The sequence below is a fragment of the Rhinoraja longicauda genome, chromosome 32 (genome assembly GCF_053455715.1).
Source record: "Rhinoraja longicauda isolate Sanriku21f chromosome 32, sRhiLon1.1, whole genome shotgun sequence".
Classification (NCBI taxonomy): Eukaryota; Metazoa; Chordata; class Chondrichthyes; order Rajiformes; family Arhynchobatidae; genus Rhinoraja; species Rhinoraja longicauda.
In genome coordinates this window covers 29,036,876-29,108,964 of record NC_135984.1, presented here as the reverse complement: position 1 = coordinate 29,108,964, position 72,089 = coordinate 29,036,876, and the positions used below count along the sequence as shown (strand labels likewise).

General features: G+C 46.1%; 1 protein-coding gene across 1 annotated transcript; it reads left to right on the top strand.

Annotated features, from left to right (window-relative positions):
* The first annotated feature begins 41,464 nt into the window (after positions 1-41,464).
* tmem45b (transmembrane protein 45B) lies at positions 41,465-71,733 on the top strand. The gene is made up of 6 exons (XM_078426774.1): positions 41,465-41,677; positions 49,110-49,303; positions 52,674-52,886; positions 63,781-63,965; positions 65,961-66,106; positions 69,886-71,733. Exons 2-6 carry the CDS (start codon positions 49,129-49,131, stop codon positions 69,983-69,985), a joined length of 819 nt encoding a protein of 272 aa, XP_078282900.1. The 5' UTR covers positions 41,465-41,677; positions 49,110-49,128; the 3' UTR covers positions 69,986-71,733.
* Positions 71,734-72,089: the final 356 nt, after the last annotated feature.

Genomic DNA, 72,089 nt, shown 5'->3' with positions numbered 1-72,089 from the left:
ATTTTGCAGTAAATTTGCACATTAATTGATAATCAGCCCAAAAAGATGGTAATTGGCTTTTCTGCTGTGTTTTATATTTTAACCCTGTCTTAGTTAATTTTGTAATATAATCTTGCACTTAAATTTAATATTTACTCATTACAGTTCTACCACTGATTTTCTGGCACTCTTGGTTCCAGAGCTTTGTGGTTTATCCAGCCAGCCAAGGAAGTCAACTCTGGCTCTAGCTGGGCTCTAGTTGGCTCTAGCTGGGCTCTAGTTGGCTCTAGCTGGGCTCTAGTTGGCTCTAGCTGGGCTCTAGTTGGCTCTAGCTGGGCTCTAGTTGGGCTCTAGTTGGCTCTAGCTGGGCTCTAGTTGGCTCTAGCTGGGCTCTAGTTGGCTCTAGCTGGGCTCTAGTTGGCTCTAGCTGGGCTCTAGTTGGCTCTAGCTGGGCTCTAGTTGGCTCTAGCTGGGCTCTAGTTGGCTCTAGCTGGGCTCTAGTTGGCTCTAGCTGGGCTCTAGTTGGGCTCTAGTTGGCTCTAGCTGGGCTCTAGTTGGCTCTAGCTGGGCTCTAGTTGGCTCTAGCTGGGCTCTAGTTGGCTCTAGCTGGGCTCTAGTTGGCTCTAGCTGGGCTCTAGTTGGCTCTAGCTGGGCTCTAGTTGGCTCTAGCTGGGCTCTAGTTGGGCTCTAATTGGCTCTAGCTGGGCTCTAGTTGGCTCTAGCTGGGCTCTAGTTGGGCTCTAGTTGGCTCTAGCTGGGCTCTAGTTGGCTCTAGCTGGGCTCTAGTTGGCTCTAGCTGGGCTCTAGTTGGCTCTAGCTGGGCTCTAGTTGGCTCTAGCTGGGCTCTAGTTGGCTCTAGCTGGGCTCTAGTTGGCTCTAGCTGGGCTCTAGTTGGCTCTAGCTGGGCTCTAGTTGGGCTCTAGTTGGCTCTAGCTGGGCTCTAGTTGGCTCTAGCTGGGCTCTAGTTGGCTCTAGCTGGGCTCTAGTTGGCTCTAGCTGGGCTCTAGTTGGCTCTAGCTGGGCTCTAGTTGGGCTCTAGTTGGCTCTAGCTGGGCTCTAGTTGGCTCTAGTTGGGCTCTAGTTGGCTCTAGCTGGGCTCTAGTTGGCTCTAGCTGGGCTCTAGTTGGCTCTAGCTGGGCTCTAGTTGGCTCTAGCTGGGCTCTAGTTGGCTCTAGCTGGGCTCTAGTTGGCTCTAGCTGGGCTCTAGTTGGCTCTAGCTGGGCTCTAGTTGGGCTCTAGTTGGCTCTAGCTGGGCTCTAGTTGGCTCTAGCTGGGCTCTAGTTGGCTCTAGCTGGGCTCTAGTTGGCTCTAGCTGGGCTCTAGTTGGCTCTAGCTGGGCTCTAGTTGGCTCTAGCTGGGCTCTAGTTGGCTCTAGCTGGGCTCTAGTTGGGCTCTAGTTGGCTCTAGCTGGGCTCTAGTTGGCTCTAGCTGGGCTCTAGTTGGGCTCTAGTTGGCTCTAGCTGGGCTCTAGTTGGCTCTAGCTGGGCTCTAGTTGGCTCTAGCTGGGCTCTAGTTGGCTCTAGCTGGGCTCTAGTTGGCTCTAGCTGGGCTCTAGTTGGCTCTAGCTGGGCTCTAGTTGGCTCTAGCTGGGCTCTAGTTGGGCTCTAGTTGGCTCTAGCTGGGCTCTAGTTGGCTCTAGCTGGGCTCTAGTTGGCTCTAGCTGGGCTCTAGTTGGCTCTAGCTGGGCTCTAGTTGGCTCTAGCTGGGCTCTAGTTGGGCTCTAGTTGGCTCTAGCTGGGCTCTAGTTGGCTCTAGTTGGGCTCTAGTTGGCTCTAGCTGGGCTCTAGTTGGCTCTAGCTGGGCTCTAGTTGGCTCTAGCTGGGCTCTAGTTGGCTCTAGCTGGGCTCTAGTTGGCTCTAGCTGGGCTGGAGTTCCAGAGCCCCGGCCACAGATTGCAAATTCAACCCACCAATCGGCCGTGGAAGTCCCAATGAGATGGAGCGAGCGAGATTGGCTGCATTGCCCAGCCTTCCTGCCACACTTCAGGTGGTTTCTCACGGAACCCATAGCGACCTCTAGCGGAGCCCTAGTGTTCATTACAAGTCTGTTTATTTTCTGATCCGATTTCTCCGTGATTATTGCAAAGTGAAAAACGCGGAAATCATGAATAAGCGCAGAAAATGGATTTTAAAAATGCAGAAATCCGCAGAAACGCAGCAAATTCACATGCCTGTACAGCATACAAACAGGCCCTTTGGCCCACCGAGTCCATGCCGACCAGCGATCCCCGCGCATTAGCATTACATTACACACAGTAAGGACAATTTACAATTTTACCATCCAATTAATCTACAAACCTGTACATCTTTGGAGTATGGGAAGAAACTGGAGCTCCCGGAGAAAGCCCAAGCAGGTCATGGGGAGAACGTATAAAACAGTACAAACAGCACCCTGAGTCAGAATCGAACCCTGTTCGCTGTAAGGCAACAGCTCTATATCTCAGGGATATCTTTGATACTCAGAGGGTGGTTGGTATATGGAATGAGCTGCCAGAGTAGCTAGTTGAGCCAGGTACTATAACAACATTTAAAAGGCACTTGAGCATGTACATGGACAGGAATGGGTTAAGAGGGATATGAGCCAAATGCGGGCAAATAGGACAAGTTTAGATTGGGCATCTTGGTCAGCATGGACCCTGTTTCCGTGCTGCATGATTCTAACTCATTTGGTGCAATATTATCTTCATCACCCATTGCTCTGGGTTAAGAATCAGCTCATGTTCCACCAATTACAGGCAGACACATTTCACCAGTCTTCAGTTCCATAAGCACCAACTTCTTCTTTGGATCTTCATCCAATGCTGCTCCAAGTCTTCAATCACATCGAGCCCCATTTCCTCATCTCCCCTGTGCTTGCTGATCTTTATTTGATTCTGGCAACGCAACACCTCAGTTTTGCAATGCTCATCCTTCAAATTCTTACCAAGGCCACCAACTCAGTGGCAGATGAAATGCAATGTAGAAATGACTGAGGGCATCTACTTTGACAGAATGGTAGTGTACTTTTATAAATGGCGAGAAACTAAAAAGCCTTGGTATTCAAAGGGACCTGGAATCATTCTTCATGAGAAATGGGGAGAGGAAGATCTAGAAGGGTTATCTTGGGCAGAAGGGGGAGTGGGACTGGCAGCACCTTGGAAAGGGGTCTCAGGGCATGGTGTGGGCAGGGGCAAATTCTGAAATTCCTAGGTGCAGTCCATCTGGTCCAGGTGATTTATCCACCTTCAGCCCTTTCAGCATCCCAAGCACCTTCTCCCTAGTAATAGCCACTCCACTATCTTCCACCCTCTGACTCTCTTGAAGTTCAGGCACGTCTTCCACTGCCATTTCTTCATTCCCAATTATCACTTCTCTTGCATTATTTTCCAGCCAACAGCTCAAGGTCTCAGGCCTTACCTTAAGGCTCCAACTTAACAACATCTTTCCTATCGCAGGGTGACCAAAACTAAAACGCAATACTCCAAATATGACCTCAACAACGTCTTGCAGATCTGTAACTCAATGTCCCAAAATCTATATTCAGTACCCTGACCAATGAAAGCCAAACATCAGTACCCTGACCAATGAAGGCCAAACATTCAGTACCCTGACCAATGAAGGCCAAACATTCAGTACCCTGACTAATGAAGGCCAAACATGTAGGAAAGAAAACTGCAGATGCTGGTTTAAATCGAAGGTGGACACAAAATGCTGGAGTAACTCAGCGGGGCAGGCAACATCTCTGGAGAGAAGGAATAGGTGATGTTTCGGGTCAAGACCGTTCTTCAGACTTCACCGCTGAGTTACTCCAGCATTTTGTGTGTACCAATGAAGGCCAATATACCACAAGCCTTCTTAATCATTCTATTTGCCTGTAATGCCACTTTCAGAGACCTATGTACCTGCTACATCCATCCTAGATCCCTCTGGTCTCCAACATTCCCCAGAGCCCTGCCATTCACTGTGAAGGTCTTCCCCTGGTTTCTCTTCCCAAAATGCAAAACCAACCTCACACTTACCTGCATTAAAGCCCATTTGCCCAACTGATCAAGATCCTGCTATTATTTTTGATAATCACCTTCACTATCTATGGTGCCACCCACTTTAGTGTAATCTATAATCTTGCTAATCATGCTTGTACATTCTCATCTTGATATAAACCACAAATGGGAATGGGCCAGCACCAAGGCACACCATTAGTCACAAGCCTCCGGTCCGAAAAACAACCTTCCACCAACACCCTCTGCTTCCTTTCACAAAGGCATTCACTATTCAGTCGGCTATATCTCCCTGGATCCCATGTGATCTAGCCCTTTCAGCTTCCCAAGCACCTTCTCCCTAGTAATAGCCACCCCACTAACTTCCACCCCCTGACTCGCTTGAATTTCAAGCACGTTGCTGGTGTCTTCCACTGTGAAGACTGATGCAAAAAAGTTATTCAAGATGCCATTGTCGAAAATTATAAAATGCCTTGCTGAAGTCAAATTCGACAACATCTGTGGCTTTGCCCTTGTCAACCATTTTGGCTACTACAAAAAAATCAAATCAGAATCGTAAGAAACAATCTCCCGCCAACAAAACCATGATGACTATCTCTATCCCTGTCTATCCAAATGCATGTACATCTTATCCCTCCGAATCCTTTCCAGTAATTTGCTTACCACTGATGTTAGGATCATTGATCTATAGTTCCCAGGCTTTTCCTTGCAGCCCTTCTTCAATAGAGGCACAACATTAGCCACCCTCCAGTCGTCCAGCACCTCACCAGTGTCTGAAGATGATTCATATATCTCAGCCAGGGCTCCTGCAATTTCTTTGCTAGCTTCTCATGTGTCCTTGGACATAGCTGATCAGGAATGGGAAATGTATCTACCTTCATACACCTTGGGACCCAGCACCTCAACCATAATATGAACTGTCTATAAGACATCACCATTAGCTGTCCCAAGTTCTCCAGTCTTCATGTTCTTCACTGTAAAATTAGAGGATAAATTCTCATTGAGGCCCTTGCCCATCTGCGGTTCCACATAGAGATGACTACTTGGTGTCTGAAGGTCCCAATTCTTTCTCTAGTTCACTTCTTTCTCTTAATATGCTTATAAAATCTCTTTGGATTTCCCTTAATATTATCTGTCAGAGCTAATTCATGCCCCCTTTTTGAAGGTCTGAAGAAGAGTCTTGACCTGATACATCACCTATTCCTTTTCTCCAGAGATGCTGTCTAACCCGCTGAGTTATTCCAGCTTTTTGTACCCATCCCCTTTTTGCCCCCTTGATTTCCTTCCCAAGTATGCTCCTCAGATCCACAGGGATACACGTGATCCCAGCTGCTTCTACCTGCCCCATGCCTTCTTTTACCTGACCAGAACCTCAATCTCTCTCATCATCCAGGCTTCCTTACGTTCACCTACCTTGCCCTTCAATCTAACAGGAACATGCATGCCCTGAATACTTGTCAGAGCATTTTTAAAAGCATTCCACTTTCCGGACTCTCCTCTTCCTGAAAACAACCTTCTCCCGTCAACTTTAGCAAGTTCCTGTCTAGTACCATCAAAATTAACCTTGCCCCAATTCAGAATGTTAACTTGTAGGCCCGCCATAATTATTTAGAAACTGTTTTTACTATGTGCTCGCTGCTCCCAAAAGGCTTGCCCACGGACACTTCAGTGACTTGCCCTTCCCAATTTCCTGCAAGGAAATCAAGCTTTTCCCTCTCCCTTGTAGGGTCCTCCACATATTGCCTGAAGAAACATTCCTGAACTTTCCCAGTCTCAACAAGGTTCCAGACCTGAAACATTGCCCATCCATTTGCTCCAGAAATGCTGCTTGACTTGCTGAGTTCTTCCAGCACATGGTCTTTTGCTCAAGATTACAGCATCTGCAGTTCCTTGTCTTGTCTCCCGTATTATATCATCTATCACCTGTGCCCCTCCCCCCAGAGAGAATAGGAACAGAATTCCTTTAGTTCTCATCTTTCAACCACCAGCCTCCGTATCTAGCACATAGGTCTTCAACGTTTCTGTCAACAACAACATGATCCCACCACCGGCCACCATCTTACACACCCCAATCCTCTCATCCAGGACGTCGCTCACATCCCCTCTTCCCACCTTTTCCCCAGATCCTGTCACCTTGTTTCTTTTTCCTTCTCTCCCTTCACTCTACACCCCCTTACTGGATCCCTTTCCCCCATGAGAGCTCTTGGCTTCCTCTGTGGCCACAACTTCTCATTCAGTTCCATTTTGCACCTATTCATCAGATACCAGAATCTGTAGCCTTTCGTTCTCTTCTCATTAAACCTCCAGCCTCTTTCACTATCTCCACCCTTCCTCTACCTGACCATTATCTGCCAATGACCCCTCCCCAATGTGTCTATCTGTGCACTGCTTGGTAGCTCTTGCCCCACTCCACTGCCCATCTCTTCATACTGGCTGCTTCCTCTCTATTATTTCCATCTAGAAAAAAGATCTTACTTGCAAAGTCGACTATTCATTTCCCTCTACAGAAGCTCCTGGACCCACTGAGTTGCTCCAACTGCCCTCCTTGCCAAATATTCCAGCATCTTCAGTCTCTTGTGCCTTAAATATATGAAGGCTTGATTGTTCAAGCTATGCTGATAGTTTTTACTTGGGGTTTGGTTAGAAAGTTATGGAGCCAAATCAAACGGAAGCAGCCCTTTGGCCCCACCTTGTCTATACCAATCAAGTTGGCATTCTGAGCTCGTCCCATTGGTCTGTGTTTGGCCCATAGCCCTCTAAACCTTTCCTCTCCATACATTTGTCCAAATGCCTTTTAAAAGTGGTAATTGTATCTTCTTCTATTGTAACTTCACAGTTACAGAGGCCGACATCAGAAGATCCTTCAGGAGATATCAACTCCTACCGCAACATCAACCTCGACCCACCACAGTTCACCTACCGCCACAACAGGTCAAAGGAAGGATGCAATCTCACTGGCTCTCCACTCTGCACTGGACCACTTGGCCAATAGAAACACATACGTCTGGCTGTTGTTTATAGACTACAGCTCGGCATTCAATACCATCATCCCCTCCAAGCTGGTTACCAAGCTCACGGACTGGGTCTCTGAACATCTCTCTGCAACTGGATCCTCGACTTCCTCATCCATAGACCACAGTCTGTTCAAATTGGCAGAAACACTTCTTCCTCAACAACAACAGTACGGGAGCACCTCAAGGCTGCGTGCTCAGCCCCCTGCTCTACTCACTCTATACACATGACTGTGTAGCCGGACACAGTGTAAACTCCATCTTCAAGTTCGCCGACGACACCACTGTAGTTGGACGAATTACAGATGGTGATGAGTCAGAGTGAGATCGACCGATTGACTCACTCCAGGATAAGCGCTTAACCAAGAAAACCAAGCCCAAAGCCAAAGTATTATCTAACTATCTAAACAAATACACCAACTTACAATAAATGACTCCATATGCAAAAAACAGCCACCTACATATTAATTAGCTCTTCAAAAAACTAATACTGCAGATGGGTTGTCAAGTGGGCACTTCCCTTCATTGGTGTTTCATTGAGTTAGGCCCACTTAATGGCTCAACAGTTGGTATACCAGAACAACAACAACACCCCCTTCTCCCCCCCCCCCCCCCCCCCCCTCCCCCCACCCCCACATCTCTTGTCTCTGCCATGCTGTCGTAAAGTCTGCTGTACTAAAACACATTCAGGCATCATGGAAATGTGCTTTCACTAAATTTACTATTGAGTGCTGGAGTAACTCAGCGGGATAAGCAGCATCTCTGGAGAAAAATGATGGGTGACGTTTTGGGTAGGGACCCTTCTTCAGACCATTTCCCAGCCTCCACCTCTCATCCAGCTTTCAAACCCCCGCCCCTTCCCTGACTCAAACAGTCTGAAAAAAGGTCCTGATCCAAAATGTCACCTATCCATATCCCTCCAGAGTACTTTTCAGTGATGTGATGCTTAGTTACATTAACCTATACAGGTAGTTTTGCTTTAATATGTGTTTTCATAATGCAAATTGGATGTAATGTGACTGATTAATGAGGGATAACTATTTGATATGATATACTTTATATTGTTGGTCCACATCTGACATGTGGGAGACACAAGGAACTGCAGGTGTTGGAATTTGCTCAGGTCTTGAACAAAACACAACGTGCTGGTGGAACTCGGTGGGTCAAGCAGCATCTGTGGAGGACATGGACAGACAATGTCTTGTGCCGGGACCCTTCTTCAGACTGATTGTAATGAGGGATAGAAAGCTAGAAAGGAATGGTGGAGGTGAGGCAAAGCTTGGCAATTGAAAGGTGGATACAGGTGAGGGGGGGTGTTGATGGGTGGAGTAAGTGGCTAGAGATGAAAAGTAGACAAAGGATGTTGGATAAGGAGAGAAGCGGAGGAGTGAAAGCCGGAGTTGTATGGGTGGAAGGGAAAAGAAGGCGGATAAAAGAGAAATGGCGGACTCTGGCATGGGAGATTAGTGTAGGAAGGTAGGGAAAGGAGCATGGTGACAGGGAGGATGAAGATTGTGGGAGAAATGGGTGCACACGGAGGTGGGGGAGTGGTGGGGGGGGGGGGCACAGAGTAAAGAGAGGAGGTAGGGGGAACATTACCCGAAATTGGAGAATTCAATGTTCACACAATCGGGTTGTGAACTACCCAAGCAGAATATAAGCTATCGTGTCGAGTTGTATGAAGGCCAGCTGATCAGGGTTGTATGAAGGCCAGCTGATCAGGGTTGTATGAAGGCTAGCTTATCAGGGTTGTATGAAGGCTAGCTTATCAGGGTTGTATGAAGGCTAGCTTATCAGGGTTGTATGAAGGCTAGCTTATCAGGGTTGTATGAAGGCTAGCTTATCAGGGTTGTATGAAGGCCAGCTGATCAGGGTTGTATGAAGGCCAGCTGATCAGAGTTGTATGAAGGCTAGCTTATCAGAGTTGTATGAAGGCCAGCTGATCAGGGTTGTATGAAGGCCAGCTGATCAGAGTTGTATGAAGGCTAGCTTATCAGAGTTGTATGAAGGCCAGCTGATCAGGGTTGTATGAAGGCTGCCTGATCAGAGTTCAGGACTGGCAGTGTGGAGGAACAATAGGATGACAACCTTGGAACCAAAGGGGTTGTAAACTCAATAGGATTTACTCTCATTTGGATGAAAATGGGTAATTAGAGATTAATCAGCATGGCTTTGCACTCAGCAGGTCATGCCTTACAAACATGATTCACTGAAGGATGAGAGGGGATCTTATAGAAACATATTAAATTATAAAAGGACTGGACAAGCGAAATGCAGGAAAAATGTTCCCAATGTTGGGCGAGTCCAGAACCAGGGGACACAGTCTTAGAATAAAGGGGAGGCCATTTAAAACTGAGGTGAGAAAAAAACCTTTTTCACTCAGAGAGTAGTGAATTTGTGGAATTCTCTGCCACAGAGGGCAGTGGAAACCAAATCACTGGATGGATTTAAGAGAAAGTTAGATAGAGCTCTAGGGGCTAGTGGAATCAAGGGAAACGCTCGTAAAATTAAACTTTAGCGCAACCGAAGGACTATTAAACACTGTACTCACCGCTCTCTCTCATCTGGACAGCCAGGGGGGCTATGTGAGGATTCTGTTCATTGACTTTAGTTCAGCTTTCAACACAATAGTCCCCACCAGACTTGCTGAGAACCTGCTGGAACTGGGGCTTAGCACCCCTCTGTGTGCCTGGGTCCTGGACTTTCTCACCGCCAGGCCCCAAGTGGTCAGGATGGGGGAACACACATCTAGCTCCCTCACCCTGAACATAGGATCCCCCCAGGGTTGCGTCCTTAGCCCCCTACTGTACTCCCTGTACACACATGACTGTGTGGCCAGGTTCAGCTCAAACTCCATCATCAAGTTTGCTGATGACACTGTGGTGGTGGGCCGGATCTCCAACAACGATGAGAAGGCCTACCCTACCGGGAGGAGGTGGCTGATCTGGCACTCTGGTGTCAGGACAATAGCCTCCTCTTGAATGTCACAAAAACTAAGGAGCTGATTGTGGACTTTAGAAGGGCTCAACATCCAAGGACGTACACGCCACTGGAAATAAATGGGTCTACTGTGGATAGGGTGAGCAGTTTTAAATACTTGGGAGTCCACATCACAGAGGATCTGACATGGGCAACGCACATTGCCGCACTGGTGAGTAAGGCAAAGCAGCGCCTTTACCACCTTAGACAGCTGAGGAAATTCAGAGTGTCTCTGAGGATCCTTCATTGCTTCTACTCTGGGGCTGTAGAGAGCATCCTGTCCGGCAACATTGCAGTCTGGTTTGGGAACAGCTCTGCCCAGGACGGGATGGCCCTGCAGAGAGTAGTGCGTTTGGCAGAACGCACCATGGGAACTACACTCACCCCCCTGCAGGACCTAAACATCAGGAGGTGCAGATCCAGAGCAAGGAAGATTATGAGGGACCCCTGCCACCCCAGTAACGGACTGTTCCAGCTGCTACGATCAGGCAAACGCCTCCGCTGTCATGCATTGAAAACGGAGAGGATGAGACGGAGTTTCTTCCCACAGGCCATCAGGACTGTTAACTTTTATAACTCCAGGGACTAAATTTTGTCTTCTCTGTATTAACTTTATTAACTTTATTTATATGCTGTAACTGTAATTCTTTTTTGTGCACAATCCGCAGGCATTGCCACTTTCATTTCACTGCACATCGTGTATGTGCATGTGACAAATAAACTTGACTTGACTTGACTTGACTTGATATGGGGAGAAGGTAGGCACGGGTTATCAATTGGGGACGATCAGCCATGATCACAATGAATGGCGGTGCTGGCTCGAAGGGCCAAGTGGCCTCCTCCTGCACCTATTTTCTATGTTTCTGACGATTTTTTAAGAGTAGGTGATGGTGATCACTAAGGTTAGGGCCATCTGTGTTATTTGGATTTACATGGATTTTAGTAAGTCACTAGACCAAGTGGACCCTTGGGCCCACAACTCATTGAGTTGCCATTGTGATGTGGGGAAAAACCATACTTTTTTCTTTAAAATAAATGGCTTTAACAATTTTTTTAAATCTCAATGAAAATCGCGATATTTCTTTAAAATTGTGTTTTTTTCTGCATTGGTCTAGCACCCTCCCCTTCCTCACTCCATCCCCTCAACCCCTCTTATTCCCCTCCCACCCCCCAGTCACCCACTCCATCCCCCCTTATCCCCCCCTCCATTCTTAAGGGCTCTCCGGTGGCGCCGCCATTCCCGCCCGTCGGGTTTCCATGGTGACGTGGAACATGGAGGTATTACTGCGCATGGGCGGCTGACGGGCACAGCAAGTGGAAAAGGGATTTATTAAAGTTTAAAATGTGAATAACAAAACATAACAATTTGAACGTTAATAGGATTTCTTGATGCAGGAATTTTCAACATCAGCATCATTTCCCCTTTTCACAACAGGAAGGAGTTGTCGAAAATCGCCACAACAAAAGGTAAGAATGCCGCCAAAAGGCTCATCGTTCTTTTTGCATAGATCTCGAAGAGTTCTGTCCACCGCTTCAAAGCTCTCCCTCCTAATCATCAGGCACTCATCCCAAACAATCAGTCTCACACTCCTGATCAAATGAACCATGTTGGAGTTCTTCTCATCGTTGCACATTGTATTATCGGTCACTTCGATGGGTATCTTGAATCGAGAATGTGCAGTTCTTCCACCAGGCATCAATGTAGCTGCTGTATCAGAGGATGCTACAGCAAAAACAACATCAACTTGACCTCAAACTTTGGAGAGGATCAAATTGGTGAGAATTGTCTTGCCCATTCCTGCTGGTGTATCAATGAAAAACATTGAAGGAACATACCTTTCCAAGCAGCTGCACACATGGTCATACACTGCTCTTTGCTCAGCATTCAGCAGAGGCTCCTTCTCTTCAACAAATCACTGGTGTTCAGGTCTATTGTACTGCAGTTCACTCAGCAATTCTGGATTGTCACCATCAAGGTTCATCCTTCCATGACATGGTAGTGGCACATGAAAGTATCCCAGTGTCTTGTTGTAATTCACAAGCTTGTCTTGAATATACAACAGAGCCTGATCATGATGCCTCTCATCAATCATGATATTTGGATCATCGATTGTTCTCTGTTCTCTTTGAAGGTAATCTTCAGACATTGAATTCTTGAAGCGATCCCATAATTGTCGAGAAGAGTTGATCTCAGCAATCGTCAGCAAAATAAACAAATCTCTCATTGCTTCGGGGAGTCTTGTCCACTCAGCATCTTCCATCGTCTGTTGCCATTGGTCGTCAGTTTGCAACAAACCTCTTTCTATGCAGACGCCTTTGAAGGAAGGAAGAATATGTTCATCATGTGTCCTCGATGAATCGAAGGATACTGGCCATTTTACGTGATGGAGAAGCAGTCTCAAGTAGTAGAGGTCACATCTTGGAGAAACGGTATACACTCGTCCCAGAACGTAGGCTTCATAAATACCTGGAAGATCTTCCACTATCTTCCCAAACTTCCTTCTTTGCCATTTCTTATTGTTCCATGTGTAAAATCGGGGTACACCAACATAGTACAGTGTTCTTGCAAATTGATCTCAAGAATACAATTCCATGAATTCAGTTAAAGTTGTTCTCGTGATATCCTCATTTCTCACCAGCCGACCAACATTGACTCTGATAACGACTTGTTGTTCTTGTGGTAGATGTACCTGGAGTCGAATGGCAGCGGGGCGTCTCTCACCAGTTGGAAATCCAAGAATTTTAATCCCATTGCTTCCGACGGACCAATGTATCTGCCAGTAAAGTACTGTGCAATTTTGGCATCCCTGTTAACTGCAAAAACTGCTTGCTCACTCCCCTTCAAGGTGTACTTGAACACGTATTTGACCGACTTTACAGAGGAGCATATCTCAACGTTGATGTGACATTTGAACAACTTCAAGAGTTGAGCATTACAGGGCACCACCCATTCAGAACTAATAGGTCGATCCCGGCGTCCTTCTTGATGTCCCGGAAATCCTCCCATATCCGGAGATCGTCTCCTGTACAGAGGATGTGACTCATCTCCACACCTTGTGCTTTCGATAAACGGCTTTGGGAATCTCTTTCTGCATCTTCCATTCTTCCACCATGGAGAGGTGAGGTCACAGTCTGGTTCATGAACAAACCTCCCAACATTTGGTTTTACAAATTCATAATTTTGATGTCCAAAATTCAGAATTTTACATCAAATTCATAATATGGCACGTAATGCAACTTTTCAGCAAAAACAAATATGCACGCCCAATGCACATACGCGTTGTGCTACATTCATGTGTGAAAAACAACTATTATTTCCAACAGTCTGTAGTTCTTGGACTACATGTACAATGTCAGGCCGATCATGAGTATATTCTGGTATTTATAGAAAGGTTATTGAACAGAAATACCTTTTACAACAAAGAAAAAATTGTGTTCTTTTGTTTTTCCTATTTTGCTTTTTCCTTACACATCCCAATTCTCTTGGTATTGAATAAAAGTTCAATGGTCATAAAATGTATGACTAAGTTATGAATGAAGAGTTTCATTTAAAACTGCACATACCTAATTTCATTGAAGACATACTTGCTCCAGTGGTCTTCAACAGCGAATCACAATGGATCGGGGAGCGGCGAGGTGAGGCTAGGCCCGGGGAGCGGCAAGGCTAGGCCCGGCGAGAGGCGAGGCTCGGCGAGAGGCGAGGCCTGGCGAGGCAGGGGCCCTGCGGGCGGCGAGGCAAGGCAATGACCAGCAGGTGGCGAGACGAGGCCCGGTGAGCGGTGAGGACCGGCGGGCCGAGTTGAGGCCCGCTGAGCGGAGAGGCCTAGCGCTTTGTGAGGCGAGCAGCGAGGCCTGGCGGGCAGCAAGGCATGGCCTGGCGAACGGCAAGGCTTGGCCTGTGAGGCGAGCGGCGAGGTTGAGTCGAGGCCTGGCCAGCTTCGAGTCCCGGCCCAGCGAGCTTAGCGGTGAGGAGAGGCCCAGTGAGAGGGAGGGGGGGGAGAGGGAGGGGGGGAGAGAGAGGGGGGGGAGAGAGAGGGGGGGAGAGAGAGGGGGGGAGAGGGAGGGGGGGAGAGGGAGGGGGGAGAGGGAGGGGGAGAGGGAGGGGGAGAGGGAGGGGGGGAGAAGGAGGGGGAGAGGGAGGGGGAGAGGGAGGGGAGAGAGGGAGGGGGAGAGGGAGGGGGGAGAGGGAGGAGGGGAGAGGGAGGAGGGGGAGAGGGAGGGGGAGAGGGAGGGGGGAGAGGGAGGGGGGGAGAGGGAGGGGAGAGGGGGAGAGGGGGAGAGGGAGGGGGAGAGGGAGGGGGAGAGGGAGCGGGAGGGGGGAGAGGGAGGGGAGAGGGAGAGGGAGAGGGAGAGGGAGGGGGGAGAGGAAGGGGGGAGAGGGAGGTGGGAGAGGGAGGGGGAGAGGGAGGGGGAAGAGGGAGGTGGGAGAGGGAGGAGGGAGAGGGAGGGGGAAGAGAGAGGGGGGAGAGGGAGGGGGGGAGAGGGAGGGGGAGAGGGAGGGGGGAGAGGGAGGGGGGAGAGGGAGGGGAGAGGGGGAGAGGGAGGGGGAGAGGGAGCGGGAGGGGGAGAGGGAGGGGGAGAGGGAGGGGGGAGAGGGAGGGGGGAGAGGGAGGGGGAGAGGGAGGGGGAGAGGGAGAGGGAGAGGGAGGGGGGAGAGGGAGGGGGAGAGGGAGGGGAGAGGGAGAGGGAGAGGGAGAGGGAGGGGGAGAGGGAGGGGGGAGAGGGAGGGGGGAGAGGGAGATGGGAGAGGGAGGGGGGAGAGGGAGGGGGAAGAGGGAGGGGGAGAGGGAGGTGGGAGAGGGAGGGGGGAGAGGGAGGGGGAAGAGGGAGGGGGAGAGGGAGGGGGGGAGAGGGGAGAGGGAGAGGGGAGAGGGAGAGGGGAGAGGGAGGGGGGAGAGGGAGGGGGGAGAGGGAGGGGGGAGGGGGGAGTGGATGGGGGAGAGGATGGGGGAGAGGATGGGGGGGAGAGGAGTGGAGAGGTGAGGGGGTCGGGCACTGCACGAATGCAGGAGGGGTTTGGGCCTAGCGGGTCTGCTTGGTCTAATTAGTCTGACCTTTAACTGCTCGGCGGTGGCTGTTCCTGTTTTTGCTTTTTTATTATGGGGTATTGTGTGCAGATTGATGATTTTAAAAAAATCCAATCCATTTAAAAATAAGGCTGTAACGTAACAAAATGTGGAAAAAGTGAAGGGGTCTGAATACTTTCTGAATACACTGTAGTTAGTAAGTTTAACATTGGTTAGTAAGTTTGCAGAGGACACCAAAATTAGTGGAACTGCAGACAGCGAGGAAGGATGTCAAAGTACACAGCAGGATGTGGATTAGCTACAGAAATGGCAGAAGGAGTTTAAATTGAACAAGTGTGTGGTGTTGCACTTTGGGGGTGGAATGTAAGAAGAAAGTATACAGTTAATAGCAAGAACATCAATGTCGAGAGGGATCTAAATCTATGAAAGTCTATGAAAGTGGCAACTAAAGTTGACAAAGTGGTAAAGCATATTGTACACTTGCGTTCATTGGTTGGGAAATTGAGTAGATTTAGTTTTATTACTGTCACGAGTACAGAGGAATTATGTTTTGCACGCTGTCCAATCAATCAGAAAATGTGACAGACAATTACAATGAAGCTAAACCCAAGTATAATAGGTAGAGCGAAGGAAAAGATGCAGGGTGCAGAATACAGTTCCCAGCATTGCAGTGTCACAGTTCCAGGGCCAAATCCCAATATCTGCAATATGATGGAGGACAGTCGGTTATGGAAGGAATGTTCAGATGCCCGATAACAGAGGGGAAGAGTCTAGTGGTGCACACTTTCAAGCTTCTGTATCTTTTTCCCAAAGAGAGCAGGGAGAAGAAGGAATGACCAGGTTGGGAAAAGTCTTTGATTATGTTTGTTGTTTTCCTGAGGCAGCGTGAAGTGGAGATGGAGTCAATGGTGGGGAGTCTGATCTGTGTGATAGACTGGGCTATCTCCACAACTCTCCCCCTCCTCTACCCTCTTTAAAGTCTGTGTTAATGTTCTCTGGTTTGTTTTATGTGGGGGGTGGGGTCGGGTGTCGGGGGAAACTCTTTTTCAATCTCTTACCTTGCCGGAGATGCGATTGTTTTGCAGGTCGTATCTCCGGTCACTCTACGGCCTAACGTCGTGGACCTGGAGACCTTACTTGGGACTGACTTTGAGCTTCCTCGGGGCATGGACTTACCATCTGAGCGTGCGATTACTTGCCTGAGGTCGACGCTACAACCGCAGCCTGTGGACTTTAACATCGCGGAGCTCACAGTCTCTGGTTGAGACCAGTCGGGAGCTCCAAAAGCCGCATGTCGTTCGACTAGTTCCGACCCGGGGTAGATCGCTGGCGCGGGGGAGCTGGGAACCCCCCCATACAGAAGCTGGATCGCCCCGACGAGGAAGGCTCGCCGCCGGCTACGGGAGTCAAGATCATCCCATCAACAGAAGGCTAGAGGCCCTCGACCGCTGGAGGACAATGAAGGGAGAGATTGAACTTTGTTTTGCCTTCCATCACAGTGAGGAATGTGGAGGAGTCACTGTGGTGGATGTTCATGTTAAAATGTATTTTGTGTGTTCTGTTGCTTTTCATTGTTATGACTGTATGGCAAATGAAGTTCCTCGTATGTTGCAAAACATACTTGACTAATAAAGTATTATTGTGATTGTGATTGTGATTGATGCTGATTGGGGCATGTACTCCACCACACTTCCTTGTTGATAACGAGGTCCCTCATCTTGCTAACATTGTGGGAGAGGTTGTTCTCCTGACACCATGTTACTAAGTTTTCCATTTTCTTCCTGCATTTCGTCTCATTATGCATCATGATCCGGCCCACCATCTGTAGAGTCAGAGCTGAATTTGTCTGCACAGTGGTGAGATTATAGGGAGGAGAGTGGAGCACTGAAAAGGCATCCTTGTGGGCACCAAGGATATTATAGAAGGCATGTTGTCACCGCTCCTCGCTATGGATCAGAAAGTCAAATATCCAATGACAGAGAAGCCGAGGAGTTTGGAGATGAGTTGGGTTGGGATTGTGGTGTTGAAGGCAGCGCTATGGTCGATAAATAGAAGTTTGACGTAGGTGTCCTTGTCCAGGCAACCTAGAGATGAGTTTAGGGCCAGGGAGATAGTATCTGCCATGGACCTGCTGCTTTGATAAGCAAACTGCAGTGGATCAAGGCTGCCTGGGAGGTGAGAGTTAATGTGTGCTATCACCAGTCTCTTGAAGCACTTTACAATGGTGGATGTGAGAGCCACTGGACAGTCGTCATTAAGGTACGCTACATTACTTTCCTTTGGCAGCAGGATGCTAATGGTCTTTTCAAAGCAGGTGTGGATCTCAGAATAGAGTAGTGAGGGGTTAAAGACCTCTGCCAGCAGGTCCACACAGGTTCTGAGGACACGGCCAGAGGCTACATGTGGACCAGTTGCTTTTTTTGCAGATTCACTTTCAGGATCTTACATCTGTCACAGTATCTGTTGGTACAGGCACACCCAAGACTGATGGGGTGCATGACGTTTCTGCATCGACCTTCTGTTCAAAGTGAGCACAGAATGCATTGTGTTCATCAGGGGAGAAACCTGTTGCCATAGATACTGCCCAACAAGAGTCAGGAGATAGACGCAAAAAGCTGGAGTAACTCAGCGGGACAGGCAGCATCTCTGGAGAGAATGAATGGGTGATGTTTCAGGTGGAGATCCTTCTTCAGTCTGAGAGTCAGGGGTGAGGGAAGCGAGAGATAGGGAAGGGCAAGGTGCGAAAACCTCATATCAAAGCAGACAATAATCAAGGAAATGTACAGTGCATTCAGAAAGTATTCAAATCCCTTCACTTTTTCCACATTTTGTCACGTTACAGCCTTATTGTTAAATGGATTAAATTCATTTTTTTAATTATCAATCCACACACAATACCCCATAATAAAAAAGTGAAAATAGGTGTTTAGAAATGTTTGCAAAATAATTAAAAAGAAATAACCAAAATATCACATTTACATAAGTATTCAGACCCTTTACTCAGTACTTTGTTGAGGCACCTTTGGCAGCGATTACAGCCTCGTCTTCTTGGGTATGATGCTACAAGCTTGGCACACCTGTATTTGGGTCATTTCTCCCATTCTTCTCTGCAGATCCTCTCAAGCTCTGTCAGGTTGGATGGGGAGCGTCGATGCACAGCTATTTTCTGGTCCCTCCAGAGATGTTCATCATCATCATCATATATATACAGCCGGAAACAGGCCTTTTCGAACCACCAAGTCCGTGCCGCCCAGCGATCCCCGTACATTAACACTATCCTACACCCACTAGGGACAATTTTTACATTTACCCAGCCAATTAACCTACATACCTGTACGTCTTTGGAGTGTGGGAGGAAACCGAAGATCTCGAAGAAAACCCACGCAGGTCACGGGGAGAACGTACAAACTCCTTACAGTGCAGCACCCGTAGTCAGGATCGAACCTGAGTCTCCGGCGCTGCATTCGCTGTAAAGCAGCAACTCTACCGCTGCGCTACCGTGCCGCCGATCGGGTTCAACTCCGGGCTTTGGCTGGGCCACTCAAGGACATTCACAGACTTGTCACAAAGCCACCCCTGCGTGGTCTTGGCTGTGTGTTCAAGGTCATTGTCCTGTTGGAAGGTGAACCTCCGCCCCAGTCTGAGGACCAGAACGCTCTGGAGCAGGTTTTCATCAAGGATCTCTCTGTACTTTGCTCTATTCATCTTTTCCTCGATCCTGGCTAGTTTCCCAGTTCCTGCCACTGAAAAACATCCCCACAGCATGATGCTGCCACCACCGTGCTTCACCATAGGTATGGTATTCACCAGTTGATGAGATGTGACGTTTGACATTCAGGCCATAGAGTTCAATTTTGGTTTCATCAGACCAGAGAATCTTGTCTGAGAATCATGGTCTGAGTGTCCTTTTGGTGCCTTTTGGCAAACTCCAAGCGGGCTGTCATGTGCCTTTTACTGAGGAGTGGCTTCTGTCTGGCCACTCTACCATAAAGGCCTGATTGGGAGAATGCTGCAGATATAGTCGTCCTTCCGGAAGGTTCCCCCATCTTCACAGAGGAACTCTGGAGCTCTGTCAGAGTGACCATCGGGTTCTTGATCACCTCCCTGACCAAAGCCCTTCTCCTCCGATTGCTCAGTTTGGCTGGGTGGCCAGTTCTATGAAGAGTCCTGGTCGTTCCAAAGTGCTTCCATTTAAGAATGACAGAGGCCACAGTGCTCTTCGGGACCTGCAATGCTGCAGAAATTGTTTTATACCCTTCCCCAGATCTGTGTCTTGACACAATGCTGTCTCACAGGTCTACAGACAATTCCTTCGTCTTCATGGCTTGGTTTTTGCTCTGACGTGTACTGCCAACTGTGGGACCTTATATAGACAGCTGTGTGCCTTTCCAAATCATGTCCAATTAATTTAATTTACCACTGGTGGACTCCAATCAAGTTGTCGAAACATCTCAAGGATAATCAATGGAAACAGGATGAACAGGATAAGTTTTACACTACAAATTGAAAGGGAGAAGGGAAAATTGGAAGTGTCAGTATTGCAGTATAGCAAAGAGGATTACAGAGGCATGAGGCAAGAGCTGGCCAGATTTGACTGGAAGGAGGCCCTAGCAGGGAAGACAGTGGAACAGCAATGGCAGGTATTCCTGGGAACAATGCAGAAGTTGCAGGGTCAATTTATCCCAAAGAGGAGGAAAGATTCTAAGGGGAGTAAGAGGCACCCGTGGCTGACAAGGGAAGTCAAGGACAACATAAAAATAAAAGAGAAGTATATCATAGCAAAGAAGAGTGGGAAGCCAGAGGATTGGGACTCTTTTAAAGAGCAACAGAAGATAACTAAAAAGGCAATACGGGGAGAAAAGATGAGGTAAGCTAGCCAATAATATAAAGGAGGATAGTAAAAGCTTTTTTAGGTATGTGAAGAGGAAAAAAATAGTCAAGGCAAATGTGGGTCCCTTGAAGTCAGAAGCAGGGGAATTTATTTTGGATCTGTCTTTACTAAGGAAGATACAAACAATCTCCCAGATGTTCTAGTGGCCAGAGATCCTAGGGTGACGGAGGAACTGAAGGAGATTCACATTAGGCAGGAATTGGTGTTGGGTAGACTGATGGGACTGAAGGCTGATAAATCCCCAGGGCCTGATGGTCTGCATCCCAGGGTACTTAAGGAGGTGGCTCTAGAAATTGTGGATGCATTGGTGATCATTTTCCAATGTTCTATAGATTCAGGATCAGTTCCTGTGGATTGGAGGGTAGCTAATGTTATCCCACTTTTTAAGAAAGGAGGGAGAGAGAAAACGGGAAATTATAGACCAGTTAGTCTGACATCAGTGGTGGGGAAAATTGACAGGAGAAAGCCGGTGGATGTGGTGTACCTCGACTTCTAGAAAGCCTTCGACAAGGTCCCACATAGGAGATTAGTGGGCAAAATTAGAGCACAAGTAGGGTACTGACATGGATAGAACATTGGTTGACAGACAGAAAGCAAAGAGTGGGGATAAATGGGTCCCTTTCAGAATGGCAGGCAGTGACTAGTGGGGTACCGCAAGGCTCGGTGCTGGGACCGCAGCCATGTACAATATACATTAATAACTTGGATGAAGGGATTAAAAGTAACATTAGCAAATTTGCAGATGATACAAAGCTGGGTGGTAGTGTGAACTGTGAGGAAGATGCTATGAGTTTGCAGGGTGACTTGGACACGTTGTGGGAGTGGGCAGATGCATGGCAGATGCAATTTAATGTGGATAAATGTGAAAGACTGGAGCGGCTGGGCTTGTATACACTGGAATTTAGAAGAATGAGAGGGGATCTTATCGAAACATATAAGATTATTAAGGGATTGGACACGTTAGAGCCAGGAAACATGTTCCTAATGTTGGGGGAGTCCAGAACTAGGGGCCACAGTTTAAGAATAAGGGGTAGGCCATTTAGAACAGAGATGAGGAAAAACCTTTTCAGTCAGAGAGTTGTAAATCTGTGGAATTCACTGCCTCAGAAGGCAGTGGAGGCCAAGTCTCTGAATGCATTCAAGAGAGAGCTAGATAGAGCTCTAAGGATAGCGGAGTCAGGGGTATGGGGAGAAGGCAGGAACGGGGTATTGATTGAGAATGATCAGCCATGATCACATTGAATGGTGGTGCTGGCTTGAAGGGCCGAATGGCCTCCTCCTCCACCTATTGTCTATTGTCTAACATAAGCTCAATTTTGATAGTCATAGCAAAGGGTCTGAATACTTATATAAATGTGCTATTTCAGTTATTTCTTTTTAAATACTTTGCAAAAATTTCTAAACACTTCTTTTTTTATTATGGGGTATTGTGTGCAGATTGATGATTTAAAAAATGAATTTAATCCATTTTAAAAAAGGTTGTATCGTAGCAAAATGTGGAAAAGGTGATGGGCTCTGAATACTTTCTGAACCATTGTAGAATGGTTCATTGTTGGCTGAGGGGAATGTGACAATGAGACATACACACAGTAAAGTTAATCAGGAGGACAGTGAAACTAGTTGGAGAACTAGGGTTGGGGAGAGACAGAGAGTGGGAAAGCAAGGGTTATTGAAAGTTAGGGAAATCGATATTCATACCGCTGGTCATGTTTAGGTCAAGAGTCAGGAGGTCATGTTGCAGCAATATTGGACTTTGAATGGCCACATTTGGTATATTGTGTGACGTTCTGATCACCCCATTACAGGAAGGAAGTGGAGGCTTTGGAGAGGGTGCAGAATAGGTTTACCAGAATGCTGCCTGGTTTAGAGAGTATTAGAGAGTATCAGAGAGTATTAGAGAGTATCAGAGAGTATTAGAGAGTATTAGAGAGTATTAGCTATAAGAGAGGATGGACAACCTTGAATTCTTTAGTCAGAGGGTGGTAAATCTATGCAACTCATTGCAACAGAAAGCTGTGGAGGCCAAATCAATTGATGTTTTTAAGACAGAGATAGATAATTTCTTGATTAATCCGAGTGTCCGGGGTTACGTGGAGAAGGCAGGAGAATGGGGTTGAGAGAGAGAGATCAACCATAAATGAATGGCAGAGGAGACGGTCTAATTCTGCTCCTGTCACTTATGAACTTGTGAATTGTGTTGTTCTGCAAAATCAGAGGTTGAGGGGAGACCTGTTAGAATAATATATAATGATGAGAGGAGTTGATCGGGTAGACAGTCTGAACCTTTCTCTTAGGATGGAAATGTAAAGACTAGAGGGCACGGATTTAAAGTGAGAGGGGCAAAATTTAAAGAGGATGTGTAGGGCGACTTTTTGAGGTAGAGTGTTAGGTGCCTGGAACGCACTGCCAGGGATGGTGGTGGAGGCAGATACGATAGTGGCATTTAAAAGCTCTTAGATAGGCACAGGGATATACATGAATATACGGGAAAGGAGGCATATGGATCACATGTAGGCAGAGGACATTAGTTTAACTCTGCATCATGTTTGGCACGGACATTGTGGGCTGAAGGGCCTGTTCATGTGTGGTACTGTTCTCTGATGGGGGTTCTGTTATATTCATTGTTGTTATATTGGGGCTCAATGTTGTTAACAGTCACATACATTTGCATTTTTTATATGGGTGTTCAATAATATTCAGGTTCAGTTTTACTAATGATTATTATATTGGGGTTCAGTTATGTTAGACCTTGGTTATATTTGCATTTTTATTATATACTAGACCAAGTGGACCCATTGGGCCCAAACTCTCCTGCATTGGTGCAGCATCCTCTCTTCCCCCATCCCCCTCCTCCCCCCCCCCTCTCCCCCCCCTCTCCCCCACCCTCCCCGCCATCCCCCTCCCCCCTCCCCCTCCCTCCCCTTCCTTCCCGCCTCCCTCCCCCCCTCCTCTCCTTCCTCCCCCTCCTCCCCTACCCCTCCCCTCCCGCTCCCCCTACCCTCTAACCCCCTCCCCCTCCCCATCCCCTCCCTCCCTTCCCCTCCCCCCCCCCACTCCATCCCCCTCAACTCCCCTTATCCTCCCTCCTCCCCTCCCCCTCCCCCCCTCCCTCCCTAGGAGATAGATTTAAATGTGAATAACTTTAAAAATATAACATCGATTTAAATGAAACTTCTTCTATTAACATCAAAGGGATGCCGGTGTAATGTGGGCCTAAAATGATCGCACTATCATGTACCGTTTTGGCTGCAGTTCAGGAACAAACAAACAAATGAGAGTCTTAGTAGATAGATTGGAGTTCAAATGTCAGATCGTGACATTGAATTTATGTGCTGTTTTTCGATTTCAATTTATGTTGGGCTCAGTCATCTTAGCAGTCTTTGTTAGTTTTAATGATGTTGGATCTTAATTATACTGGTGGACTTTATGCCTGACCTGTTTTGATGGGCGGCTCAAATACATTCACATTTAAATTGTGTTTCACTTCAGTTGAGCTTGAACATTATAAGTTTTCAAATTGAGGTTGAGTAATGTTCTGGTTCATATATGAGAGGGGATCTTATTGAAACATATAAGATTATTAAGGGATTGGACACGCTAGAGGCAGGAAACATGTTCCCAATGTTGGGGGAGTCCAAAACCAGAGGCCACAGTTTAAGAATAAGAATAATGAGGATGCAGGGTGACTTGGACAGGTTGTGTGAGTGGGCGGATGCATGGCAGATGCAGTTTAATGTGGATAAATGTGAGGTTATCCACTTTGGTGCTAAGAACAGGAAGGCAGATTATTATCTGAAAGGGTTCAAGTTAGGAAATGGGGAAGTACAAAGAGATCTGGGTGTCCTTGTTCATCAATCACTTAAAGTTAGCATGCAGGTACAGCAGGCAGTGAAGAAAACTAATGGCATGTTGGCCTTTATGACAAGAGGAGTTGAGTATAGGAGCAAAGAGGTCCTTCTGCAGTTGTACTGAGCCCGAGTGAGACTGCACCTGGAGTACTGTGTGCAGTTTTGGTCTCCAAATTTGAGGAAGGACATTCTTGCTATTGAGGGAGTGCAGCGTAGGTTCACTAGGTTAATTCCCGGAATGGCGGGACTGTCGTATGTTGAAACACTGGAGCCAATAGGTTTGTATACACTGGAATTTAGAAGGATGAGAGGGGATCTTATTGAAACGTATAAGATTATTAAGGGATTGGACACGCTAGAGGCAGGAAACATGTTCCCAATGTTGGGGGAGTCCAAAACCATATAACATATAACATATAACAACTACAGCATGGAAACAGGCCTGTCCGGCCCTACCAGTCCACGCCGACCATTCTCCCTGACCTAGTCTCATCTACCTGCACTCAGACCATAACCCTCCAATCCCCTCCTATCCATATACCTATCCAATTTACTCTTAAATAATAAAATCGAGCCAGCCTCCACCACTTCCACCGGAAGCCCATTCCATACAGCCACAACCCTCTGAGTAAAGAAGTTCCCCCTCATGTTACCCCTAAACCTTTGTCCCTCAATTCTGAAGCTATGTCCCCTTGTTGGAATCTTCCCCACTCTCAAAGGGAAAAGCCTACCCACGTCAACTCTGTCCGTCCCTCTCAAAATTTTTAAAACCTCTATCAAGTCCCCCCTCAACCTTCTACGCTCCAAAGAATAAAGACCCAACCTGTTCAACCTCTCTCTGTAGCCTAAGTGCTGAAACCCAGGCAACATTCTAGTAAATCTCCTCTGTACCCTCTCCATTTTGTCGACATCCTTCCTATAATTTGGCGACCAGAACTGCACACCATACTCCAGATTCGGCCTCACCAATGCCCTGTACAATTTCAACATTACATCCCAACTTCTATACTCGATGCTCTGATTTATAAAGGCAAGCATACCAAACGCCTTCTTCACCACCCTATCCACATGAGATTCCACCTTCAGGGAACAATGCACAGTTATTCCCAGATCCCTCTGTTCCACTGCATTCCTCAATTCCCTACCATTTACCCTGTACGTCCTATTTTGATTTGTCCTACCAAAATGCAGCACCTCACACTTATCAGCATTAAACTCCATCTGCCATCTTTCAGCCCACCCTTCCAAAAGGCCCAAGTCTCTCTGTAGACTTTGAAAATCTACCTCACTATCAACTACTCCACCTATCTTAGTATCATCTGCATATTTACTAATCCAATTTGCCACACCATCATCCAGATCATTAATGTAAATGACAAACAACAGTGGACCCAACACAGATCCTTGGGGCACTCCACTAGACACTGGCCTCCAACCTGACATACAATTGTCAACCGTTACCCTCTGGTATCTCCCATTCAGCCATTGATGAATCCATCTTGCAACCTCACTATTAATACCCAACGATTTAACCTTCTTAATCAACCTTCCATGTGGAACCTTGTCAAATGCCTTACTGAAGTCCATATAGACAACATCCACAGCCTTGCCCTTATCAATTTCCCTGGTAACCTCTTCAAAAAATTCAAGAAGATTAGTCAAACATGACCTTCCAGGCACAAATCCATGTTGACTGTTTCTAATCAGGCCTTGATTATCCAAATAATTATATATATTGTCCCTAAGTATCTTTTCCATTAATTTTCCCACCACAGACGTCAAACTAATAGGTCTATAATTGCTAGGTTTACTTTTAGAACCTTTTTTAAACAAAGGCACAACATGCGCAATGCGCCAATCTTCCGGCACCATCCCTGTTTCTAATGACGTTTGAAATATTTCCGTCATAGCCCCTGCTATTTCTGCACTAACTTCCCTCAATGTCCTAGGGAATATCCTACCAGGGGCCACAGTTTAAGAATAAGGGGTAGGCCATTTAGAACGGAGATGAGGAAAAACGTTTTCACTCAGAGAGTTGTAAATCTGTGGAATTCTCTGCCTCAAAAGGCAGTGGAAGTCAATTCTCTGGATGTTTTCGAGAGAGCTAGATCGAGTTCTTAATGATTGGGGATATGGGGAGAGGGCAGGAACGGGGTACTGATTGGGAATGATCAGCCATGATCACATTGAATGGCGGTGTTGGCTCGAAGGGCCGAATGGCCTACTCCTGCACCTATTGTCTATTGTCTATTGTCTATTGTCTAAAGCTTAATTGTATTGGGCTTCAGATATGTCAGGCTCAGTTAAAGAAGCCGCTTTACGCTGTGTTCAGTTACAATGCAGGCCTCCATTACATTGGGCATTTTGGGGGGGTTCAATGATGTTAGGGCTCAGATCTATTTGCATTCATATAATTGGTTTGATTTACGAAGGGGCTGAATTATATTACTTGATTTATATTGGGGGTGGTGTCAGTTATATAAACTTCATATCAGGTTCATTTATTTTGCAGTTTTAGATTTAGTAATCTTTATACAGTTATAATGGGAATCAGTTATTGCAGTGATTTCACATGTTGGCCTTGGTTATATGATGCATGTGAGCCAGCAGCTCTACTAGTTGTGCTAATGTGCCACACTTAAAATTTGAACTACGAATTTATCAAATAGTAGAAAACATTGAGAGGACTTAATTATAGGTACTTGTAAGTTTGGATATGGCATAAATTAGAAAATTGGAGGTACATGTGACAGGTTAGTACAATAATCATGAAAGACACAGTAGGCTTGATGAGTGACATTGACCGGAACAAAATGGAAGATGGCTTGATGGAATGGTTACAAGATGCGCTTCTACATCCATATATTGAAGAATCATCAGGGGAAAGGTTATTTTGGATTTCATTCAGTGCAATGAGAAAATTTTGACTTTGATGCTGAGGGATCTGTTTGGGGAAGAGTGACCATAATGTGAAGGAATTTGACCGTGATTCTAAAAGTGATGTGGTTCAATGTGAAACCAGGAACTTAAAACTAAACACTGTAAACTACAAAGGTGTGAGAGGAGAGTTTATTTTGGTTAATCTGGAGAACAGATCATCAGGTGTGATGGTAGATAATGGTTAGTATGTAAAGAAATAATGCAGAAGTTGCTAAAACAACATACTTTCAAGCAAAAAACCAACAGGGAAGGTGGTTCATCCATGATTGCAAGCTGGTGGTAAATTCAAGGAAGTCTTCTAATAGTAGGTCTGAGTTTTGTGAGCATTTAAGAACTCAGCAAAAAAGGTTCAAGAAGGGGACACCTAGGGGACGCTCATGGAGTGAGTACGTTCTTGCGTTCGCTCCATAAACTTTACTGTTTTTAACCCATGACCACCCTCATTTAACCTATTTTTATTTAAACCAGAAGATTTTTGTTACCTTTCTGATTTTATCTCGGAAGTTGTGCTGTGAATTGTTATGAAATGAGTACAGAACGAGCTACAAGATCTAAAGCTCGTGGTGCTGGAAACGATAACAATGGCGATGGTCCAAAAAAGAAGTCTGACCTTAAGCTAATTGAAATGTCTCATGAATCGTTTTTGGAGCTTATAAATGAAAAATTTGCAGAACTCCAAACATCTCTTAAACAAGATATAGAGATATTCCAAGAAGCCTTGAATAAAACTGACCGAGAAGTTAAGCAACATCAAACATTAATTACAACTCTTCAAGAAGATGCTCAGAAGCGGGACTTGAAAATTGCAGATTTGGAAAAGAAGTTATCATTAGCAATTAAGCATTTGGAAATACTCCAACAGAAAAGCATTGACTCTGAGAATCGTTCTAGAAGACAGAACTTACGTTTGATTGGGATTCCAGAAGGCACTGAACAAGGAGATCCTGTGAAGTTTTTCGCCCAACTTTTAAAAGAAGCGTTACCAAATGATCCTCCATTATTGGATCGGGCGCACAGAATTAGAAATTCGTTATCTTTACCCTCGAAACCACGAGTTGTAATTGTACGCTTTCACTATGTTCACCTTAAAGAACACCTTATTCGAACCGCCCGTCGTCTGGGTTCGGTTAAAGTTCGAGATTTCCAAATGCGTCTTTATGAAGATTTCAGTCCTGAAGTTATGAAAGCTCGCCGAGCGTTTAAAGATTTGATGGCTGAATGCTATGAGAAAAAGCTTAAACCTGCGCTTCTTTATCCTGCAAAACTTAGAATTTCGCCACCAAATGATTCGCGTCGTCTTTTCAATTCTGTATCCGAAGTTCGCAGCTTCCTGGATCTTAACTATTCTTATGGTCTAGTTTCTCAACCTTAAAATATATGGTTTTCACAGCTTTGGTTATACTGGTTTTGGTTTTTTTTGTTATTGTTTTTTTTTTTAAGAGCTTTATTTAGTCTCACGACTATGTTTAGTCTCATAATAATGATTATAACCTTCATTATCTTTGTTTCTGAGTATTGAAAATGGCAGTTTTTGTTCGTTAAAACCCTTCGGTTTTTTTTTCGGTTTTTTTTTTTTTTGAACTCTCGGTGGATCATTTATTTTTTTTTAAATTATTATTAGGAGCCGTCCACTGGTGATATGGGGGTAGATTTAGTATTAATTCTTTTTTTTCTGGCCTTCTATAGGTCCAGAGGGGTTTTTCCGTGGGTGGGGGGTGGGTTTAGGGTCTGTTTTATATGTTTTCTAGTTTCATATATTGTTTTTTTTCTTCTTTTCTGGACTGTTGTAAAACTACTAATATGTCCGATGTGTCGCCATTTCCGGTTCCTCCCTGTATTTTTGTTCCTCTTCCGGGTACATGAGTTTATACTTTGGTTAACCTTTTACATACCAAAGGCTTGACCTCAGCAATATGGCTCAGTTTATTAATTTTGTCTCTTGGAATACTAATGGTTTAAACCATCCAATTAAACGGAAAAAGATTTTTAAAGTGTTCCAAAGACTGAATGCACAAATTATTTTTTTACAAGAAACTCATGTTAGGAAGGAGGACAATCAACGTTTTTTTTAGGTTCTGGAAAGGGCAACAGTACCACTCAAACGCAAACGCCAAAATAAAAGGAGTTTCAATTTTCATTAACTCTTCTATTACATTTGTTCACCACGATGTCATTTCGGACCCAAATGGTAGATTTTTATTAATTACTGGATTACTTTCTAACACCAAGGTTGTAATGGTTAATGTTTATGCTCCGAATGTGGATTACCCTGAATTTTTCAAGTCTTTATTTACTACCTTACCCAATCTAAATGAATATAAGCTAATAATGGGTGGTGACTTTAATTGTTGTTTAAATCCGCTGTTAGATAGATCAAAATCTTCTCAGCCATTACCAAACAAGTCGGCCTCTCATATTAATTCCTTTTTGACTGACTCTGGAATGGTTGATATTTGGAGATTTCTTCATCCCAAAGACAAAGAGTTTTCTTTTTTTTCACATGTTTATCATTCTTATTCGAGAATTGATTACTTTTTTATTGACTCTCGTCTTATTCCATCTGTAACTGGTTGTGACTATGACATTATAGCCATTTCGGACCACTCCCCACTGAAGCTCTCCATCAAGTTAACAGATACAGTCTTTATCACCAAGTATTGGCGATTTGATTCTACCCTACTGCAAGATCAGGACTTTATTAAATTCATGAAGGAACAGATTGACTTTTTCTTCTCAACGAATTCGACTGAGGAAATTTCTTATGGGATACTCTGGGACACGTTCAAAGCATACATACGTGGTCAGATTATTTCCTACTCTGTAGCTTTGAGGAAACGTATCAAGAATGAGACTCTTTTATTGGTTGATAGGATTAAAGAAATCGATAAGAAATACTCGACTGCTCCTACTAGGGAGCTTTATAAGCAGAGAATTGAACTTCAAATGGAACACAATCTGTTACTCACATCTTTGATTGAAAATCAATTAATGAAATCTAGATCTGAATTTTACATACACAGTGATAAATCTGGTAAATTGTTAGCTAATCAGTTGAAGAATGTTTCGGTCAAGCGTCAAATTGTTAAGATTCGTAAACAGAATGGGGAATTGACAGCTAATCATGACGAGATAAACAAATCTTTTCAGGATTTTTATACTTCTTTATATTACTCTGAATTCCCGCAAGATTTTTTAGGGGAATTGAAATTTCCAAAATTATCATTTGAAGAAAATTTATCACTAGATAAATCGCTTACGAATATAGAAATCCAGAATGTTATTTCTTCAATGAATTCTGGGAAAGCTCCAGGCCCAGATGGGTATACAGTGGAATTTTATAAGTTCTTTTCCTCTATTCTTTCCCCTTGGATTTATAAAGTTTTTGAAGAAGCAATTAGCCTGGGCAAATTACCACAATCTTTTTATAGAGCTTCTATTTCCTTAATTTTGAAAAAAGATAAAGATCCCACCGACTGTGCTTCTTATAGACCAATATCTCTGTTAAATGTAGACTCTAAGATTTTTTCCAAGTTATTGGCGATGAGGTTGGAAAAGATATTACCTCAAATTATTTCGGACGACCAAACAGGTTTCATCAAAAACCGGTATTCCTTTTTTAATATTAGAAGGTTGATGAATATTATCTATACTTCTCCATGTAATACTTCAGAATGTGTCATCTCATTAGATGCAGAGAAAGCTTTCGACAGGGTGGAATGGCCTTATTTATTTACGGTCCTTGAGAAGTTTAATTTTAGTCCAACATTCATATTTTGGATTAAATTGATTTATCAAACTCCAGTTGCCTCGGTTTTTTCTAATAACCAAAGATCACCATTTTTTCGATTGTTTCGTGGTACTAGGCAAGGTTGTCCCCTTAGTCCTTTATTATTTAATATTGCATTGGAGCCTTTGGCAATTGCCATTAGAGAATCCCCCAACATTTCTGGTATTATTCGTGGAATGGAAACACATAAATTGTCATTATATGCAGATGACTTGCTATTATATATTTCTGATCCTGAAAATTCTATTCCTGCAGTTATATCTTTATTAGCTCAGTTTAGCACTTTTTCTGGATACAAATTGAATCTTAATAAGAGCGAACTATTTCCTTTAAATAGACTGGTTCCAATTTATAATAACTTACCTTTTAAATTAGTTAATGATTATTTTATATATTTAGGGATTAAGATTACCAAAAAACATAAGGATTTATTTGGGGTTAATTGTTTACCCTTATTGGATCAGATTAAATGTTTATATACTAAATGGTCACCATTATCAATATCTCTGGTAGGCCGGATTAATGCTATCAAGATGATTATTTTACCTAAGTTTTTATATATATTTCAAGCAATACCAATTTTTATTCCCAAATCCTTTTTTGATAAAGTTGATTCTAAAATATCTTCATATATATGGCAAAATAAAAATCCTAGATTAGGGAAAAAACATTTACAAAAATCCAAAAAGGAAGGTGGATTGGCATTGTCTAATTTTAGATTCTATTATTGGGCAACTAATATTCGTTACCTGAAATGTTGGCTAAACGACTTGGACTTATCTCCGAGTCCTCATTGGGTAGATTTGGAAACTAAATCAGTACAAGGATTTTCAATGGGCTCTATCTTAGGAACTTCTCTTCCTTTAGCTCCTTCTAAGTTACATAAACAAATTGACAATCCGATAGTTAAACATACCTTACCAATATGGTTTCAATTTCGGAAATTTTTTGGATTGAATTATTTTATTTTAGAGATGCCCATTGTATCGAATTTTTTCTTTCACCCCTCTCTGATGGATCAAGCCTATCTAGTTTGGAGGATTAAAGGTATAGTATGATTTTCAGATTTATTTTTGGATAATTGTTTCATGTCTTTTGAACAACTATCTAACAAATATAATTTGTCCAGTCCTCACTTTTTTAGATATTTACAGATTAGGAATTTTTTAAACACGGTTCTTCCTTCTTTCCCTAACCGAGACTCTAAGGGTATTTTGGAGAATATGTTACAATTAAACCCCCTTCAAAAGGGTGTAATATCAAATCTTTATAATATAATTATGAAAATACACTCTGATCCCTTTTATAAAATTAAGAATGATTGGGAAAGAGAACTTAATCTTACTATCCCTATTGACAATTGGAATAAAATTCTTCGACTTGTTAACTTTTCTTCTATATGCGCTAAACACTCTTTGATACAGTTTAAAGTCGTTCATAGGGCTCATATGTCCAAAGATAAACTGGCTCGTTTTTATTCCCATATAAATCCTATATGTGATAGATGTCACTCTGAGATAGCTTCTCTTACCCATATGTTTTGGTCATGCTCTTCCTTGGAAAGGTACTGGAAAGACATTTTCAGTACTTTGTCTACGGTTTTGAATATTGATCTACAGCCCCGTCCCATTACTGCAATTTTTGGTTTACCAATGATAGACTCTACTTGTTTATCTCCCCCATTGCTTTTCTTACATTAATGGCCAGAAGATCTATTTTGTTGAATTGGAAAGAAATCAATCCTCCTACTTCATTTCATTGGTTTTCTCAAACTATTTCATGTTTAAATTTGGAAAAGATTAGAAGTACTGTTTACGAACCTTCGATCAAATTTGAGCAGACTTGGAGACCATTTATTCAATATTTTCATATCATGTAATGTGACCTTATTCCAACCTTTTTCGTTCTTCTTGATATTGCTTTATGCAGGTAGAGGGGATTGGAGCGGGCGACACTACTATGTTTTCGTTAACCACCTGGTACAGTCTGTTTTTTTTTGTTGTTTTTTTGTTGTTGTTTTTTTTTTGTTGTTTTTTTTTGTTTTGTTTTTTGTTTTTTTGTTTTTTCCTCTCTTTTTTTTTTTTCTTCTTTTTCTCTCTCTTTTCGTTTTTCTTTTATCCTTATCTTTTTCATATATATACCGACATATCTTCTAGGTATAGATAACAATTTGTTTTACACAACCTGGGGATATTTATGTTATACATTGCCATTGCTTATGCTTATGTATTCCCTTATATTTATCCATGTATGTATGTTTGTATGCCTATTGAAAATAATATAAATACAAAATTTAAAAAAATTAAAAAAAAGGTTCAAGAAGATCTGCAAAAGTCATAAAGACTTAAAATACAAGTTAGAATACAAGAGTTGAAGACAAGAAACATAAACAAGGACAATAAGTACCTTCATTAGTGAAAACATAGCACAAAAAGTAAGGAAATTTGTGTTTGGTAGATTATTTCTTTGTTGTAACAATGCTTCTTGGCAATAAATCTTATACCGTTGGAAAGCCTGTTTATTTCCCTTTTAAATGGTGCCACATTTGTAAGGAACATGCATTTGTGGGATGAGCAGCAGAGCTGAGTATATGGGTTGCGCCCATGAAAAATTTGCCAAATCTTCTCTGCCAATGCCAAACAGCTTATTCTGCTGTTGCTATTGACTCTTGTTTTGAGCTTCTGGTACCCCCAGGTGCTGACAATCAGGTGCCTGATTGGCAGCATCTGTGAGCATGGGCCCTGCTACAGTGGTCAGTAGGTGTCTGCTCCAAGAATCGGCATGCCACGTTTGACTGATCTGGATAGGGCCCGTGCGATAGGGCAACTTCAAGCTGGTGTTCCGCAAAACCAAGTTGCGGCATTATTTGGAGTGAGCCTAGTACCATCTCCAAAGTGAAGGCCAAGTTCCATATAATGGGGGATGTCAGAGACAGGCCGCGAAGTGGGCGTCCCAAGAAGACGTCACCCGAAGAAGACCGTTTCCTCACCCTGTCAGCACTTAGGAACCATAGGCTGTCTTCTACAGATTTGCAGTCAAGGTTTGCAGGACGATATGGCCGACGGCTCTCTGCCCAGACAATTCGGAACAGACTGCACGCAGCCGATCTCCGGTCTCATAGGGCTGCCAGGAGGCCTGCCATGACTGCCCTTCACCGTCAGGCCCATTTGCGCTGGTGTCGGCAACACGTGCACTGGAACCTGAACATGTGGAGGAACGTTATGTTCAGCGATGAGTCCAGATTCTGCCTACGGCAGTTGGATCATAGGGTCAAAGTGTGGAGAAGACGCGGAGAACGCTATGCTGATTGCTGCACCGATAGAGTAACATCTTTTGGTGGCGGCAGTGTGATGGTGTGGGGCGGCATCTCCCTCACTGGAAAAACGAGGCTTGTCATCATTGGAGGCAATCTCAATGCAGAGAGATATCGAGATGAGATTCTGCAACCAGTGGCAATCCCATATCTCCACAGTCTGGGACCGAACTCTATCCTCCAAGATGACAATGCTCGCCCCCACAGAGCAGGGTTTCTCAGAGACTACCTCCAGAATTTGGGAGTGGAGAGGATGGAATGGCCTGCCAGCAGTCCTGACCTCAACCCCATTGGACACTTGTGGGATCAGCTTGGGCGTGCTGTTCGAGCCAGAGTGACCAACACAACCACGTTGGCTGACTTGCGACAAATGCTGGTTGAAGAAAGGGATGCCATCCCACAACAGTGAGTGACCAGGCTGGTGACCAGCATGAGGAGGAGGTGCCAGGCTGTTGTGGCTGTGTATGGTTCTTCCACACGCTACTGAGGCTCCTGTTTATTAAATGAATAAATTGTTAAATTGCCAATATGTCTTGTTTCTTCAGACTTCAATCATCCAATCCACCAAACAACACCGAACAAGAGTCAATGGCAGAATAAGCTGTTTGGCATTGGCAGAGAAGATTTGGCAGATTTTTCATGGGCGCAACCCACATACTCAGCTCTGCTGTTCATCCCACAAATGCATGTTCCTTACAAATGTGGCACCATTTAAAAGGGAAATAAACAGGCTTTCCAACGGTATAAGATTTATTGCCAAGAAGCATTGTTACATATAACATATAACATATAACAACTACAGCATGGAAACAGGCCTGTCCGGCCCTACCAGTCCACGCCGACCATTCTCCCTGACCTAGTCTCATCTACCTGCACTCAGACCATAACCCTCTAATCCCCTCCTATCCATATACCTATCCACTTTACTCTTAAATAATAAAATCGAGCCAGCCTCCACCACTTCCACCGGAAGCACATTCCATACAGCCACAACCCTCTGAGTAAAGAAGTTCCCCCTCATGTTACCCCTAAACCTTTGTCCCTCAATTCTGAAGCTATGTCCCCTTGTTGGAATCTTCCCCACTCTCAAAGGGAAAAGCCTACCCACGTCAACTCTGTCCGTCCCTCTCAAAATTTTAAAAACCTCTATCAAGTCCCCCCTCAACCTTCTACGCTCCAAAGAATAAAGACCCAACCTGTTCAACCTCTCTCTGTAGCCTAAGTGCTGAAACCCAGGCAACATTCTAGTAAATCTCCTCTGTACCCTCTCCATTTTGTCAACATCCTTCCTATAATTTGGTGACCAGAACTGCACACCATACTCCAGATTCGGCCTCACCAATGCCCTGTACAATTTCAACATTACATCCCAACTTCTATACTCGATGCTCTGATTTATAAAGGCAAGCATACCAAATGCCTTCTTCACCACCCTATCCACATGAGATTCCACCTTTAGGGAACAATGCACAGTTATTCCCAGATCCCTCTGTTCCACTGCATTCCTCAATTCCCTACCATTTACCCTGTACGTCCTATTTTGATTTGTCCTACCAAAATGCAGCACCTCACACTTATCAGCATTAAACTCCATCTGCCATCTTTCAGCCCACCCTTCCAAAAGGCCCAAGTCTCTCTGTAGACTTTGAAAATCTACCTCACTATCAACTACTCCACCTATCTTAGTATCATCTGCATATTTACTAATCCAATTTGCCACACCATCATCCAGATCATTAATGTAAATGACAAACAACAGTGGACCCAACACAGATCCTTGGGGCACTCCACTAGACACTGGCCTCCAACCTGACATACAATTGTCAACCGTTACCCTCTGGTATCTCCCATTCAGCCATTGTTGAATCCATCTTGCAACCTCACTATTAATACCCAACGATTTAACCTTCTTAATCAACCTTCCATGTGGAACCTTGTCAAATGCCTTACTGAAGTCCATATAGACAACATCCACAGCCTTGCCCTTATCAATTTCCCTGGTAACCTCTTCAAAAAATTCAAGAAGATTAGTCAAACATGACCTTCCAGGCACAAATCCATGTTGACTGTTTCTAATCAGGCCTTGATTATCCAAATAATTATATATATTGTCCCTAAGTATCTTTTCCATTAATTTTCCCACCACAGACGTCAAACTAATAGGTCTATAATTGCTAGGTTTACTTTTAGAACCTTTTTTAAACAAAGGCACAACATGCGCAATGCGCCAATCTTCCGGCACCATCCCTGTTTCTAATGACGTTTGAAATATTTCCGTCATAGCCCCTGCTATTTCTGCACTAACTTCCCTCAATGTCCTAGGGAATATCCTATCAGGACCTGGAGACTTATCCACTTTTATATTCTTCAAAAGTGTCCGTACCTCCTCTTCTTTAATCCTCCTAATTTCCATCACTACTCTACTTGTTTCGCTTACCTCACATAATTCAATATCCTTCTCCTCGGTAAATACCGAAGAAAAGAAATTGTTTAATATCTCCCCCATTTCTTCCGGCTCAGCACATAGCTGTCCACTCTGACTCTCTAATGGACCAATTTTATCCCTCACTATCCTTTTGCTATTGACATATCTGTAGAACCCCTTGGGGTTTACTTTTACATTACTTGCCAAAGCAGCCTCATATCTTTTTTTCGCTTTTCTAATTTCCTTTTTAAGATTCCTTTTACATTCTTTATATTCCTCAAGAACCTCATTTACTCCCTGCCGCTTATATTTATTGTATATCTCCCTCTTTTTCCGAACCAAGTGTCCAATTTCCCTGGAAAACCACGGCTCTTTCAAATTATTATTCTTTCCTTTCCACCGAACAGGGACATAAAGACTCTGTACTCTCAAAATTTCACCTTTAAATATCCTCCATTTCTCTATTATATCCTTTTCATAAAACAACAATTTCCATTTCACTCCTTTTAAATCCTTTCTCATCTCCTCAAAATTAGCCTTTCTCCAATCCAAAATCTCAACCCTTGGTCCAGATTTGACCTTCTCCATAATGATATTGAAACTAATGGCATTATGATCACTAGACCCAAAGTGCTCCTCAACACATACCTCCGTCACCTGACCCATCTCATTTCCTAACAGGAGGTCCAACACTGCCCCTTCTCTGGTAGGCACCTCTACGTATTGCTGCAAAAAACTATCCTGCACACATTTTACAAACTCCAAACCATCCAGCCCTTTAACAGAATGTGATTCCCAGTCTATATACGGAAAATTGAAATCACCCACAATCACCACTCTGTGCTTACTACTGATATCTGCTATCTCCTTACATATTTGCTCTTCCAATTCTCGTTCCCTATTTGGCGGTCTATAATACACCCCTATAAGTGTTGCTAAACCTTTCTCATTTCTGAGTTCCACCCAAACAGCCTCCTTAATCGAGCCTTCTAGTCTGTCCTGCCAAAGCACTGCTGTGATATCCTCCCTGACAAGCAATGCAACACCCCCACCTCTTGCCCCTCCGATTCTATCACATCTGAAACAATGAAATCCTGGAATATTTAATTGCCAATCGCAACCCTCCTGCAACCATGTTTCACTGATCGCCACAACATCATACTTCCAGATGTCAATCCAGGCTCTAAGCTCATCCACCTTTCTTACAATGCTCCTAGCATTAAAATATACACATTTAAGGGACCCATCATTTCTTATTCTCAGTTTATTTATTTTCCCTTCTTTCTCTCCTACATATTGGGTCTGAGTGTTTCCCTTTTCTGCCTCCTGCCTCACACACTGCCTATTAGCTATCTGTGTTTGAGTCCCTCCCCCCAACCATACTAGTTTAAAGTCTCCGCAGTTATTTTAGCAAATCTCCCCGCCAGGATATTGGTTCCCCTCGGGTTCAGATGCAACCCGTCCTTTTTGTACAGGTCATACTTCCCCCAGAAGAGGTCCCAATGATCCAGAAACTTGAAACCCTGCTCCCTGCACCAGTTCCTCAGCCACGTATTTATCCTCCACCTCACTCCATTCCTATTCTCACTATCGCGTGGCACAGGCAGTAAGCCTGAGATTATTACTTTGGAAGTCCTTTTTTTTAACTCTCTTCCTAGCCCCCTGAATTCTCCTTTCAGGACCTCTTCCCTTATCCTACCTATATTGTTGGTACCTATATGTACCACGACCTCTGGCTCCTCTCCCTCCCCTTTCAGGATATCCTGGACATGCTCAGACACATCCCGGACACCGGCACCAGGGAGGCAAACCACCATCCGGGTCTCCCGACTGCGTCCACAGAAACGCCTATCTGACCCCCTCACTATAGAGTCCCCTATTACTACTGCTCTCCTCTTCCTTTCCCTACCCTTCTGAGCAACAGGGCCGGACTCCTTGCCAGAGGCCCGGGCACCGTCGTTGCCCCCAGGTAGGCTGTCCCCCCCAACAGTACTTAAACAGGAGTACTTATTTCCAAGGGGTACAGCCACCGGGGTACTCCCTAGTCCCTGCCTCTGTTCCTTGCCCCCCCTAACAGTGACCCACTTGTCTACCTCCCGTGGTCTAGGAGTGACCACCTCCCTGTAACTCCTATCTATAACCTCCTCACTCTCCCTGATCAGACGGAGGTCATCAATCTGCCGCTCCAGGTTCCTAATACGGTCCCTTAGGAGCCCCATCTCGTCACACCTGGCGCAGATGTGGATGTCTGGAAGACTATCAGACTCCCAGATTCCCCACATCCGACACCCAGAACAAAAAACTGCCCTGGCAGTCATACTCTCCAAACAAAGCCCCGCGCTCGGTTACTAAACCTACCGCCCGGCCGCTACTCCAACCGCTCCAACCGCCCACCCAAAAGAACTGAGTGGTCTCCTGGGAGAGGCGAAAAACCGGATAAAAAACCCAGGCCAATTTGGGAAAAAATCCGGGAAATTCCTCTCCGACCCCAAGCTAGGCGATCGAAACTAGTCCGGGAGATCACACAGGTCTTACTCCTTACTATCCCCACACAATCCCCACACACTACTTCCCAAGCAACACAGCTTGGTGCTGCTTGCTGCTGCTTGCTACTGCTGCTACTTGCTACTGCTGCTTGCTGCTGCTGCTACTGCTGATTGCTGCTGCTGTTACAACAAAGAAATAATCTACCAAACACAAATTTCCTTACTTTTTGTGCTATGTTTTAGATACTAAGGAATGGGAAGTGAGGGTAAGCTGGACTCCTGACAGTGAGAAGAGAATTAATACTGGGGAAGAAGAAAATGGCAGATGAATTAAATAATTAACTTATGTCTATCTTTATGGAAGAGGACAGCACAAAAATCTGCCTCAAACCCATACCATGCTGATCTTGTCAATGCCTTGGTCTATGTAAAACAATATCTACCACTCTCCACATATCATTTTTGTTAGCTGCCTTCTCAGAACTCTCCATCAGATATGTGAGATGTGGTGTCCCTTCTACAAAAATCTGACTCCTCCTCCCAATTTGTTTCTGCCTTTCCAAGAGAACATATATCCTGTCCCTCAGAATCTCCTTCAACAACTTCCCTACCAAGGCTCACCAGCCTCTAGTTTCCAGTTTTATCTCTACCACCAATATTGAACAATGGGATACCATTAGCTATCCTACAGTCCACTGGTACCTCATTGTGGCAAACAAATTTGCAAAATTTTCCCCAGCAATCTTCTCCCATTTTCATATTCCTTACATAATCTCCTTTATTTTCCTGATCAAACCTTCGATATCCTTTCAGTTTCTTTTTTATGCCTTACATAATTTTCCATACCTGTATCAGGTCCCCCTCAGCTTCCTCTGCTCCAGGAATTCCAACCAACGCCTTATGCCCAGCGACAGGCAGTATGTCATTCAGTTGGAAAGAGTGCAGAAAACATTCACCAGGATACTCACCAATCACAATCACAATCACAATCACAATAAAACTTTATTAGCCAAGTATAGAGTCATAGAGTCATAGTCCTACAGCACAGAAAGAGGCCCTTCGGCCCATCGTGTCCGTGTTTTGCAACATACGAGGAACCTAATTTGCCATGCAGTCATAACAATAAAAATCAACAGGACACACAAAATACATTTTAACATGAACATCCACCACAGTGACTCCTCCACATTCCTCACTGTGATAGAAGGTGAAAAAACAGTTCAATCTCTCCCTTCATTGTCCTCCAGCGGTCGGGGGCTCTAACCTTCCGTTGACAGGATGATCTTAATCCCGTAGCCGGCGGCAAGCCTTCCTTGTCAGGGCGATCAAGCTCCTTCATCGGGGGGATCTCAACTCCCCGCGCCGGTAATCTACCCCGGGTCGGGACCATTCGAACCTCGTGCAGCTTTTGGAGCTCCCGACCGGTCTCAACCCAATACTGCGAGCTCCTGATGTTAAAGACCGCAGGCTGCATTGGAGCGTCGATCCCAGGTAAGGGATCGCAGGCTCAGATGATAAGTCCACGCCCCCGCGGGGACTCAAAGTCAGTCCCAGGCAAGGCCGCCAGCTCCGTGATGTTAGGCCGCAGAGCGACCAGAGATACGATCCAGAAAACAGTCGCATCTCCCGCAAGGTAAGAGATTGAAACAAAAGTTGCCAGGACTAGAGGATCTGAGCTATAGCGAAAGGTTGAGAAGCCTGGGACTCTATTCCTTGGAGCGCAGGAGAATGAGACGTGATCTTATAGAGGTGTATTGAATCATGAGAGGAATAGATCAGGTAGATGCACAGAGTCTTTTGCCCAGAGTAGGTGAATTGAGGACCAGAGGACATAGGTTTGAGGTTAATAGGAATCCAAGCTGTAACCTTTTGGTGGGTGTATGAAGCAAGCTGCCAGAGGAGATAGTTGAGGCTGGGACTATCCCAAAGTTTAAGAAACACTTCAAAAGATACAGGTTTGGAGGGATATGGACCAAGTGCAGGCAGGTGGGACTAGTGTAGCTGGGACACGTTGGCCGATGTGGACAAGTTGGGCTGAAGGATCTATTTCCTCACTGTCTGACTCTCTGACTGCAGCAAAAACAGGGGAGAGTGGGATTGATGGACAGTTGAGAGCTGACAGTGTTCAATGAGCCTAATGGTCCCCTTCTGCTTGTAACGAAAGAAGACCATTATACATGTACTAAGGAATAACGTTTTAGAATTAGGGATGAACCATCAACTATTTAAATTAGAGAGCAGCTGGGTTTTGTTCACAAGAATGTAAACCTTTGGAACCCTAGAGAGTTGCAGTGGCTCAAATGCCGACCACATTGAAGGCCAAAATGCACAGGTTATTTTAAATCTCTTGAGATCGGATCGGATCATTCACAATCTTATTGAGCAGCGAGGTGAACTCAGAGGGTTGGCTGTAAGCCAACATCTGTCCCTACTTATGTACCGCAAAATATTGACGTTTCCTTTCTCCCCACAAATGCTGCTCGACCCGCTGAGTTCCTCCAGCAGACTCCTTGTTGCTGTTTTATTTGCTAACTGGCCGCCTATTTTTCGAGATTTGCATTGTAACTGTAGCTCGCGGTGTCTGTGCTTATGGCAATAACCTCACTGTGGACCATATAATGAATGTAACATTTTAATAAGACACCAGGAAGAATTTCATCAGCGTGGCAAACAAATGTGATGAGAAGTGAAGGAAATAGGTTTAATGGTTGAAGTGTGTGGTTGTGAACTGGTGCGGGTGGTTTTGGGTGCGATGTCAGCCCATGCCGGCGAGTGGCAGTGCTTCATGTAGCCAAGATCAGGGAGTGGCAGGGTGACAGGTATACGCTGGAGTCCACGCACCTGTTGTGAAACTCACGGAGATCTCAAGGCTTTTGAGGAAATTAGCAAATCAGAAGGAGCAGACATTGCACGGAAGTTCGGTAAACTCCTGACTTTGCAGTGTGGAAGTTGACCCGGTGTGAGTGAGTCTGAATAAACTACGAGCGGCTTGTGACCCAGGAATGTGAGCCTCAGGTTAGTGAACCAAGGATTCCAAACTCCGCAGTAAGTTTCATAACTACGCCTTATTTTTGTTTGTATCTGAAAACAAAAACAAGAACTCATGAAAATTATATTAAAGCGGACAATTCATCATAAGCTGCAGTACATTAATTTTAGCAGAGACAAGAATGGGGAATGTGCCTGTGTAAACAGAACCATGGACTTGTGTGGTTAGAATGATTTTTGTTTGAGGGTAAATACAATGTACCAGGGCAAATAACTATTTTATAAAAAACAATCTCTTTTCAACTTGAGGAGCTTTCCGAAAGATCCAGGTTGTTGATATTGAGCAATGTTTGTGAGGAGGGGCAGGGTTCAAAGCCCCAAAGGTGCTGCTGTGATCTCAGCCAGGGGACTGGATTACGTGTGGTGAGAGAGGAGTGAGATGGACACACACACACAGTGTTGTAATATGGACTGGATACTAAACATCACGGAACAGGCTCTTTCACCCACATTGTGCTGAACATAAAACGCCAAGATAAACTAATCTTCTCTGCCTACACATGATTCAAATCCCTCCATTCCCGACATATCCAGGTGCTCTAAAAACCTCTAAAACACCACTCTGGCCTCGAACACCACCCCTAGCAACGCTTTCCTGTGTGAAGAAACAATTGGCCACACAACTTTACAGCTATCTCCTCTAATCTTTGACATTTCCACCCAGTCTACCTCTCATAATTTTATATACCTCTATCGGGTTGCACCTCAATCTTCGGGGTTCGAGAAGAAACAATCCAAGTTTGTCAAAGCTCTCATTGGATCTAATGCCCTCTAATCCAGGCATCATATCATGGTGGGAGCAGGGTTACTCCTGTTGATTTAACAGATTGGATTATGTGTGATCGTTTCGTAGGGAATGTTAATTGTAGCAGGGAATCTCTCTCACACATTCCCATTTTATATTTATTTCAGAGAGAGAGAGAAAGAGAGAGGGAGGGAGAGAGGGAGGGAGAGAGGAGGAGGAGGGAGGAAGGGGGAGAGGGAGAGAGCGCACAATGTCGAATGGGACGATATGGAACAAGCTGCCTGGGGTTCTGGTAAAGGCAGATACAATTACAGCATTTAAAAGGAGCTGGGGCAGCTACTTAAATGGAAAATAAACGGAAGGAAACATCTCTAACATGGACTTAGTGTGCATAGGCATCATGGCCGGAATAGACTCGATGGGCCAAACAGCCTGTTTGCATGCTGAACAAACAAGGCTGTAAGACAGCAGCACTAATGGCTGCACCACCATCGTCAGCAATGGGAAATGATATTGGAGCGCTGTATCCCCACCTGTTCATTTAAAACACAACAATGATAAACAACCCGTGGCACCAGGATGGGCAGCAACAGGCTGGGGACAAAGTTCATCCCATTCTGAGAAATATGTCAATAAATCAATAATGTCAGGGAGAGGCTGAGAGGGAACTTTGCACTACAAACCAACTAAAGACACGCAACCTTAAGGCACAAAACATATCAACTCTCCAGGTTGAGAACAAAATTTACGTACATGGAAAAGTGCACAACTCGAAACTTGAAGGATTATTTGTATTCAGAAAGTGGCAAACAAAGTGTTTATTTATTGAAATTATGAAATTTTAAGTGGCAACACATCATTTTATGCTAATTAATAATATCACAGCTTCTAAAAGTAAAACACAAATGTTAAAATGTCAGGAAATTATGTTTACATTGTTAGAAGGGGATTATTATCCCGCACTGATCTTTTCATTAGCACACAAAATATATGCTAGGAAATGAATTCATTAACAATGGTGCAGCAGGTCGAGTTGTTACCTCAATGCCAGAGACCCAGGTTCGATCCTGACCTCGGTGTGGTCTTACATTGTGTCTGTGTGGAGCTTGTAACTTCTCCCTGTGACTGTGTACCAGGTTCCCCGGTTTCCTCCCACATCCCAAAGACATGTGGGTTTGTTGGTTAATTGGCCTCTGTAAATTGCCCCCAGTGTGTTGGAAGTGGATAAGGAAGTGGGATAACATAGAACTAATGTGAACGTGATTCATGGTCGGTGTAGACTTAGTGGGCAGAAGAGTTTGTGTCCAAACTACAGTAACTTAGAAACACAGGTTCTGCACCAGTGTATAGTGGTCATTGTGGAGACCAGGGTAGAAACTGGCTTCATTTAGAATTAAATATTCCCAGTTAAGAGACCTTAAGTAAGACTGGGAATTTGAAGAAATATTCAGAGTGATATTACAGGTGCAGGAGAAGATATTACAGGAGAAGGTATCATGGCGTGGATGCTGGAAGCAAAAGCAAGTCGGAGTGTGGCAGAACAGAGAATGCAATGTAGATTGTTTACAGATCTGCTGATAGTGGTGTTTTATAAAATCATTGCAACCCCAACTAGCTGCAGGAAAGTAAAGGGAGGCTTTTGTTTGCTAATAGATTGGAAAAAGCAAATATTAGGGATAGTTAGTATCTAGATTGCTCAAGAATGACTACATCTACCTTTGCAGGCAGCCGTTGGGTTACTCCCATTAGGGTCAAGTAAACACTCACAGGGTATGTGTGAAAAGAAGATCAATAAATCAACACTCGTTTTCTCTTTTTTCTTGTCTACGTAGATGGCGCAGTTTTGTTACAATATAGGCCATTTTCCAGATAGACAAACTCTGTAACGGGGGGGGGGGGGGGGGGGGGTGTTACTTGTATAATTCTTCTTCTTGCGTTTGAGGCAGCAGAAATTATGTGCCGCCCTCCATGCGCTGTAGCCAGTGCAATGTGCTGTTGTCAAGGGCCGTGAGGTCTACCCCTCCACCAGGGGGATGGAGGACAGTGCAGTCCAAAATGACATGCTACGCTGTTTGCTGGTCTGCTCCACACACACAGGCTGCTGATGAACGCAACCCCCAACGATGCATGTTGGTATAATTGATCGATATAAAATGATATAATTTATTTATATCTTGTATGTTGATGTATTTTCTGGTACAGTTACAACAAAAAATCGTTGGCAACAGATTGGATTAGAGAGCACACTGAATCAAAAAGCAATGTTGACTCTTTAGGGAAGCCACCATACATGGCAGGCCAAGCAGCATGTGGGGAAGGAAACAGTCAATACTTCATGTTCATCGGGTTACAACTGGGAAAATCTGGAGACAAAACAAGTTATAAGTACCAACAAAAGAAATGAGGGCAAGACTGTGGCTGATAGAATATAATGCAGGCAAAACATACAAGGGCAGAGCTTTTCTTAAACAGTGAGAGTTTGGAAGGGGTTGAGGAGTTGATGCAGCTGAATCAAGCAAATCCTTTGAAGAGTAAACAGAATGTAGGAGTTTACTGAAGAGGGGAATTACAAGGGCAAAAAGAGACCACGAGTTAGCTTTTGGCAGATCATGGAGATTCTATAATTGAGCAAAAGGGCAACAAGCCCCATTAAGGATCACAAGTAGTATAAGAAGATAACTGCACATGCTGGTACAAATCGAAGGTTTTTATTCACAAAATGCTGGAGTAACTCAGCAGGTCAGGCAGCATCTCGGGAGAGAAGGAATGGGTGACGTTTCGGGTCGAGACCCTTCTTCAGGATCAATGTGGTTATCTATGAGTGGAGCCAGGTGACAGTCTGAAATGAATAGTTCTCTTCTGTATCTTATGTGGAAAAGATCATGGAAGCTAAGGATTTCAGGAAATAGAACAGTGATATCTTGAAAGACATCCACATTGCAAAAGAGGAGGAGCCGGTTGTCTGAAAAGTGCATTAAGGTGGATAAGTCCTCGAGGCATGACCAAGTGTATTCTCGGACATAATGGGAAGCCAGGGAGGGGATTGCAGGGGCCCTAGCAGAGATATTTGTATCATCTTTAATACCACTGGCGAGGTACCGGAAAACCTACAGGTGACTATTGTTTTTTTATTTAAGATGGGGTGCAAGGATGAGCCTGGGAACTACAGGCCAGTGAGCCTGGCAACGGTGGTGGGCAAGATACTGGGTGGATTCTGAGAAACAGGATCATTTGGAAAGGGAAGGACTGATTAGGAATAGTCCGTGTGGCTTTGTCTGTCTCACAAGTGTGATTGAGCTTTTTGAAAGCAAGAAGATTGATGTAGGTAAGATGGTGGACACTGTCCATGTGGACTTGAGCAAGGTCTTTGACAAGGTCCTACATGATTGGGCTTGTCAGGAAGGCTGCATCACACGGGATGCAGTATGAGCTAGCGAACGGGATACAAAATTGGCTTGGTGGTAGGAATTGGTGAGTTGTTTTTCAGATTAGAGGCCTGGACCAATTGTCTACCACACAGATGGGTCCACTGTTGTTCGTCAACTATATTAACGATTTGGATGAAAATGTAGTTGGCATGATTAATATGTTTGCGGATGCCACCTAGACTGGTGGTATAGTGGACAGTGAACACGGTTTTATAAGATTACAACCGGATCTAGATCATCTGGGAAAGTAACCCAAGGACCACAGTAAATGGCATGGCAATGGAGAACTGTGAGACCCAGGGGTACAAATATATAGATCCCTGAAAGTGGTGGCATATTTAGACAATACCCTGCCTGGTGAAATCAGGTGTGTCAAATGCCTTCTTCACCATCCTTTCCACCGGTGTAACTATCTTAATCGAATTATGTTCCTGTACCCCTCAATCTGCCTTTACTACAACACATCCCAGGTCCCTAATATTTACTCTGTATCAATTGATCCTACTGCATGAGTGCTTGAATATGGGGGGGGGGGGGGGGAGGGGGAGGGAATGATGTGGGTAGAATAGGGGGATTAGTGTAAATCTGTGCTGAGAGCTGAGGGACCCATGCTGTGCGTTACGATCCATTCCAATGTGCAGTGTACAGTACAAGTGAATTGCCTTTTGGTTACGTTAATCGCTCCTTGTTCCAAACATACACCAGGCATGATCCTCCAACTCTTGCAGACTGTTGATATCAACAACTTTATTACTAACTTCCACCCTTCCTCAAATTCACTTAGACTGTCTGTCACCTTTCTCCCCTTCCTCGATTTCTGTCTCTCCATCACAGGGAACATAACATGTACTGAAGTCTACTACAAACCCAAAGACTCCCACAGTTATCTTGACTACACACCTCCTGCCCCTTCCAAGGATGCCATCACTTTCAGTTTCTCTGTATCATTGCATTCAAGAATGATGGGAAAAGAGGCCAACATAGTGAAGGTAACGTAAAGGTCATGTTTGGAGAGGCAATGAATGGATTTGCAAAATGATTAGATTGCTAGCTTAGTTATGTGCAGCACGGTGGCGCAGTGGTAGAGTTGCTGTATCACAGCATCAGAGACCCGGGTTTCATCCTAACTACAGGTGCTGTCTGTACAGAGTTTGTACGTTCTCCCCGTGTCTGCGTGGGTTTTCTCCGGGAGCTCCGGTTTCCTCCCACACTCCAAAGATGTGCAGGTTTGTAGGTCAATTGGCTTTGGTAAAATTGTAAATTGTCCCTAGAGTGAAGGATAGAGCTATTGTGCAGGGTGATCGCTGGTCGTCACGGACTCAGTGGGCCTGTTTCCATGGTATATCACTAAAGTAAAATCTAAATCTGCTCCCAAGATGTAGCTTTCCACTCCGGGCCATCCAAGATGTCCTCTTTCTTCAGTAAACTTGGTTTCCCCCCTCACCACTGTGGATGGGTCTCTCACCTGTGCCTCCTCTGTGGATGGGTCTCTCACCTGTGGATGGGTCTCTCACCTGTGCCTCCACTGTGGATGGGTCTCTCACCTGTGCCTCCTCTGTGGATGGGTCTCTCACCTGTGGATGGGTCTCTCACCTGTGCCTTCACTGTGGATGGGTCTCTCATCTGTGGATGGGTCTCTCACCTGTGCCTCCTCTGTGGATGGGTCTCTCACCTGTGGATGGGTCTCTCACCTGTGCCTCCACTGTGGATGGGTCTCTCACCTGTGGATGGGTCTCTCACCTGTGGATGGGTCTCTCACCTGTGCCTCCTCTGTCATGCAACTCTGGTCTCGCTCCCCTCCCAGACGGAACAAGGATAGATTTCTTCTGGTTCTTACAAGGAAGTGTCGCGTTCAGGGTTTGAGAAGGCAGCGGCATACCTGGAAAAGTGAGTGACCAGCGAGGGACCGGATCAAAAGATATTCAGATCTTCCAGTCAGTGGCAGACATAGTCAGGACCAGAAATTTCACGACCAGGGTAAGAAACTGCAATGAAAGCAGAAAATGTTGGCGATTCTCCAGCACTTTGCGCGTTTTTTTTGGAGATACTCAACAGGTTGAGCAGCAGAAGGATCATTGACTTAAAACATTAACCATGTTTTTCTCTCTCCACAAAATGGCATTTGATCTGCCAGGTATGTCAAGTATTTTCTGTTCTTGTTGTAGTTAGGACCAAATTAGTTCCATTATAACAAATGTTATTGGGAGTATGTGGGTAAAGTCACATGGCATAGAACATTACAGCCCAGGGAGTATGTAATGTTACGTGAGTATGTAAGGGAGTATGTGGGTAAAGTCACATGGCATAGAACATTACAGCACAGGAATAGATCCTTCTCCCCACAATGTCAGTGTCCAAATAATGCCAAGTTAAACTAATCTCCTCTGCATATCCGTGTGCCTATCTAAAAGCCTATAAAAGGCCACAGATGTTTCCACCACCACTCCTGGAGCGCATTCCAGGTACCAACCAATCTCTGTGTAAAACAAACCTTGTCCTGCACAACTCCATTGAATGTTCCTGCATTGGCCTTAAAACTATGCCATTGGTGTTTGACATTTTCACCCTGGGGAAAATAAGTTCTGACCATCTACTCTGTTTATGGCTTTTATCATTTCTTACAGTTCTATTATGTCCATACTTTGATTACGTCTCTAGAGCTGAAACCACTCACGTTGATCCGCCATGAGAGACACGATAGATTCTACATTCTTTCTGGCTCTTTGGACAAAATCAGCTGTCATGCAGGGGACTTTGCTCCAGACAACTCCTTATGGCTAAAATCCTCTAATGTAGGCTCAACTTCTTCTGCCCCCACAAGCTGCAAATAATACTCTGAAACCACCTAACCAAAGTCCTATAAAGCTGTAATATGACTTTCTGATTCTTCTGCTCATTGCTCTGACTGAGGAGGGCAAGCACACCATACACCTTCTGAACCACTCTATACTCTTGCAACTCTCCCTGGACTTGGACCCCAAGATCCCTTTGTGCATCAGTGGTGCCTTTAGCCGGATAGTTTCCCTTTACATCTCACTTCCCTAAGTGCAACACCTCAAACACCTTGCACTTGGTCGGGTTAAACTCCATCTGCCATTGGCAGAAGAGGCTCACTGCTGTAGATGGATGGGAGAAAAAAGATTGATCAGCGATGGGAATGTCAGTGCCTGAGTGCAAGAAAACGTTGCTACCAAGGGTCTAACCAGGTAATCCTGCTTCTGTACAGCTCTACAGTGTGGACATCAATGGCGAACTTCAAAGGACACGCTCTTCCTGGCAGCTTCTTCCTGCTCTTTGGCCTGTGGTGGTCTGTGAAATATCCACTCAAGTTCTTAGTAAGAAAAACCAAGAGCTCCAGGTTGTGCTTCAACCGAGCGGAGCTGGTGGAAGGGGTGGTGAAGGCCGTTTTCTCAGTGGTGGGTGAGTATTGTTGAGCTCTTGGAATGATTACATGCTGCCAGAAGGAATAATTGATGAGAATGGGCATTAAGAAACAGTTATTTTATTCACAAAATGCTGGAGTAACTCAGCAGGTCAGGCAGCATCTCGGGAGAGAAGGAATGGGTGACGTTTCGGGTCGAGACCCTTCTTCAGACTGATGTCAGGGGGGCGGGACAAAGGAAGGATATAGGTGGAGACAGGAAGATAATGGGAGATCTGGGAAGGAGGAGGGGAAGGGAGGGACAGAGGAACTATCTAAATTTGGAGAAGTCGATGTTCATACCACTGGGCTGCAAACTGCCCAGGCGAAATATGAGTTGCTGTTCCTCCAATTTCCGGTGGGCCTCACTATGGCACTGGAGGAGGCCCATGACAGAAAGGTCAGACTGGGAATGGGAGGGGGAGTTGAAGTGCTCGGCCACCGGGAGATCAGTTTGGAGAGCGCAGGTGTTCAGCGAAGCGATCGCCGAGCCTGCGCTTGGTTTTGCCGATGTAAATAAGTTGACATCTAGAGCAGCGGATGCAATAGATGAGGTTGGAGGAGGTGCAGATGAACCTTTGTCTCACCTGGAAAGACTGTTTGGGTCCTTGGATGGAGTTGAGGGGGGAGGTCAAGGGACAGGTGTTGCATCTCGTGCGGTTGCAGGGGAAAGTGCCCGGGGTTGGGGTGGTTTGGGTAGGAAGGGACGAGTGGACCAGAGAGTTACGGAGGGAATGGTCTCTGCGGAACGCAGAGAGGGGAGGGGATGGGAAGATATGGCCAGTGGTGGGGTCCCGTTGTAGGTGACGGAAATGTTAGTGGATGATATGTTGGATCCGCTGGCTGGTGGGGTGGAAGGTGAGAACGAGGGGGATTCTGTCCTTGTTGCGAGTGGGGGGAGGGGGAGCAAGAGCGGAGCTGCGGGATGTAGAAGAGACCCTAGTGAGAGCCTCATCTATAAACAGTTAAGAAACAGTTAGTCGGGTACATGGGTACGACAGTTTTGGAGGGATATGGACCAAATGCTGGCAGTTGGGACCAGTGTAGCTGGGAAATGTTGGCCGTTATGGGCAAGTTAGGCCGAAGTGCCTGTTTCCACACTGTATCACTCTATGACTCTATAACTGAATGATAGGACAACCTTCAAGCCCTTGTCACGGTGACCAAACTAAGATTGTGACATGCACCGTGACTCAGCTAATGAGGCCGTTGAACCAGTGTCTTCCACAAATTCACCAGCGTGATCTTTCATTGATTGTGATGACAACAGTCATGGCACAAAACTCGTAGTCTGTCAGGCAGCAGAGATTCCTGCCTTCCTGAATGCTTATTGGATCTGGACAACCTATGACAGACATCTTCAGGCACTGAAGGAATACCACAGTTGGCTGTGTTGGGCAGAGCATGGTGTTTGCATGTTTAATAGTAGACTCCCAGAATGGTTCTGAGAAGAGATTACCATGTGCCCACACAAAAAGGATATGCTCAAAGCCTCCTCGAAGAAATGTAACATCCCTTCTGAAGATCAAAGTGCAGAAGGTACAGTGGGGATGTCATTGAGAACCAGGAGTGCATGCAGTGGGAGCACACACAAGCCTCTGTGTCAATGGTGGATGGAGCGTCCCACCTCACGATTCACCCACCCACCAGCCCCACGAACCATGGGCGGCCACCGTGGCGCAGCGGTAGATGCTGCCTTACAGTGCTTGCAGCGCCGGAGACCCGGGTTCGATCCCGACTACGGATACTGTGTGTACAGAGTTTGTACATTCACCCCGTGACTTGCGTGGGTTTTCTCCGAGATCTTCGAGTTCCTCCCACACTCCAAACATATCTTTGGAGTGTGGGAGGAACCCGAAGGTCTCGAAGAAAACCCACGCAAGTCACGGGGTGAATGTACAAACTCTGTACAGACAGCACCCGTAGTCGGGATCGAACCGGGGTCTCCGGTGCTGCAAGCGCTGGTTGGTGTGGACTCGGTGGGCTGAAGGACCTGTATCTCTCAACTAAAAAAACTAAACCACTGCCGGTGCTTGCCACATTGGCCTCATTAGCTACGTCAAACACGCAAAACTGGAGTGGAAGCAAATACCAAGAATCTGCCTAACAAAAGGTCAATATTCCAGTTTGTGAGTCCACTGTTAGTACAGTCATCATGTGAGGGTATCTTTTCACCAGTGTAGTGTGCTCATTCTGACAAGAGTTGCCCACTAATTACATCAATTGGAGCCATTTTATTTTCTCTGCTACTCTGGCCTTTCACTAGCATTTGTGTCATGTGAGCCCCAGAGATGTCAATCATCTGTAACACTGGTCTTCGAAGTTCCTGTTGAAACACCCACCTACAGGTAATGCCCGTCATCTGACTGCGGGAAAGCTGGTCCAAAGTTCTGCATGTAGTTAGAATGCCATTGAATTGAATCAAATTGAAAGACACAGCCCTTTGGCTCATGGAATCCATGCTGACCATCAACACCAATTATCTCACTTCCTACACAATCATGGCAATTTCAAAAGACCAATTAACCCACAAACTCAATCAGCAACTGAGACCGGGAGAACGTGCACATTTCACACAGACAGCACCCAAGGTCAGGATTGAACCTGGGTTTCTAGTGTTGTGAAGCAGCAACCCTATTAACTGCACAACTGTGCCGCCCCTAAAGAGCTATTAACATGACTCCAGGCTGCTGAAGATATCCTTGAAGGCTGCTTTCAGGAGCAGAGACACACTCAGTCACCACAGTCACTCTGATAACCAGCACCAGTCAATTACCTTCTTTGGGTGCTTCTGTGCCCTCACAGGCAGCGGATTTTGAAGACAGACAACACCCAAGGTCAGGATTGAACCTGTGTCTCTGGTGTTGTTAGGCCATTGCTCTACCAGCTGTGCCACTGTGCTGGCCTAGCCTGGCCATTGAGCATGCTAAACACAAGCATCACCTGCACACTGCAGCGCCACTGCTGGGGTTGGCTGGGCTTCTGTAGTGACTGTCCGTGGAACAATTTCCTGCTGGTTCTGAAGATTAGCTCCACTCCTGCAATAGGTGAGGAGGTGAGGTGTGACGTTGTGGTCAGTGCGATTGACTTTCTGCCACCAGTCTGAATTTGGCTCTGTAGGAGACCTCCTGGTTAATATCCTGGCTAACCACAGTGAGCACATCTGCACGGCCAAACAGATGGCCCAGAGTTTGTTGGCCCTGAGGGGCTGCCATCTCCCAGCTCTCAGTAGCTGGGGACAAAGCAAGAGAGGTTTCCCATACAGTTAAAGTGAGGTGCTCATTATTGCTTCAGGTTTGCTGGAAATGTGCACCAAAAAGTGGACGTGGGTAAGCTTATCTTTGCCCTTTCTACTTATGTTATCTCTAGGAATTCTAGCTGAGCAGTTTGTCCCAGATGGACCCCACCTTCACTTACTGAGCCAGGACAGACAATCCTGGGTCAAACTGATGAACTGGCAGCACAGCACCATGTACCTGTTCTTTGGCATCTCTGGCATCGTAGACATCCTCACGTACTCCTCACTCAAGATCCCTGTGGGCATGGACCGCCTGGTGCTGTCATTGGCCGTGTTCATGGAAGGTTAGTGTTAATCATCTAGCCTTCCTCTTTGAACTTTGTCAACTCTCACCAGATGCTAATTTAGTTTCTTAAATGTATCTTTGCTTGTTTTTCCAAATTTACATCAGTTTCTGGGTAGAGTGGATTCTCCTGAAACCCCCGGAGACGCAGAGAACTGTAGATGCTGGAATCACGAGGAAAATACAAAGTGCGGGAGTAACTCAGCGGCTCAGGCAGCATCTGTGAATGAGTTGACAGACAATATTTTGGATTGGGACCCGTCTTCAGACTGATGGAGCAGGGAAAGCAGGCTGGAAAAGGGAGTTTAGGGTGGATCAAAGCCTGGCAAGTGACAGATGTAGGAAGGAACTGCAGATGCTGATTTAAACCGAAGATAGACACAAAATGCTGGAGTAAGGGGGACTAAGGAGGCATGAGAGAGGAGATGGCCAGAGTTGACTGGAAAGATACCCTAGCAGAGAAGCCGGTGGAACAACAATGGTAGGTATGTCTGGGCATAATCCGGAAGATGCAGGATCAGTTCATTCCAAAGAGGAAGAAAGATTCTAAGGGGGGTAAGAGGCAACCGTGGCTGACAAGGGAAGTTAGGGATGGAATAAAACTAAAATAAAAGATGTATAACACAGCAAAGAGTAGCTGGAAGCCAGAGGATTGGGAAACTTTCATAGGACAACAGAAGGTAATAAAACGGGCAATGCGGGCTGAAAAGATGAAGTACGAGGGGAAGCTGACCAAGAATATAAAGAAGGACAGTAAAAGCCTCTTTAGATATGTTAAGAGAAAAAGAGTAGCAAAGTCAAATGTGGGTCCCTTGAAGGCAGACACGGGTAAAATTATTATGGGTAACAAGGAAATGGCAGAAGAGTTGAACAGGTACTTCGGATCTGTCTTCACTAAGGAAGACACAAACAATCTCCCAGATGTACTGGAGGACAGAGGATCTAGGGGGGTAGAGGAACTGAAAGAAATTTTCATTAGGCGAGAAATAGTATTGGGTAGACTAATGGGACTGAAGGATGATAAATCCCCTGGGCCTGATAGTCTGCATCCCAGAGTCCTCATGGAGGTGGCTCTAGAAATAGAGGACGCATTGGTGATCATTTTCCAATGTTCAATAGATTCAGGAGCAGTTCCTGTGGATTGAAGGATAGGTAATGTTATCCCACTTTTCAAGAAAGGAGCGAGAGAGAGAAAACAGGGAATTACAGACCAGTTAGCCTGACTTCGGTGGTGGGAAAGATGCTGGAGTCAATTATTAAAGAGGTAATAATGGTGCATCTGGATAGCAGTAAAAGGATGTCCAAGTCAGCATGGATTTATGAAAGGGAAATCATGCTTGATTAGTCTGCTGGAATTTTTTGAAGATGTGACAAGTAAAATGGATGAAGGGGAGCCAGTGGATGTAGTGTATCTAGACTTTCAGAAAGCCTTTGATAAGGTCCCGCACGGGAGATTGGTGACTAAAATTAGAGCACATGGTATTGTGGGTAGGGTATTGACGGATAGAAAATTGGTTGGCAGACAGGAAGCAAAGAGTAGGAGTAAACGGGTCCTTTTCAGAATGGCAGGCAGTGGCTAGTGGAGTGCCGCAAGGCTCGGTGTTGGGGGTGCAACTGTTTACCATAGATATGAATGATTTGGAAGAGGGAATTAGAAGCAACATTAGCTAGTTTGCGGATGACACAAAGCTGGGTGGCAGTGTGAACTGTGAAGAGGATGTTAGAAGTTAATGGAATGTTGGCCTTCATAACAAGAGGATTTCAGTATAGGAGTAAAGAGGTTTTTCTGCAGTTGTATCGGGCCTGGTAAGACCACATCTGGAGTATTGTGTACAGTTTTGGTCTCCTAATTTGAGGAAGGACATCCTTGTAATTGAGGCAGTGCAGCGTAGGTTCATGAGATTGATCCCTGGGATGGCGGGACTATCATATGAGGAAAGATAGAAAAGACTAGGCTTGTATTCACTGGAGTTTAGAAGGATGAGAGGGGATCTGATAGAAACATATAAAATTATAAAGGGACTGGACAAGCTAGATGCAGGAAAAATGTTGCCAATGTTGGGCATGTCCAGAACCAGGGGCCACAGTCTTAGAAAAAAAGGGGAGGCCATTTAAAACTGAGGTGAGAAAAAACTTTTTCACCCAGAGAGTTGTGAATTTGTGGAATTCTCTGCCACAGAGGGCGGTGGAAGCCAAATCACTGGATGGATTTAAGAGAGTTAGATAGAGCTCTGTGGGCTAGTGGAATCAAGGGATATGGGGAGAAGGCAGGCACGGATTATTGATTGGGGACGATCAGCCATGATCACAATGAATGGTGGTGCTGGCTCGAAGGGCCGAATGGCCTCCTCCTGCACCTATTTTCTATGTTTCTATGAGCGGGAAGCCAGAGGATTGGGACTCTTTAAAAGAGCAACAAAAGATAACTTAAAAGGCAATACGGGGTGCAAAGATGAGGTACGAAGGTCAGTTAGCCAAGAATATAAAGGAGGATAGTAAAAGCTTCTTTAGTCAAGTCAAGCCAAGTCAATTTTATTTGTATAGCACATTTAAAAACAACCCACATTGACCAAAGTGCTGTACATCAGTGCAGGTACCAAAAAAGAACATACAATGCACACAAACATAACAGCACAATACATAAACAGTTCACAGCGCCCCCTCAAAGGGCCTCAAACGCTAGGGAATAGAAATAGGTTTTGAGCCTGGACTTAAAGGAGTGGATGGAGGGGGCAGTTCTGATGGGGAGAGGGATGCTGTTCCACAGTCTAGGTGCTGCAACTGCAAAAGTGCGGTCACCCCTGAGCTTAAGCCTAGACTGCGGGATAGTCAGTAGCCCCAAGTCTGCCGACCTGAGGGACCTGGAGACAGAGTGGTGGGTTAGAAGATTTTTGATATGGGGGGGGGGGGGGAGGGGGCAAGCCCATTTAGGGCTTTGTATGCGAATAGGAGGATCTTGAAGTTGATTCTGTACTGTACTGGGAGCCAGTGGAGAGAGGTCAGAATCGGGGCGATGTGGTCCCTTTTACGGTACCCATCAGGAGTCCAGAACAAGGGGCCACAGTTTGAGAATAAGGGGTAGGCCATTTAGAACGGAGATGAGGAAGAACTTTTTCAGTCAGAGGGTGGTGAAGGTGTGGAATTCTCTGCCTCAGAAGGCAGTGGAGGCCAGTTCGTTGGATGCTTTCAAGAGAGAGCTGGATAGAGCTCTTAAGGATAGCGGAGTGAGGGGGTATGGGGAGAAGGCAGGAACGGGGTACTGATTGATAGTGATCAGCCATGATCGCATTGAATGGCGGTGCTGGCTCGAAGGGCTGAATGGCCTACTCCTGCACCTATTGTCTATTGTCTATTGTCTATTGTCTATTGTCTATTGTTTTGGACCAATTGTAGGCGGGACAGGGATGATTGGCTGATCCCAGTGTATAGCGAGTTGCAGTAGTCTAGGCGGGAGGAAATGAATGCGTAGATGATTTTTTCAAGGTCGTCAAATTGGAGGAATGGTTTGATTTTAGCTGTGGTACGAAGCTGGAAGAAGCGTTGACTTGCTTGTCAAACTTTAATGCGGAGTCAAATATTAGTGCGAGGTGATGCACTTTGGCAGAAATAACTTGGAGAGGGAGTACACCATGAATGGAAGGACCCTAGGGAAGACAGGGGTACAGAGGGACCTTGGAGTACAGGTACACAAGTCCTTGAAGGCAGCAGGACAGGTGGACAGGGTGGTTAAAAAGGCATATGGGTTACTGGCCTTCATTAGCCGGGGCATCGGATATAAAAGTAGGGGGGTAATGATGGAATTGTACAGAACACTGGTGAGGCCGCAGCTGGAGTATTGTGTACAGTTCTGGTCACCACATTATAGAAAGGATGTGATAGCTTTGGAGAGGGTGCAGAGGAGATTCACCAGGATGCTGCCAGGGATGAAGGGCCTCGGCTATGAGGAGAGACTGGGCAGACTGGGGTTGTTTTCCCTGGAGCAGAGAAGGCTGAGAGGGGACATGATCGAGGTGTACAAGATTATGAGGGGCATGGATAAGGTAGATGGCGGGGAACTTCTTCCACTGGTGGAAGGTTCAACAACGAGGGGACATAGATACAGGGTAAGGGGAGGGAGGTTTCGGGGGGATGTGAGAAAGAACTTTTTCACCCAGAGGGTGGTTGGAGTCTGGAACTCACTGCCTGGGGTGGTGGTGGAGGCGGGAACACTCACAACGTTTAAGAGGCATTTGGATGGGCACTTGAAATGCTACAACATTCAGGGCTACGGTCCAAATGCGGGAAAATGGGATTAAAATTAGACTGTGTTTGGTAACGGGCGGCGCGGACACGATGGGCCGAAGGGCCTCTTTCTGTGCTGTAGGACTCTATGACTCTATTACGCCCAGGGTTTTGACATGCGGTTTGACTAGGAGGATAGGCTTCCAAGGCTGCCTGTTATCGTTTTGATGGAGTCGGGGGGGCCAAATAGGATGACCTCAGACTTGCTCTCGTTTAGTTGAAGGAAGTTCTGTGCCATCCAGCATTTTATGTCCTCAAGGCAGTGCATGAGGCTGATTAAATTTGATCGGTTGTTGGGTTTCAGGGGGAGATAAAGCTGTGTGTCATCTGCTCGTGGTACGTGAAGAGGAAAAAAATAGTTAAGACAAATGTGGGTCTCTTGAAGACAGAAGCAGGGGAATTTATTATGGGGAACAAGGAAATGGCAGACGAGTTGCACAGGTACTTTGGATCTGTCTTCACTGAGGAAGACACCAACAATTTCCCAGATGTACTAGTGGACAGAGGTCCTAGGGTGACGGAGGAACTGAAGGAAATTCACATTAGGCAGGAAATGGTGTTGGGGAGACTGATGGGACTGAAGTCTGATAAATTCCCAGGGCCTGATGGTCTGCATCCCAGGGTACTTAAGGAAGTGGCTCTAGAAATCGTGGACGCATTGGTGATCATTTTCCAATGTTCGATAGATTCAGGATCAGTTCATGTGGATTGGAGGGTAGCTAATGTTATCCAACTTTTTAAGAAAGGAGGGAGAGAGAAAATGGGAAATGATAGACCAGTTAGCCTGACATCCGTGGTGGGGAAGATGCTGGAGTCAATTATAAAAGAAGAAATTGTGGAGCATTTGGATAGCAGTAACAGGATCGTTCCGAATCGGCATGGATTTACGAAGGGGAAATTATGCTTGACTATCTTCTGAATTTTTTTGACGATGTAACTAGGAAAATGGACAAGTGAGAGCCAGTGTACCTGGACTTTCAGAAAGCCTTTGATAAGGTCCCACATAGGAGATTAGTGGGCAAGATTAGAGCACATGGTATTGGAGGTAGGGTGCTGACATGGATAGAAAATTGGTTGGCAGACAGGAAAAAAAGAGTAGGTTGTTTTGTGTTGGTTTGTGATTGAGTATGTAATTGCTTATTTTATTGCTCTTACTGTTGGACTGTGGGTGACGAAATCTCGTCCAAAAGACTTGTTTTTTGGATGACAATACAATACAATACAATACAATATATCTTTATTGTCATTGTACCCAGGGGTACAACGAAATTGGGAATGCGCCTCCCATACGATGCAATAATTTAAGTAATTTAGACAGCAGCAACCCAACGAAACGAAACAGTAGTAACAGTTTTGGACAGGGTAGAATGCAAGTTGATCTATGCGTTGTGGCCATCCGGCTCAGCAGGACCGGTTCATAGCAGCTATGGCCCTGGGGATGAAGCTGTTCCTGAGTCTGGAGGTGCGGGCGTAGAAGGCCTTGTATCGTCTGCCCGATGGAAGGAATTCGAACAGACTGTTGCAGGGGTGTGAAGAGTCTTTGTGGATGCTGGTGGCTTTTTTGAGGCATCGTGTGTTGTAGATGCCCTCTAAGTCTGGTAGCTGTGTTCCGATGGCCCTCTGAGCTCTATGGACTACCCGCTGTAGAGCTTTCCTTTCTGCCTCCGTGCAGCTGAGGTACCACACAGGGATGCCATGCGTTAGGATGCTCTCGATGGTGCAGCGGTAGAAGGTCGTCAGCAGCTGTTGGGGTAGACCAGACTTTTTCAGTGTTCTTAAGTAGAACAGTCTTTGTTGTGCCTTCTTGACCAGCGCAGCAGTGTTATTGGACCATGTTAGGTCCTCCGAAATGTGAGTGCCCAGAAACTTGAAGCTGGACACTCTCTCCACGCTGTCCCCGTTATAACATAAAACATATAACAACTACAGCATGGAAACAGGCCTGTCCGGCCCTACCAGTCCACGCCGACCATTTTCCCTGACCTAGTCTCATCTACCTGCACTCAGACCATAACCCTCTAATCCCCTCCTATCCATATACCTATCCAATTTACTCTTAAATAATAAAATCGAGCCAGCCTCCACCACTTCCACCGGAAGCCCATTCCAAACAGCCACCACCCTCTGAGTAAAGAAGTTCCCCCTCATGTTACCCCTAAACCTTTGTCCCTCAATTCTGAAGCTATGTCCCCTTGTTGGAATCTTCCCCACTCTCAAAGGGAAAAGCCTACCCACGTCAACTCTGTCCATCCCTCTCAAAATTTTAAAAACCTCTATCAAGTCCCCCCTCAACCTTCTACGCTCCAAAGAATAAAGACCCAACCTGTTCAACCTCTCTCTGTAGCCTAAGTGCTGAAACCCAGGCAACATTCTAGTAAATCTCCTCTGTACCCTCTCCATTTTGTCGACATCCTTCCTATAATTTGGCGACCAGAACTGCACACCATACTCCAGATTCGGCCTCACCAATGCCCTGTACAATTTTAACATTACATCCCAACTTCTATACTCGATGCTCTGATTTATAAAGGCAAGCATACCAAACGCCTTCTTCACCACCCTATCCACATGAGATTCCACCTTCAGGGAACAATGCACAGTTATTCCCAGATCCCTCTGTTCCACTGCATTCCTCAATTCCCTACCATTTACCCTGTACGTCCTATTTTGATTTGTCCTACCAAAATGCAGCACCTCACACTTATCAGCATTAAACTCCATCTGCCATCTTTCAGCCCACCCTTCCAAAAGGCCCAAGTCTCTCTGTAGGCTTTGAAAATCTACCTCACTATCAACTACTCCACCTATCTTAGTATCATCTGCATATTTACTAATCCAATTTGCCACACCATCATCCAGATCATTAATGTAAATGACAAACAACAGTGGACCCAACACAGATCCTTGGGGTACTCCACTAGACACTGGCCTCCAACCTGACATACAATTGTCAACCGTTACCCTCTGGTATCTCCCATTCAGCCATTGTTGAATCCATCTTGCAACCTCACTATTAATACCCAACGATTTAACCTTCTTAATCAACCTTCCATGTGGAACCTTGTCAAATGCCTTACTGAAGTCCATATAGACAACATCCACAGCCTTGCCCTTATCAATTTCCCTGGTAACCTCTTCAAAAAATTCAAGAAGATTAGTCAAACATGACCTTCCAGGCACAAATCCATGTTGACTGTTTCTAATCAGGCCTTGATTATCCAAATAATTATATATATTGTCCCTAAGTATCTTTTCCATTAATTTTCCCACCACAGACGTCAAACTAATAGGTCTATAATTGCTAGGTTTACTTTTAGAACCTTTTTTAAACAAAGGCACAACATGCGCAATGCGCCAATCTTCCGGCACCATCCCCGTTTCTAATGACGTTTGAAATATTTCCGTCATAGCCCCTGCTATTTCTGCACTAACTTCCCTCAATGTCCTAGGGAATATCCTATCAGGACCTGGAGACTTATCGACTTTTATATTTTTCAAAAGTGTCCGTACCTCCTCTTCTTTAATCCTCCTAATTTCCATCACTACTCTACTTGTTTCGCTTACCTCACATAATTCAATATCCTTCTCCTCGGTAAATACCGAAGAAAAGAAATTGTTTAATATCTCCCCCATTTCTTCCGGCTCAGCACATAGCTGACCACTCTGACTCTCTGATGGACCAATTTTATCCCTCACTATCCTTTTGCTATTGACATATCTGTCGAACCCCTTGGGGTTTACTTTTACATTACTTGCCAAAGCAACCTCATATCTTTTTTTCGCTTTTCTAATTTCCTTCTTAAGATTCCTTTTACATTCTTTATATTCCTCAAGAACCTCATTTACTCCCTGCCGCTTATATTTATTGTATATCTCCCTCTTTTTCCGAACCGTGTCCAATTTCCCTGGAAAACCACGGCTCTTTCAAATTATTATTCTTTCCTTTCCACCGAACAGGGACATAAAGACTCTGTACTCTCAAAATTTCACCTTTAAATATCTTCCATTTCTCTATTATATCCTTTTCATAAAACAAAAATTTCCATTTCACTCCTTTTAAATCCTTTCTCATCTCCTCAAAATTAGCCTTTCCCCAATCCAAAATCTCAACCCTTGGTCCAGATTTGACCTTCTCCATAATGATATTAAAACTAATGGCATTGTGATCACTAGACCCAAAGTGCTCCTCAACACATACCTCCGTCACCTGACCCATCTCATTTCCTAACAGGAGGTCCAACACTGCCCCTTCTCTGGTAGGCACCTCTACGTATTGCTGCAAAAAACTATCCTGCACACATTTTACAAACTCCAAACCATCCAGGCCTTTAACAGAATGCGATTCCCAGTCTATATACGGAAAATTGAAATCACCCACAATCACCACTCTGTGCTTACTACTAATATCTGCTATCTCCTTACATATTTGCTCTTCCAATTCTCGTTCCCTATTTGGCGGTCTATAATACACCCCTATAAGTGTTGCTAAACCTTTCTCATTTCTGAGTTCCACCCAAACAGCCTTCTAGTCTGTCCTGCCAAAGCACTGCTGTGATATCCTCCCTGACAAGCAATGCAACACCCCCACCTCTTGCCCCTCCGATTCTATCACATCTGAAACAATGAAATCCTGGAATATTTAATTGCCAATCGCAACCCTCCTGCAACCATGTTTCACTGATAGAGATCGGGGCATATTCCCCGTTATGTGACCTACGGAAGTTGATGATCAGCTCCTTAGTCTTGGTGGTATTTAGGGACAGGTTGTTATCCGAGCACCAGTCCGCCAGGTTCTGCACCTCCGCTCTATAGTTTGTTTCATCCCCGTTGGTGATCAGCCCGATCACCGTTGTGTCATCTGCAAACTTGACAATGGTGTTGGTGTCGAATGCAGGAACACAGTCGTGTGTGAAGAGGGAGTAGAGCATGGGGCTCAGAACACAGCCCTGTGGTGTGCCGGTACTCAGGGTGATAGTGGAGGACAGGTGCGGGCCCATTCCCACTGCCTGCGGTCGTTCCAGCAGGAAGTCCAGGATCCAGTCACATAATGACGAGCTGAGGCCTAGCTGGTGGAGTTTGGTGATGAGCTTGGTGGGGATGACCGTGTTGAAGGCGGAGCTATAGTCTATGAATAGCATCCTCACGTACGTGCCCTGTCTCTCTAGGTGAGTCAGGACAGTGTGAAGAGCCAGAGAGATGGCGTCCTCTGTGGACAATAAAGGTCATTCTGATTCTGATTCTGATTAACGGGTCTCTTTCAGAATGGCAGGCAGTGACTAGTGGGGTACCGCAAGGCTCGGTGCTGGGACAGCAGCTATTTACAATATACATCAATGACTTAGATGAAAGGATTAAAAGTAACATTAACAAATTTGCGGATGACACAAAGCTGGGAGGTAGTGTGAACTGTGAGGAGGATGTTATGAGGATGCAGGGTGCCTTGGACAGGTTGTGTGAGTGGGCAGATGCATGGCAGATGCAGTTTAATGTGGATAAATGTGAGGTTATCGACTTTGGTGGAAAGAACACGAAGGCAGATTATTATCTGAATTGTGTCAAGTTAGGAAATGGGGAAGTACAAAGAGATCTGGGTGTCCTTGTTCATCAGTTACTTGCGGGTACAGCAGGCAGTGAAGAAAGCAAATGGCATGTTGGCCTTTATGACAAGAGGAGTTGAGTACAGGAGCAAAGAGGTCCTTCTGTAGTTCTACAGGGCCCTAGTGAGACCGCACCTGGAGTACTGTGTGCAGTTTTGGTCTCCAAATTTGAGGAAGGATATTCTTGCTATTGAGGGCGTGCAGTGTAGGTTCACTAGGTTAATTTCCGGAATGCCGGGACTGTCAAATGTTGAAAGATTGGAGCGACTAGGCTTGTATACACTGGAATTTAGAAGGATGAAAGGGGATCTTGTTGAAACATATAAGATTATTAAGGGACTGGACAAATTAGAGGCAGGAAACATGTTCCCAATGTTGGGGGAGTCCAGAACCAGGGGCCATAGTTTAAGAATAAGGGGAAGGCCATTTAGAACAGAGATGAGGAAAGCCTTTTTCAGTCAGTGTTGTAAATCTGTGAAATTCTCTGCCTCAGAAGGCAGTGGAGGCCAATTCTCTGGATGCTTTCGAGAGAGAGCTAGATAGAGCTCTTAAGGATAGTGGAGTCAGGGGGTATGGGGAGAAGGCAGGAACGGGGTACTGATTGAGAATGATCAGCCATGATCACATTGATTGGGGGTGCTGGCTCGAAGGGCCGAATGGCCTACTCCTGCACCTATTGTCTATTGTAACTCAGCGGGACAGGCAGCATTTTCTTTAGTCTGGAGAAGGGTCTCGACCCGAAACGTCACCCATTCCTGCTCTCCAGAGATGCTGCCTGTCCCGCTCAGTTACTCCAGCTTTTGTGTCTATTCTGGCAAGCAATAGATGGCTACAACTGAGGGTGATGATTGGTAGATGAGTGGAGTAATTGCAAAAGGGAATAGGTGACGAGGAGGCACAAGGAAGGTCAGATAAGGAGCGGAGGTGTGAAATATAAAGGCTTCCATGCCTGACAGTCTGGTCGTTGGATGACAGGGGCACAACACATAAATCACTGAACATATCTCCACCCTGCAGGCTTCCTATTTTACTTTCATGTTCACAACCGGCCTGCCCTGGACCTGCACATCCACTCGCTGCTGCTCACCGCTGTGTTTGGGGGCTCGCTCATCATCATGATGGAGGTGTTCCTGCGAGACAACGTCATCCTGGAGCTGTTCAGGACCAGCCTGGCCATCCTGCAGGGCACTTGGTTCTGGCAGGTGATTTAAATTTATTTTTTTTAGATTTAGATTCTACAGCGCGGAAACAGGCCCTTTCGGCCCACCGAGTCCGCACCGCCCAGTGATCCCCGCACATTAACACTATCCTACACACACCAGGGACAATTAAAAAAAACAAACATTTACCCAGTCAATTAACCTACAAACCTGCACGTCTTTGGAGGTGAGCTGTGGGTGGCGTCCCCAACGTCAGTGACCATCAGTGGTGAGCCCAACAGACAAGGCACTGCAGTGTGCTGGCTAATGCACAAAGGGACACACAGTGCAGGTGTAACTCAGACCAGGCAGCATCTCTGGAGAACAGTGATTGGTGACGGTTCGGGTCGGGTGGGTCCCCTGGGTCGGGCGGGTCCCCTGTGTTGGGCCAATCCCCTGGGTGTCCTGGGTCCCCTGGGTCTGGCTGGTGTCCTGGGTCGGGTGGGTCCCCTGGGTCGGGGGGGTGTCCTGGGTCCCCTGGGTCTGGCTGGTGTCCTGGGTCGGGCAGGTCCCCTGGGTCCCCTGGGTCGGGCGGGTCCCCTGGGTCGGGCCAATCCCCTGGGTCGGGTGGGTCCCCTGGGTCGGGCGGGTCCCCTGGGTCGGGCGGGTCCCCTGGGTCGGGCGGGTCCCCTGGGTCAGGCCAATCTCCTGGGTCGGGCGGGTCCCCTGGGTCGGGCGGGTCCCCTGGGTCGGGCCAATCCCCTGGGTCGGGCGGGTCCCCTGGGTCGGGCCAATCCCCTGGGTCGGGCGGGTCCCCTGGGTCGGGCGGGTCCCATGGGTCCCCTGGGTCGGGCGGGTCCCATGGGTCCCCTGGGTCGGGCGGGTCCCCTGGGTCGGGCGGGTCCCATGGGACCCCTGGGTCGGGCGGGTCCCCTGGGTCGGGCGGGTCCCATGGGTCCCCTGGGTCCCCTGGGTCGGGCGGGTCCCATGGGTCCCCTGGGTCGGGCGGGTCCCCTGGGTCGGGCGGGTCACCTGGGTCGGGCGGGTCCCCTGGGTCGGGTGGGTCCCCTGGGTCGGGCGGGTCCCATGGGTCCCCTGGGTCGGGCGGGTCCCATGGGTCCCCTGGGTCGGGCGGGTCCCCTGGGTCGGGCGGGTCCCATGGGACCCCCCGGTCCGGGCGGGTCCCATGGGTCCCCTGGGTCGGGCGGGTCCCATGGGTCCCCTGGGTCGGGCGGGTCCCCTGGGTCGGGCGGGTCCCCTGGGTCAGGCGGGTCCCCTGGGTCGGGCGAGTCCCCTGGGTCGGGCGGGTCCCCTGGGTCGGGCGGGTCCCTTGGGTCGGGCCAATCCCCTGGGTCGGGCGGGTCCCCTGGGTCGGGCGGGTCCCCTGGGTCGGGCGGGTCCCCTGGGTCGGGCGGGTCCCCTGGGTCAGGCCAATCTCCTGGGTCGGGCGGGTCCCCTGGGTCGGGCGGGTCCCCTGGGTCGGGCGGGTCCCCTGGGTCGGGCCAGTCCCCTGGGTCGGGCGGGTCCCCTGGGTCGGGCGGGTCCCCTGGGTCGGGCGGGTCCCATGGGTCCCCTGGGTCGGGCGGATCCCCTGGATCGGGCGGGTCCCCTGGGTCGGGCGGGTCCCATGGGTCCCCTGGGTCGGGCGGGTCCCCTGGGTCGGGCAGGTCCCATGGGTCCCCTGGGTCGGGCGGGTCCCCTGGGTCGGGCAGGTCCCATGGGTCCCCTGTGTCGGGCGGGTCCCCTGGGTCGGGCGGGTCCCATGGGTCCCCTGGGTCGGGCGGGTCCCCTGGGTCGGGCAGGTCCCATGGGTCCCCTGGGTCAGGCAGGTCCCATGGGTCCCCTGGGTCGGGCGGGTCCCCTGGGTCGGGCGGGTCCCCTGGGTCGGGCGGGTCCCCTGGATCGGGCGGGTCCCCTGGGTCGGGCGGGTCCCCTGGGTCGGGCGGGTCCCCTGGGTCGGGCGGGTCCCCTGGGTCGGGCGGGTCCCCTGGGTCGGGCGGGTCCCCTGGGTCGGGCGGGTCCCCTGGTTTCTGTGAGAGTGATTCTCGTCTCTTTCAGATTGGCTTTGTCCTTTACTCTCCCAGCGGCGGGCCTGACTGGAACGAAACAGACCACAACAATGTGATGTTCATCACACTATGTTTCTGCTGGCACTTTGTTGTTGCCATGTGTATCGTGGCGATTAGTTACACACTGATCTACTGGTGAGTAACATCAAGCAGGTCCTGTGGTCGTGACTATTGTCACTAACCTTGCACCACAGTAACCTGTTCAATATTCCGTGACAGTGTATCATGGCAGCTGCTCTCTCCTCAGGATCTCCCCCTCATCATTGGGTTGAAATTTCTCACTAACACCAGCGTGCAAGTTGAAGAGAAGGTCATTGCTTGCTGCTTCAAGGCACCAGGAGAGGCCAGCTCAGCCAGAGATTGCATTCACAGGTGTAGTGCAGGAGTCAGAGTCATACAGCACCCAAACAAACCTGTCCGCGCCAACCAAGCTGTGTACTCACATTTGGCTGCATATGGCCCATATCCCCCCAACCTTCCCAATGATGTACCCGTGTAGGTCATTTAACTGTTGCCTCTATTGCATCTTCTGCCCATACACCCACCACCCTCTGTAAGCAAAGGTTGCCACTTAAGTTCCAATTAAATCTTTCCCCTCTCACCTTAAATCTATGCGCTCTAATTTTACTAATATTTTTTACTAAGTTTTACTAGTTTTATGCCGTCTAGATTACTGCTTGACTGATCTTCTGGACTTTTTTGAGGATGTAACAAGTAGAATGGATAAGGGGGAGACAGTGGATGTGATGTATCTAGACTTTCAAAAAGCCTATGATAAGGTCCCACACAAGAGATTAATGTGCAAAATTAGAGCACATGGTATTGGGGGGTAGGGTATTGACATGGGTAGAGAACTGGTTGGCAGACAGGAAGCAAAGAGTAGGAATTAACAGGTCCCTTTCAGAATGGCAGGCGTGTATGTGCCTTGCGGTACCTAGTGGGGTGCCGCAAGGCTCGGTGCTAGGACCCCAGTTATTTACGATATAAACGATTTAGACGAGGGAATTAAATGTCACATCTGCAAGTTTGCGGATGACACAAAGCTGGGTGGCAGTGTGAGCTGCGAGGAGGACGCCATGAGGCTGTATGGTGACTTGGATAGGTTGGGTGAGTGGGCAGATGCAGATAAATGTGAGGGTATCCACTTTGGTGGCAAGAACAGGAAGGCAGATTATTATCTGAATGGTGTCAGATTAGGAAAGGGGATGTGCAATGAGACCTGGGTGTGCTTGTACATCAGTAAGCTTGTAAGGTATAGCAGGCAGTGAAGAAAGCTAATGGCATGTTGGCCTGAACTTGCACCACAGTAAGGTCACAGTAAAGCTAATGGCATGTTGGCCTGAACTTGCACCACAATTGCGAGAAGATTTAAGTTTAGGAGCAAGGAGATCCCACTGCAGTTGTACAGACCACACCTGGAGTATTGTGTGCAATTGTGGTCTCCTAATTTGAGGAAGGACATTATTGCTAATGAGGGAGTGCAGCGTAAGTTCACCAGACTAATTCCCGGAATGGCGGGATTGACATATGATGAAAGAATGGGTCGACGGGGCTTGTATTCACTGGAATTTAGACAGATGAGAGGGGATCTTATAGAAACATATAAATGTTTATAGGATTGGACAGGCTAGATGCAGGAAAAATGTTTCTGATGTTGGGGGAGTCCAGAACCAGGGATCATAGTTTAAGAATAAGGGGTAGGCCATTTAGGACTGAGATGAGGAAAACCTTTCTCACCCAGAGTTGTGAATCTGTGGAATTCTTTGCCACAGAAGGCAGTGGAGGCCAATTTACTGGATGTTTTCAAGAGAGAGTTAGATATACTGTAACTCTTAGGGCTAATGAAATCAAGGGATATGGGGAAAAAGCAGGAATGGGGTACTTATTTGAGATGATCAGCCATGATCATATGGCTGGCTCAAAGGGCCTACCCCTACACCTATGTTTCTATGTTTCTTTGTTTAAACTCCTGTGTCCTGGAGAAAGGACTAAGGCCAGCTATTCACCTTATCTTTACCCCTCATGAGTTTATAAACCTCTATATGGCCACACCTCAGCCTCCGACACGTATAAAAAGACTCAGCCTGTCCACCTTACCCTGGTAACTCAAACCGATTCCATACCCGTGAATCTTCATACATCTTTTTTGTATTCTTTCTAGTTTAATGACATCCAGTAAAAGAACAATTAGACGTGTACATATCATGGCCTTACCAATGTCTCGTGCATCTGTAGCATGACGTCCCCACTCCTGGACTCAATATGCTGACCAATGTCGGCAAACATGCCAATTACCTTCACCACCCTATCTACCCGTGTCACCACTCTCATGGAACGACGTATCTGTTCTACATCATTGCTCAAAGCCTTACCATTTACGGTGTAAGTACTGATTGGTCGGTCTCAATAGATTGCAACAACTCGCTTTGATATGAATTACAGTGGTGTGTACTGTAGTGGTGTGTACAGTAGTGGTGTGTACAGTAGTGGTGTGTGTACAGCAGTGGTGTACAGTAGTGGTGTGTGTACAGTAGTGGTGTGTGTACAGTAGTGGTGTGTGTACAGTAGTGGTGTGTGTACAGCAGTGGTGTACAGTAGTGGTGTGTGTACAGTAGTGGTGTGTACAGTAGTGGTGTGTGTACAGCAGTGGTGTACAGTAGTGGTGTGTGTACAGTAGTGGTGTGTACAGTAGTGGTGTGTGTACAGCAGTGGTGTACAGTAGTGGTGTGTGTACAGTAGTGGTGTGTGTACAGTAGTGGTGTGTGTACAGTAGTGGTGTGTGTACAGCAGTGGTGTACAGTAGTGGTGTGTGTACAGTAGTGGTGTGGGTACAGTTGTGGTGTGTACAGTAGTGGTGTGTGTACAGCAGTGGTGTACAGTAGTGGTGTGTGTACAGTAGTGGTGTGTGTACAGTAGTGGTGTGTGTACAGCAGTGGTGTACAGTAGTGGTGTGTGTACAGTAGTGGTGTGTGTACAGTAGTGGTGTGTGTACAGTAGTGGTGTGTGTACAGCAGTGGTGTACAGTAGTGGTGTGTGTACAGTAGTGGTGTGGGTACAGTTGTGGTGTGTACAGTAGTGGTGTGTGTACAGCAGTGGTGTACAGTAGTGGTGTGTGTACAGTAGTGGTGTGTGTACAGCAGTGGTGTACAGCAGTGGTGTGTACATTAGTGGTGTGTGTACAGTAGTGGTGTACAGCAGTGTGTGTACAGTAGTGGTGTGTGTACAGTAGTGGTGTACAGCAGTGTGTGTACAGTAGTGGTGTGTGTACAGTAGTGGTGTGTGTACAGTAGTGGTGTGTGTACAGTAGTGGTGTGTGTACAGTAGTGGTGTGTGTACAGTAGTGGTGTGTGTACAGTAGTGGTGTGTGTACAGTAATGGTGTGTGTACAGTAGTGGTGTGTGTACAGTAGTGGTGTACAGCAGTGTGTGTACGGTAACGGTGGTGCGGAGTGAGAGTGGCACATGTTCCTGCCTGAGCCGCTGTCACCTGAGCCACTGTCACCTGAGCCGCTGTAACCGTTGTCACCTGAGCCGCTGTCACCTGAGCCGCTGTAACCGTTGTCACCTGAGCCACTGTCACCTGAGCCGCTGTCACCTGAGCCGCTGTAACCGTTGTCACCTGAGCCACTGTCACCTGAGCCGCTGTCACCTGAGCCGCTGTAACCGTTGTCACCTGAGCCACTGTCACCTGAGCCGCTGTCACCTGAGCCGCTGTCACCTGAGCCGCTGTAACCTGAGCCGCTGTAACCGTTGTCACCTGAGCCGCTGTCACCTGAGCCGCTGTCACCTGAGCCACACCACTACTGTACACCACTGCTGTACACACACCACTACTGTACACACCACTACTGTACACACACCACTACTGTACACCACTGCTGTACACACACCACTAACAGGTCCTTTCCCTGGCAGGTTTGTGCAGATCAGATCCAGAAGATCTGTGGCTATGGAGCTGGAACAGCTGAGGGGCTCGGAGAAGAACTCCCTGCTGAGCGGTTCTGACATCGAGTGACGTGAAGACTCTGATCGACCAGTCGCTTCTGCACATCCGCCCGTCACGCTGAGAAGTTGATGATTTTTGTCTCAATTTTCTGAATTATGAACTTTTAAAATTGAACTTGTTCCTTGAACGACATTGATTGACTGATTGTACTGTGGAGTGGGAGAGAACAGCTGGGGTGTCTGTTGTGGAATAGCTCTGATGATGGGGGTCTGAGCCAACATGGCATTGTCTCCCACAGACTTTACCAAGGCAGCAGTCTGCACCAGACTAGACCAGTCATTCTTCACTGCAGCAAACAGGCAGCTTCTCAATCAGAGCTACTCTTTTAGAAACATGGAAAATAGGTGCAGGAGGAGGCCATTTGGCCCTTCGAGCCATTCAGTGTGATCATAGCTGATCATCCACAATCAGTAACCTGTCCCAGCCTTCTCCCCATATCCCTTGATTCCGCTAGCCCCTAGAGCTCTATCTAACATGATGGAAACTAAGGAATAATTTCACCACTGACACTGTGATCAGGATGTAGAGGGCAGAGATTTTTTTCCTGCATCTGACAATCTACTTGTCTCAGTAACTTTCTGGATGAAACAAAAACGGCTTGTTACTGCTTTGAATAATAATAATAATAATAATAATATTCATTTATTGTCATTGCAACGAGTACAACGAAATTAAAAAATAGCCAATCCTGACGGTGCGTACAAACATATATGCAATAAATGCAAAAACAAATAAATACATAAATACAATTAAATACAATTATATTAAGTACAAGATTTTTTAACGGTGTTGCCTAGTGCAAAGGTAGTGTTCAGTTCTCGTATGGCCCTGGGGTAAAAACTGTTCTTAAGTCTGTTTGTTCGGGATTTAATCGACCTGAAACGTCGACCAGAGGGCAGATGAACAAACAGACGGTGGCCGGGGTGGGATGGATCTTTTATTATTTTGCCTGCTCTACTGAGGCAGCGTAGTCTGAACAGGTGCTCCAGGGAGGGCAGTGAGCAGCCGATGATCTTCTGGGCCGTCGTGATGACCCTCTGAAGGGCCTTCCTGTCCTTTTCTGAGCAGCTGGCATACCATGTGGTTATACAGTATGCCAGCACACTCTCGATGGAGCAGCGATAGAAGGACAACATGAGCTTCTCCTGCAGGTTGGTTTTCCTGAGGATCCTCAGGAAGTGGAGTCTCTGCTGTGCCTTCTTTACTGTGGTGATGGTGTTGGTAGACCAGGTAAGATACCACCCAGGATAGGAATTTGAATTAAACTTTAGCTGTTCCTCACCTTCAAAGCAATATCCCTGTATTGTGCAATAAACAATTTGCATTTTTAACTTAAACTTTACATCTCTTGGGAGTACTTCATGTGCCAATATAGGACTGGATCCGTGGCAATATGGGACTGGATCCATGCCAATATACAAAGTTGTGTTCAGGGAGTGATAGGGGAACAGGTCAAAGCCAAAAGAGCAAGTGATAGGATTCAAGTGAATAAGGTGGCTCGGTGGTAGAGTTGCTGCCTCACAGTGCCAGAGACCTGGGTTCGATCCTGACTACAGGTGCTGACTGTACAGAGTTTGTACATTCTCCCTGTGATTGCGTGGGTTTACCTTGGGTACTCCGGTTTCCTCCCACACTCCAACGATGTACAGGTTTGTAGGTCAATTTTCTTTGGTAAAGATTTTAAATTGTTCCTAGTGTTAATGCTAATGTGCAGGGATCGCTGGTCGGTGCGTACTCGTTGGGCCGAAGGACCTGTTTCTGCGCTGTATCTCTAAACCTAAAACTAAAAGACTATCTTTGTTGTGGATCACACTCTCTCATCTCAGATTTATTTTGTTGCATCTTTTTTAAGGAGAATATTACATTTATATAAAGCCTTTCACAGCTAGGAGCAAAACACAAAGTGCTGGAGGAACTCTGTGGGTCAGGCAGTGTCTCTGGAGGGAATAGATTCCCAGTCTGAAGAAAGTCCCTAACCCGAAACATCACATATCCATTCCATCCAGAGATGCTAACTGACCTGCTGAGTTCCTCCAGCACTTTGTGTTTTGTTGAAGATTGCAGCACCTGCAGCTCCTGGTGTGGTCAGTGTTGTAGTGTGGGGTGGCAGCTG

Excerpts from the sequence above, each read along its gene's own strand:
- tmem45b (XM_078426774.1), top strand. The coding sequence starts at position 49,129 with ATGGCGAACTTCAAAGGACACGCTCTTCCTGGCAGCTTCTTCCTGCTC. Across the intron at positions 49,304-52,673 it reads GGCCGTTTTCTCAGTGGTGG|GAATTCTAGCTGAGCAGTTT; the intron begins GTGAGTATTGTT and ends TGTTATCTCTAG. Across the intron at positions 63,966-65,960 it reads AGGGCACTTGGTTCTGGCAG|ATTGGCTTTGTCCTTTACTC; the intron begins GTGATTTAAATT and ends CGTCTCTTTCAG.